This window comes from Adiantum capillus-veneris, chromosome 9, assembly GCF_014529385.1.
Source record: "Adiantum capillus-veneris isolate H3 chromosome 9, ASM1452938v2, whole genome shotgun sequence".
Classification (NCBI taxonomy): Eukaryota; Viridiplantae; Streptophyta; class Polypodiopsida; order Polypodiales; family Pteridaceae; genus Adiantum; species Adiantum capillus-veneris.
Genome location: NC_140939.1, coordinates 39,571,290 through 39,643,378, shown reverse-complemented (window position 1 = coordinate 39,643,378; position 72,089 = coordinate 39,571,290).

Sequence of the window (72,089 nt, the reverse complement as noted above, 5' to 3'; positions counted from 1 at the left end):
GATGTCATCACCTTTTGAAACCAATTTTTCCAAGTTGTTATGGGTGAAGACTTTGAAAAATATTTTTTGATCGCCCTAGACATTTCATCTAGTTGCAAGGGTGGTAAGGTACTCTCTCATGATTTTATTTGCAATATTGTTGTAGGTGGTGAACTTACAATGGGAGGTGCAAATTCTTTCTTGTTTGTATGGATATTCACAATGGTAGGTGGAGGTTGTGTCAAAGCTTGTATTTTTGTATATGAACTACATGAAGAGCAAGAAGCTTCATTTGTTTTTTCTATAATTGAGGCGAGCGAAACAAGTCATTTTCGCTTGGGTATCCAAACTAGCTCCGGATGAGCTGTGTAGTATTCTGTGATCTTTCCCTTCCCACGATCTTCAATCGGCTTTATTGTTACAAGATTTGATTCACATGGGTACAATTTACGTTTTGGCACCCAGATTTGATCATTCCCTTCATAGTAGCCTTGGGCTTCCAATAGTTGTTTAGGAATCCAACACAACATTTTCTTACATTTCTTGGAGCTAGTGGGGCATCTCTTACAAGGCTCCTATTTTTTAGCATAAAAATGGTCGCTACAGAAGATTTACGGACCCATTTGCATGTTTTCTTTGTTATATTATACTGAGTCTTGTGTGTCTCATTTTTCATTTCAGCAACATAAGTTGAAGTTCCCAAGGGTTGGACTATAGTTACATATGTTTCAACCTCTTGGACATGAACTGTTTTGGGTTGTAATCTCTCGAGAGGTGATATCTCACGGACTATTGCTTGAGTGGCAAGGTTAACAATTGATTTCTGTGTTGTGACACTCCCAATCCCCCAATCAATAGTGTATTTGGTCACTATTATCCACATGCATCCTAGGTTTATATTACCTTCCATTGTTCCAGCAGGCATGACCAAAAAGTCTTGAGCTACAACTCCGTTGTCATAACTGACAAAAGTGTGTCAGATTCCAAAAACCGTAGTTTTTTTGTTATTGACACCCTTGACTTGGATAGTACTCTCAGATAGAGATGGCTTTCCTAACTGACACGACACCCCATATGATAGCAGATTATATTTAGCGCCCATGTCCAATAAGGTGTTATATACCACTTTCTTATAGGTGTTATTTAGCTCAATACTGTATTGTAGAGGTGTGTCAGAGTCCAACCAATCATCCTCTATTTCAACGTGAAATACATGTGTAACTCCAAGGTTGGCCTCTCATTGGCGTCTTATACATTGTTGTCACTCCTTAGCCTCAGTTTGAGCTTGTATCTTCTTCAATTCTGCTTGTGCCTTGGGTGCCTTTTTTTTAATGGATGGCACGTAGCTCCTCTTGGCTTAAAGGATCATAATGTCTTTTAAATTTTCTCCCATTGAGGAATCCAATGGTTTCAACTCCATCAAGAGTTTCCACACAAATGGTACATTGTGGGGTGATTTTGCACTCTATATGGTCCTTTTCCTGCATATTACACTTTTTTCTTTTCGTTACGCACTCCATACATAAGGACTTTATCCCCAACCTTGATATCCTTGTTCTTCAAATGACGGCCAAACCATTTCTTTCTCCTATCTTTCTCCACAAGTGCATTTTGCACAACCAATTGCCTTTCTTCATCTAACCTCTCAAGGATATATAAATGCTCAACTAAAGGGTTACCATCCCAACCTTCTTGTGAAGCTACCCGTAGACTAGGAATTACAAGCTCCCATGGCATAACTGCTTCTTGGCCATATACCATTTTGAATGGTGTAAAATTAATAACCACTTTCTAAGCGGTACGATAAGCCCATATAGCTGATTTCGGCTTCAAATCCCAATTTGTGGAATGAGCTTCCACTGTTTTTTTCAAGATGGAAATTAAGGTCTTGTTAGTGCTCTCAGCTTGGCCATTTGTTTGTGGATAATAAGGTGTAGACTTATGGTGGGCTATCATGAAGTTGGTAGTGAGTTCCTTTATCACTCCATTTATAAAATGAGTACCATTGTCACTCACAATTTCAAAGGGACAACCAAATCTTGTAATAATGTTCTCAAAGAGAAACTTGGCGGTTGACCTTGCATCAGCCTTGCGCGTCGCCTTGGCTTTCGCCCACTTTGTCACATAGTTAGTCGCAACAATAATATATCGAGATTGAGTGTTACGCGCTGTCGGACTAATTGGGCCTACGAATTCTAAACCCCACTTTTCAAATTGTTGAGTCACTTTAATAGGATGTAAGGGCATCTTATCCTTTCGTTGTGCGATCTTGTAACGTTGGCATTTATCACATCCTTTTGCAAAAAGTGATGCATCCTTGAATAAGGTAGGCCACCAATAGCCTGATTGCTTCCTAGCAGTTAGTTCCCCTAATAAATATCCTCCGGCTATACCCATGTGGGCTTCTTGCAATATGTATAAATACTCATCCTCACGAGCACAATGTTTAAGAATATTGTCCTTCTCTAGCTTGTAGAGAGTTCCTGCAATTAGAAAATAAGGTTCACATTCCTCTAACAGTTTTGAGATATATCTTTACGAAGCTCTTTGGGTGGAAAACCATTAACTAAAAAGTTCACAATCTTCTCACTCCATTCAAGCATGGTCTCAACTAGGAACAGGGAAGTATCGAACAATTCATCATTGATTCTCGTAGGGGCTTCATCATTGGGTATGCGAGATAGGTGATCCGCCATGACATGTCTTTTATCGGGTCTCACCACAATGGTAAAATCAAACTCAAGAAGAATTAACAACCATTGTGTATAATTATTCTCGTGGAACAAGGTTTATTTACTAGATACAACAATGCTTGATGATCAACAGAGAAAACAAACTTGTTGGCAAGAAGGTAGCAGCACAATTTCTTCACTGCATAAATCATAGCTAAACCTTCCCTCCCTATAGTGGTGTAGTTTCTCTCAACATTATTTAATTGACAAATTGCAAAGCTAATGGGGTAGTCCAATTTATGTTCTCGTGGTTGAGCTAGAACACACCGAATAGCAAAGTTCGATGCATCAATATGCACATGGAAAATTACATTCCAATCGGACACTCGTAGAATGGGAGCACTGGTTAAGGTCTTTTTTAATAACTCATAAGCATGGTCACACTCCCCGGTCTAGTGAAACTCAATAAGAAGTTTGTACAATGGACGAGCTATCTCAGCAAAGTTTAAAATAAACCGTCGGTAATAACCAACATGGCCCATGAATGTTTGAACCCCCTTACAGTTTGTAGGTGGTGGAAAATTGGAAATGGCTTTTATTTTTCTCTCATACGTAGAAATCCCATTTTTGGTTACTTTATGCCCTAAAATGACTCCATATTTAACCCAAAATTGGCATTTGAAAGGGTTTAAGGAGATGCGATACAACCTGCTCTTTTCAAACAGTTGTTGTAAACATGATAGATGTTCTTTCCAAGAGGAATAAACACAAAGGTCATCTAAGAAATCTTCGCAAAAATCCCTCAAATATTCTCTAAAAGCAGTGTTTATTAATCTTTGGAAGGTAGCAGGGGCATTGGTTAAGCCAAAAGCCATAATACGAAATGCAAACACTCCAAATTTGATTATAAAAGCCGTTTTAGCTTGGTCCTCTAGTGCAATTTTGATTTGATTGTAGCAAGAGTACCCATCTAAAAAGTTATAAGCTTCCTTTCCTACAACTCTTTCCAACACATGTTCCGAATATGGCAAGGGGTAATGGTCTCTCCTAGTGGTAGCATTGACCTTCTTGAGATCCAGGCACACTCTGAGTTTCCCATTCTTTTTTGGCAGAATAACTATTGGAGACACCCATTCTGAGTGCTCAATAGGGTATATGAATCCGCATTTGACAAGCTTTTCAATCTCTTCTTGAACAATCTTTGCGATTCATTGGGTAGGGTCGTGATAGACTGGTTTAGCCATGCTATTCATGGGAATTGTGTGTTTCACCACAAAAGGTGGAACACCTTTTATATTATGATGTGTCCAAGCAAATATATCCTTGAATTCCTTGAGACGTTCTTTAAGTACGTACTCCTCAGTCTCTGTCAGATCTTGGGCAATGAAAACAGGTTTGGACTCCTCACCTGGGTCTGTTTACTCTATTTACTTAACTATTACTGGACCATCATAGACTCCATTGCTTTCATCGATAGTTCTTTGGGCCTTTCTATACACAACCTTACGTTCCTTTGTGGTGTAGGATTTGAAAGAATCAGGTGCAGGGTGTAAGTCTGTGGGGTCTTGTTGCTCTTTGGATTGTGATTTCTCTTCCAATTCCCTTTATTGTTGAGCTAACTCTCAATTTTGTCATCTCCTTATGGTACGGCTCAACTTTGGCTTCCCTATAGCCTCTAGCTGTGCGATGTTAATGGGTTGTGGATTACACCACATAATGCTTTGAAGGTATTCACCCTAGTTATCTACCAACTTCCGATGAGCATCACATGCCCCCATATAATTAAGCCTATCTGCGGTAGATTTCTTTTCATTTATTCTAGCATGCACATTTTCTCGATATCACCTCCTCTTATATCTCTTACTGTTCTTGTCAAATTTTTGATTATGGCCGATCTCCAGTTGTACGTCATCAGAAGCTATATGCATTGATCTTATCATATTTAAAGGTATGAGTGGTGGCATTTCATCCCCCTAATGTGTTACCGAGGTCGTCCCCCTATCTCCCCATGTGTCTATGGTTGCTGCTAGGTGGACCCAATCCACATTGTCAGACTCAGTCATCCCAGGTAGAACATCCATATAAGAAGAATCTTCCCCAACATCAATGCCCATTTTACAATACTGCAATGGAGCCGATTGAATTGTGGTATCAGATCTATGATCACTTATAATATGTTTCCTAGAGGATGTGTCCGACCAGTTACAAGATCAACTTGAATGACATAGTCTTGAAACTGCATGTAGACATGGTTTTAAGACCAATCATGCACCATTTTTGCTTTCCTCATGAAAGGACGTCCTAAGATCATCTCAGATGACATAATATGCTTGGAAAAATCCATAACAATGAAGGTATGCTTTATTTTGTGGCCAAAGACTTTGATCTTCAGATCTTCTAGCATCCCAATAGGTTTAACAATAGTCCCATTGGCCATCTTTACCACTATGTTTGTAATCCCAAGGTGAGGTCTTCCCATAGATTCCCAGCAATTCTTAATTACAATGCTAACCCAAGCGCCTCCATCAAGGATTCACTTTAGAGTTAATCCCTTGGTAGTGGTTGGTATGGTCGCATTGGATTCATCGCCTTCAAAGCATTGTCCCAACTTGTTAACAGGTGTTTCAACAAGAGAATTCTCATCTAGGTTGGGTTGTGGATCTAAGTGTTCCTCCTCTATTGGCACCTCCCTAGCTCCATCCATCTGTGCAAATTGTGGTAGCCCGACTTTCAGCTCCCAGTAAGGAAATCTCAAAGAGCTAAGAATAGCTCGGGGTCTCTATATAGTTTGGACATGATGGTGGTTTTAACTTCTGAAGCCATGAAATCCATCAATTTGGCAATATTTAACGACACTTTTTGGGCTTCAGCCCTTTGACATGGGGAAGATGGGATCTCCATTTCTTCGATAGGGTCAGGTAATCCCTCTATAAAAATTCTCTCCAACAAGAAGGGAGTACGCCCACTTTTTTATGACTTAAAGTTACTTTCTTCTTGGATGACACTTGGTATAGTTAGTGCTCTATGGACTTTGTGAGCTTGCTTTTGTGTAGGGAACATTGAGTCTGTAATCTGGATCTGCCTAAGTGCTCGTTCTAGATCCTTTTGAGTCTCTTCTACCAAACCCATTAATTGCTTAACTCGCTCGATCTCCTCTGTAGGGTTTGGTAAGTTCCTATCTTTTTCTTGGGTCCTGGCCATTGTGGCTCATGACGATCTTCCTTGTTTTTTCTTTTCTAGTGGTCATTTCAGTCTCCATGGTCTCACCTAAATCAAAATCCTCTTCAGCGTCGTTCATATATACGGGGTTGTCACCAATCCCTATGTTGGTCTTTGAACTGGGGTTTGACTTTGATGTTTTTTGTGATCTCTTCCTTCGTGTTTTCTTCTTCATTTGAGATTGGTCAATTGATGTCGTGTCTCTTTCTTTAAGAATATAATTTTGGTTTTGGAGCATCGATCGTGTGAGTACATTTATTGATACCACATGTGTACTTTGTGTTGGGCCGACATCAATGCAAGCACTCAAGGTGTGTCCGTCCATGCTAAGGTTGTTCTATTGACCATCACGCGTTTAGAGACTATGAAATCCTTGGATTGATGACCATACCTCCCACATTCATTACAATTCCCATTAAATTTTACTCTAAGCATAGGGCATTCACTGGTACTATGTGGACCATATCAAACTGAGCACCATTGTTGCTCCCTTCCTGGATACATATGATTGTTTTCTGGAGCACGATTGTCTCTAAGACTTTCTTGAATGGCCTTGGTGAGATTTGCTAAATTCATCTCAAATATCTTTGGATCTTCAGCAATAGGATTTAGGGTCATTGGCTCATGCCCCGATGCTTGCGAGCTAGTAGATTTAGGCTCAACAGACACTCTTTCTCCTTGAATCATTAAATTGTCCTCCAATTGGAGTGCATTGGTGGTGACTACTTTCCAAGTGGTGATTCCTCTAATGAATAGGCCATTGTAGATATCCTCATGTCGTAGTCCCTTAATGAATCAATTGAGCAATTGGTTATTATTGAAGTGCTCATTTGAATTACAATGACAATTCAAATGCTTCAAGCGACTAGTAAAGTGTCTCACAGACTCCCCTTCCTCTCGTTGGGTTTTCTGGAGCTGAGATGATACACCCCAAAGTACTCCCTCTCGTATGTACTCTTTCAAGAACAGTCTCTTAAGAGTAGGGTAAATCGTTTTCTCTTCCATCCTTAGGGTTCTATACCAATCCCCAACCTTTCCACTTAAGTTCAGGCTTAAAACATTACTCTTATGCAGGTCATTGTGTTCTCCTAGGGAATCACATATTTGTTTAAACACTTCGATATGCTTTCTCACATCTCCGTCTCCACTAAGTTTTTGTGTGAGCTTGGCTATTTGCATCGCCTTACTTCTAGGCACTCTACCTGGCATATTACGCATATTTTTAGCAATGGATCGACGAATAGCTTGAGCAAATGTTGCCAAGTCACCTAAGTGAGCAGGTATAGTGGGGACAGGCGCTCTCGAGACTGCATGTGAAATGGGGGTTGGCATTGGGTTGGGTGTCTATGTAGCCCTTGGGTTCCAAGTTGGGTACGATGTTGTGCCATGTGGTGGTCCAAGGTTCATATGTGTTGCCCTAGGCATAGCAAACGTCGGATATGACATGCTAACGCTAGCTGGTATGGTCCCATTGAAATAAGAGCTTGGATGTTGTGGTTGTGGAGCATAAGTTGTTGAAACCATGGGAGGGGTAGGAGCTGCATGAGCATGAGGGTCCATAGGTGCATATGATTGATACACACTTGTAGGTACTAGTGTAGGCATTGGGCCACCATGTAGCGGTGCTTTACTAATGAATGAGATCCATGGCATGTTTTTTGGTATGTACATCACTAGGGTAGGCATGGTAGCCATGGTGTCATCAAGAGAAAGATGAGCTAAACTTGGAAAGGTAACACTATCACTTGTGGCTCAGATTGTATTGAGACCCCTGGAAAAACAACATATGGAGGATCCATCGGGCTTACCGAGGGAGTCTCCATTTGTGATAAAGTTGGTTTCTTAGCCTTCCCTTTATCCAAGAATATCATGAGACCCGTTGAAGGCATGTGGATCCCCTTGTTCTGCCTCTCCAGCTCAATAACCCTATGGATGACATCACAAACTCTTTGTTGTTGCTCCTCGACGCTAGTAGCACCCGATGTGGATTGTAGGACATCTAACCAACCCACGTAATAGGTGTGACCTTTGTATAGGTCGTTTAAAGTCTCCATTTGTAGTTCATACTCCTAGTTTTCATTTAGAAACGCTCCATCTAGGATTGAGGTGCTAGGGGTGTCCTGTGAACTAGATGCAATGTGGCTCTCTATGGGTTGACCCTTAGTGGTTGCTAAGTCAGGAGCACCCAATGGCTCACCTAGCATGGATGTTGACATAGGGGCCTTCGGTTTTAATGCTCTCCATTGCTCTGCCTTGCGTAGGCTCTCAATTTCCTTTTCCCTAGCCGCAATGATATATCGCTCAACCTCTTGCACTTCGGCAAGGATTCTACCATTAGGTAATATAACCTCGAAGGGGAATAGCTCTAAAGAGTCAAGGGCTGCAGTGAATGGAGTATTCACATGCACATTCTCTAGGATCATGGCGTCTACATTGGTCATGAATGGTGAATTTACTTCCCCACCCCCTTCATTCACATCGCTAGCTCCATGTTCGGAGTGAGTGGCTCTACTCAAAGTCTCTTTCAAGAGGCTAAGTACGCTCGGCCCGGACCGTGGGCCCATAGCATGCATGTCTTGTCTTGAACTATCAGTATTAGGTATCGGGTGACCTTCCATGACTTCGTAGTCAGAGGAAGAGTCACTAAACGCAATATGTGGGTCCCGAGTGATACTACCTTGGGTTCCCGCTAAGGGCCTAGATCCTAAGGTGGAGGAATAATGAGTGCCCACGTAAACGGAGACACTCTCTATGTGATTTTCCTCTAGCACATGATCAGAGCATAGATGTATGTGACCTCAACACTCTAGAAGCGTTGGTGAGTGCCCGTGAAGGCTGCTAACCTAGTTTTTTAGGTGTTTACAACCTAATTTTTTTGGTTATTTTTGGTCCTTTTCTCTAACCAAGCCACGAAATATGATGTGTGATAGCTCAAAATGAGCCTCTTGGCTAGGGGGATATGCTGTGCTTTACAGACCCCGATTCGGTTATGTAAAGCCCTCGAAATCTTAAAAATAGTCTTTTCCTAGTCGAGAAGAAGGCTAGAATTAGTAAGTCCAAAAGGTGAGTGTGAAGAGAATGGTGGAGGCCTTGAGGAACTTGTCCCACATGCCCTTCCTTCACTTGAGGTCCTAGTCTTTATATATATAGTAGTGTGTATACTATATCATAAGACTGAGGACTGAGGTCTGGTGGGCTCGGGCTCGTGGAATGATCCCGATCTTTCCTTTTAGAATAAGATTTTTTTATTTTTGTTTTTGAATTTTCTTTTTGGTCTTTGATTTTTCGAGCGTTTTTTTTTATTTTTTTGAAAAAACTTTTTGCTTTTTTTTGTGTGGATAATGCTGCGCGTGGGCGTCGAGCTCACGTGCTCACATAGCTGCCCCTGGCAGCTCTGTCTAACCTGCCTCCAGCTAACATAGCTAATTAGCACTAATTATCTTTGCTAACACTAATTATCTTTGCTCACACATTGCCTAACACAGTAAACTACACACTGTCTACACTTATTACTGCACACTGTCTACACTTTCTAACACAGCAAACCGGTCAATCACATACTACTCAATCTTCTCATTGTCTACTACCCATTACACAATAGCACTAACTAATAGTCTTGCTAACACCTGCACATTCCAGAACTTAGCAGATCTATCAAAACATGTGCATTACATCGCTTAATAGAGCTAACAAATCCTGTTAAACCTACACATTGCAGCCACTTAACAGATCTAACACAACTCTGCAAAAAACCAAAAATGACAAAAGTGAATGGCTTCCTGAGGTAGCATTGAGTGCTCCTCAAGTTAGTGCAAGGCAGTCCCCGACAGCGGCACCAAAAATGTGTGCTTCGCCGCACGTGTCGGAGGCTGAGAACTTGCCAAAACACCATGTGCGAGCCATGAATGGCTGCAAGCACACAACTAGCTAACAAGCTCAAAGGGGCAATGGTGTGACACTCACTGCTCAATTCTTCTGTCGTGAAGGATCTTGTACCGCAAAGGAGGAGCCTCTGTTGCGCTCAACCGCCTTGTCATCGTTGATGCCTCCGCAATTCTCAATCACACACACACACACACTCTCTCTCTCTCTCTCTCTCAATCACACACACACACTCTCTCTCTCTCTCTCTCTCTCTCTCTCTCTCTCTCTCTCTCTCCCTCAAGCATACACACACACACACACACACACACACACACACACACACACACACACGTGAGCACACAAAGGAGGAGAAGATAGAGGTAGAGCAAGAGTACTTCTTATCTTGCACCTCAAAGAATGAGGATTTTAGGTCAAAATAGACCTTTTATAAGAGTTTGACTCATTCACACATGGGCGCCCACAGTGGCCAGCCGTTGCAAAAATACTGAAAAATAAGATAAGTGTTGCGCCTCTCATTGGCGATCACCTACAAATCTATTGGCTGACAAGCCCGGTCCATGTCTCAATCAAATAAATAATAAGGCACCCGTCGAAGGTGATAGGGTCTTCGTGAGGGTTAACAATGTTTCACACCTTATGACTAACAACATGTGCCAAACAAAATCCTACCATGTGGATCTAAAACTGTTTCAATAGGGAGTGAACCCTTGATTGTATCAGAATGAGTAGTTAAGGGAGAAAGTAATAGGTTACAAAATTGGTATCTGGTACACCATTTTCCCATATCCTTTACTCATACATGACCTTGTGTCTAAAGAGTTGTGGATGAAAGAATTGTAGAATATGCATAACTAGAACATATTCATAAATGGAACTAAACCAAATCATAGGCTTCCTATGAGGTGGAAATTATCTTCTACTTATCCAAAGGTCAAGTAAAATTTTCAAACCTCAAAGATACATTACCAAAATTCCTTTGACCTATTAAACACTAAAAGTAGAGATCAATAAAGCTACCCCTTGGTTAGATTCTGCAAGAAACTACTTAAACTAATAGTTAACGATATATGATCAGCATAGTCAACCGTGTCACCAATAATGATTGTAGGAACTTATCTAATATCCTTTGGAAGATTGAGACCTTATTTCCTTGAAAGTACAATTGTGAAGAGACCAATTAGTGATCCTCCAATACTGATAGAGTGATTTTCATTAGCTAGGCCATACCCCTAAAAATACCACTCCTATAGATACAATCAAGTGCCATAAACTAAGCATCAGATCTCAATCTGAAATATTATTCCCAACTGGATCAAACTAAGCAATAAATCCTATGAAGGTGGAATTTTATTTATAACCAAATCGTGAAAAAATCATATCTCCCCATGTAAAAAAGAAAAAGATTCCCCATACCAAAAAGAAGGTAGCCGTACTAGATATTCTTTAGTTTATTAAAACAAGAGATTACTTGCCTTGAGGCTCTCTTAGTAGATTCATGTTATCCGATGAATTAGTTGCTTGATAGCAAGGCCATGCATGCTTGGTATAGATGGAAATCATCGTCTGGAGTGCATGCACCTTGTGCATAGAATCAATAATATAAAGTACCCGCCATTGTAGTCATATGCAACGAGCATAAGCAAATATACCAGCCTCAATTGGTATCGAGTAAAAGGTTATAAAATTCATTGGAACAAATTAGATCTTACCTTATCATAAAGACTTGTGTGATTCTAGTGCATACATGCATCACATTGAGTTGATTCCATCATGACGAATAGGTGGATAATGTTGTCCTTGATAGATTAATTGGTGTTATAACACAACTGTAAACAATGATGGGGTGGAATTAATGCCACCTTACTCGCACGCCATGCATGCCAATTTTTTAAAAAACGTGGTAAGCCCTTCGCTACAATGATGGGCTCCATAGTTTGAGCCGATACCGTATTTGCCTTGCATGATCCATATTGGCATGGATACATCCCAATTTGACATTGCCAAACGTAAAATGTGAGGCTATATCTGCATTTTGCCAAAACTTGTTTGCCATTGCCCTTGATCCTAAGTCAATGAGCAATATCTTGGCATGGGTTAGAAGCCTTGCTGAAGCAAAAGATCTTTTCCGGATTAAGAATTAAAACACAAAAAAAAACAAGAAGGACTTGAAATTGATTAACTTTGTTGCCCTTATGTGGCCAGTTGACTTGAAAATCATAAGTAAATGCTCTCTTGAGAATGAATTTAAGTTTGATTTTGTTGTCTTTGCTGGAATCTGACTCATAGCCATGCATGTCGATAGATTGAGAGTTGTCCTATGTACCATGTATACCCCATAGCTTGGTCCATGCCGACACGTGATGAAAGACCATTGAGACCCATTACAAAAATCCCTCAATTATGTATGCTCAGATCATATCTCAAACATTGGAAAGTAGTATCTCCTAGTCAATTTGGCGAGTGAATATTGTTTTGTAGATGACTCATTGAGGCCACGGTCTCCCTTGGTAATGGATTTTGGTATACATAGAGCATGTCCTATGTACCTTGTCAGCCCCGTGGCACCCATTGGATATGGTTCATTGGTCAAATACATTGGCAAAACCTTCAAGTCTGATAGCATATCAGGAACTTTGGAAAGTGATCATTGCATATTTATAAAATTGAAGCCTTGCTTTTCTATAGCACCTTGCTTGCTGTGCTTATGGCATGGTATTACCAATCAAGAAGGAAAATTTGATTGTCTACCTTTTGAATCTTCCACACTATGTGATATGCACACCTTCTTAAGTCTCACGTCCCAAAACCTCACCTTGCTTAAGAGATAGAGATATATCATAACCTCTAGAACTCACAATGATTGATTTGTATGCTCTTGATAAGCCATGCATGTATCAAAATTCGACAACAACCTTGCTTGCAAAATCCTTTCTTGATTTTGACTAATCCCAAGAAGTCCTACCCCTTGATTTGACTTGGCTTAACTTTCACATAGGAATTTATTGCATATGTAATGACAAAATTGTTGAAGCCTAGTTGCTGAACCATACTTGGTTACCTCTACATCACTTCTTGAGCACGGAGTTCGAATGCTACAAAACATGATGAGCATAAAAATTCAAGATACACTTCTTACCCAATCTTGCCCTTCAATTTTGTCCGGTCTCGTGCTTTTGTACTTGCATGGCTATGCATGCCACGTGTCTGAGGTGGGCTAGTAGGGGATTTTTCTAGTCATTGGATGGCTTCACTCGTTGAACTCAAGCAATTATATGCTTTTATGTTGGGATGCATGACTCAAAACCCATAGAATTTTTTGGTTTAATGGTTTCTTTGTAGTTATAGACACCTTCATTTGTCCAATTTGAGCCTCAAAATGGGTGTCCCTTATAATCACTAACCACTCACCCATTATTTATATAAAATAGAATAAGGAGATAGAGTTCACTCCTCTATTCTCCACCCACACGCTGTGCTCCTGCTTCACCCCCTTCCCCACACACGCATGCATTTTTGCACTCATAGTTGGAACGTTTGTTTGAGAAAAGCATAAGATAATCTAATCAGTGGTTTGGAGGAGTCCACATGGCTCAGTCCATAATCAATAAAATGAAAAATCCAATGTTGAAATTATATTTTGAGAGAAAATGGAATTAGTGCATGAGATAGATATAGGTACCTACGGTGCTACAAATAAAAAACTATCAATTATTGGCGAGATGCCCTCTAGTGATTTTGACTTGCTACCACTACCCTAAGGACCTAGCGGCAACTCGGCATGGAAGATGAAGTTCGCCTGAATGTGTTATCCACACCTAGCCTCCAAATACTGAATCCTTATCATCTTTGAACTACCCTCCATCACGCCCTCATCCACTCACCCCTTTTGCATCCTTACCAAGGCCAACTCAAACCTCCCCCTAACTAGAGACAAAGCGAAGGGCAAGCAAGAGCCAAAAGTGATAGGAGACGAAGATGGACGCAAAGAGAAGGCTAGCCCGAGAGAGAGAGAGAGAGAGAGAGAGAGAGAGAGAGAGAGAGAGAGAGAGAAGGAACAAAGATCCATACCCAACAAGGAACACAAACAACAATGAACGCAAAAATGTAGAATTGCAAATCAAATGTAGCAAGCGAGAGGGTGATTCGTATTTCTAGATGCCAACTCTACATGTTCCAATAATTGAATTTGAGTTTCTAATTCAAGACATTAAGTAGTAATGTTTCAAAACTTCCCTTGAACTTTTGAAAAAAAATTTGTTTTTTTGAAACGTGGGCACCTTAATTGCTAATGTTTCGAGAATTACCTTGAGATTTTGGAAAGAAAAAATATGAAATTGTGGCCAGCTATGTCTAAGAGTGATTGTTTGGAAAGTAGGTGTTTGAAAGAATTGGTTTGAAACCTTCAACATAGTGAAGATCGAAATCAAAATCATGGAGAATAAAGAATAGTAAATTGGAACAACTGCACATGCAATGATGACTTGCAAAGTGTGTACTGTGTTGGAAAGAGGGTAGTATGTATGACATGTGCCATGAACCTATTTAGATTAGTATAAATATTATTATATTTGAAACTTAGGACTCTAAGAATTGAATTAGAGTCTTTATGCATGCACCCATACAAACACTCATAACACTACTATATAGGATGGAAAGCTATGAAGGTGATGGGTTTTCGATTTATTTCAAGAAATTTTTAATTGATACAAGAAACTCAACAAATGTAATCACATTTAAGATCATAATCTCCTGTTTTGGAGTATTCGCGTTTGATAATGAAAAACCACTTTATGTTAGTAGTTAGCAAAACATGCAAACTGGAGATTGGGTGTGTCGCTTCGTGTGTGTGTGTGTGTGTGTGTGTGTGTGTGTGTGTGTGTGTGTGTGTGTGTGTGTGTGTGTGTGTGTGTGTGTGTAGGAGGTGGAAACCGGTCCTTAGAGATGCCTTGGATGATTGATTATCTTTGAGTATTTACTTGAAAGATGTTCGAGTTACCTAGTGGAGTTACCACTAGTTACTTGATACCGTATGACTGCTTCAACTAGAGCCAAGTCTTGACACCTATAAATAGGCCTTACTAATAGTTGTACTTCCAAATTAATCTTTCTAGAGCTTTAATATTTGAACCTTATTTTGAATTTAAAATAAATTTTTAGTTGTCTCATTTCATGTATGCAGCCTAGAGTCTTTCATTTTAGTTCAATTCATTTGTTTATATGGTTTGATGCCAATCCATTTGATGTCTAAAACTATCATTTGGTCATCTGAAATCTAAAGTCCTCATCTAGTCATCTGAGACTTTGAACTCATTGAGCACTTTGAGTCTAACTCTGGAATAAGTGTCAGAGAGATCCCAATTCATACCATTTTGTTGATCACAATGGTGAGGTAAAGCTTGATAGTATTGGGTTAAGGTGGATCAATGAGACTACCATTCATCTTGCATACTTGATAATTACACTAGTAATGAAAGAGAGAGAGAGAGAGAGAGAGAGAGAGAGAGAGAGAGAGAGAGAGAGAGAGAGAGAGAGTAGACTCAAAACATAACTGATTAATCATAAACTAAAACCATGTATACAATGGTTGATTGGTGTTACCATATACATGTGGTAGTGATGTGTGTGAACACAATAGGACCACCGAGGCATTTTTTCCCTCTTTAGGAGTTTTTTTCCCCCGTGCATTGTATATACGCCCATCACTCTAGGGCTATCTTTCCATTGCACACTAAGTAACATACTCTCTACTGTGTGCCTTGAGCTTCCTTCGTCTTCTCCAAGCCGTGTGTGTTTCTCTGCAACCCTAATTCCAATAATTGGTATCAGAGCAGGTCACGTCCTCCCGGGCTTCGTTGCCAGCTGCTCCAGCACACGCCTGCTCACTTTCTTCGATTTCACTGAGCTTTGGCAAGCGTTCGCAGTTCAACAAATATTTTGGGATAGCTCGAAGAGCTTGGTCAGCTCAGAATTTTGATTTGGGCTCATTTCGGCCTCCGTTTCCACTACAGGCAGTACTGCACAGGCTATTTCGTCATTTTGTGCATAATTTCTGTCAGTGCCGTTTTCTGCATAACAGGTGCCTTATAGTCTTCTACGGTTTGTGCTATATAGCACATGTTGTTCCCGCTCCATTTCTCCTATTTTCGAGCAGTTTTCACATCATGTGCAACATTTACCATGGCTGACAACAACAACACAGATGTGTTCAAGATGTTTGCTGCTGAGGACAGGTTGGATGGAGACAACTACCCTATGTGGGCTTATATGATGCAACATGTTCTTGTGTCAAAAGGTGTCTAGAACATTGTGCAGGGCATTGATGTACGTCCTAGTTCTGAGGATGTAGGCGATGTTGAGGATGTTGCAGGTCTTGCTGCAAGGATTGCAGCTGTTAGAGTTGTTTTGCCTATGGCAGAACAAGCTCGTTGGGATGTTAAAGATGCGCAGGCTCATGCATTGATTGCGTTGTCTATGAAGCGCACCATTGTTCCTCACATCCGTTCAGCAAAATTTGCAAAACAGGCTTGGGATATTCTAGCAGGTCTTTATGCAAGCCGCAATGAGGCTAAAATTGCTTTGCTGCGTAAAGAGCTGGAGTCGAAGATTATGCATGAGGAGGATGATATGGACACTTTCCTTGCTAGTGTCAAGGATATCAATGAGCAACTTAGTTCTGCAGGTGAAGTCATTTCAGAAAGTTCCCTTGTGCAGACTGTTCTTGATGCCTTACCAGATTCCTACCAGACTTTTGTTAGTACTTGGAGACTTATGACCCAAGGAAATCCAGAAGTTGTCAAGTTTGATGCATTATGCACATTGTTGTTGCAAGAGTCACTGTCCAGAAAAAACAGGACTAGACAGTGTGCAGTTGAACAAGCTTTTATTGCTTCTCAAAGAAAGGGTGGTAACAGCAATGCAGCCACTTCTTATGGTTCTGCTGCGAGTGGCAAAAATTATGTTCCTAATGCTTCTGCTGGCAGCAATTCATCTGGAAATTCTGGTGATAAGGGAAAAAAGAAGATGCATTGCCATTATTGTAAAGCCAATGATCACTTGATCAAGTCGTGTCCTAAGTTGAAGGCCAAAGAGGCTAAGAAGAAAGAGGGTGGTTCCACTGCAGATGCTGGTTCCACTACAAATGCAGCCATTGTTGAGTCTTCTGTGAAAGGAGACTGTGATGTTGATGCAGAATGGGCCTTTAGCGCAGAGTGCACTAACAATCCTGCTGTCCATGATGCATGCTTGTCAGTTGCTACAGATTCACATGTGTGGTATTTCGACAGTGGTGCTACAAAGCACATTACCTCACATCGTGAATTGTTTACCTCTCTCGAGTCTGTCCCTCATGGGAATTCAGTCACTTGTGCCAACAACGCCTCTTATCCAGTTCAGGGAGTTGGAAAGATTGTGCTCACTTTTGCTAATGGCAGTTCCTTCACACTTGTTGATGCACTTTATGTACCTGGGATCAAGAAGAATCTCTTATCTATATCCGCACTTGCTAGACTTGGACTTGTAGTCAAATTTGTGGATGATAGATGTACAGTTCATGATCTCAGTTTTGGTGATGAAATTGTTGCATCTGGGCTTTTGTGCCGTGGGCTGTATAAGCTCACTTTGTATGACAAGTGTGGAAAAAATTTTGCAAATGCTGTTGCAGATTTAAGGGCTATTTCAGATGCAAAACTTTGGCATGCACGTTTTGGTCATCTGAGTTTTGCCAGTTTGCTGCGTTTGCAGAAATCTGATATGGTTGCTTCTTTGCCGCCTCTTGAAGCACCTGTCAAACATGTTTGTGAAGGCTGTATTTTGGGTAAGATGCAGCGTTCTAAGTTTCCAAAGGATGGTTTAGTTCGGGCCACATGCAGGTTGCAGCTTGTGCATAGTGATATTTCTGGGCCCATGCAAACTCCGTCCTTGGGCAATTACCTGTACTTTGTGACTTTCATTGATGATTTCTCCAGGCATGCATGGGTATTTCCGCTTAAAGAAAAGTCCGAAGTTTTTATGTGCTTCAAACAATTTCTGGCTATGGCTGAAAATGTCTCGAAATGTACTATGGGCACCCTCCGTTCCGATCGAGGGGGGGGAGTATATGTCTCATGAATTTAAAGCATTTCTGGCTAGTCGTGGGATAAAATACCAATGTACAGTGCCTTATACGCCTCAGCAAAATGGTGTTGCTGAGAGGAAAAACAGGTCACTGACGGAAATGGCATGATGTATGGTCAAAAGTCAAGATTTACCGCATTCTTTTTGGCTTGAGGCCATCATGTGTGCCACTTATGTACTTAATAGGTGTCCTAGGAAAGCTTTGCAGTCTATTACTCCATATGAAGCATGGCATGATAGAAAGCCTTCTATTGAGCACATGCGTGTTTTTGGCAGTTATGCTTTGGTGCCACAAGTGCAGCGCAGAAAATTGGATGATAAGGCCGTCAAATGTATTTTTGTTGGTTATAGTGCTGAAAGCAAAGTTTACAGGTTGTATCATCCGCAAACAAAACGTATTCTGGTTTCTCGGGATGTAGTGTTTGTGGAAGATTCTGTTCAGCCCTTGCTGTCATGTACTAGAGACAGTAATGTAAGCTCACAGAACATTTATGATACTTTGTTGCCTCTTTTCAGTGGTGGAAATACGAATGTAAGTTCCAATGAGGCAAATGTACAGCCTATGTGGGTTTCTGAAAATGTTTTAGATCAGCCTATTACTGATGCAGATGTACATGATGTACTTGATGAGGAAAGGGCTGAAAATGAGCAGGCTAGAGGTATGCCAAAATGGTTGGTGCACACTTTGCGTGACAGTAAATTGGATACACCTTTGTCTAGTCGTACTCGTTCACGCTCTCGCCATGCATCTTATGCATCAGATTGTTATGCTTTGGCTGTGTCTAGCTTACATGATGTTGAGGAGCCTCTGACTTTTATGAAGCACAAAATTCAGAAAATTGGATGGCTGCCGTGCAATCAGAATATGATGCACTTATAGAAAATGACACATGGACTTTATGTGATTTTCCTCCTGGCAAAAAGGCCATTGGTACGAAGTGGATTTACAAGTTGAAACGCAATCCGGATGGTGAGATCGATTGCCATAAGGCTCGACTTGTTGCAAAGGGTTATGCACAACAAAAAGGCATAGATTATGAAGAGACTTTTGCTCCCACTTGTCGTATGACTACTGTGCGTTTTCTATGTGCATTGGCAGCTCATTTTGGTTGGGATGTACATCAATCAGACATTGTTACTGCTTTCTTGAATGGTGACATATTTGAGGAAGTTTATGTAACGCAGCCTCGCGGTTTTGTCATAAAAGGACAAGAGGACAAAGTGTGCAAATGTAGCAAGGCTTTGTACGGGTTGAAGCAATCTCCTCGTGCTTCGTATGAGAAAGCTGACACTCATTTGGTCAAACAAGGCTTTCGTAACAGTCCAACAGAAAGCACATTGTATGTAAAGCGTGAGGGTGATGTATTTCTCATCGTGGTTCTTTATGTTGATGATTTGCTGATCACTGGACCAAATGAGAGACATATTGCTGAATTTAAGGCTGATTTGAATGCTACTTTCAAGATGAAAGATTTGGGGCTATTGCATCATTATTTGGGTATACAGTTTAAGCAGTGTGATGGTGGTATTGCGTTGTGTCAGAAAAGTTACATAGAGACATTGCTATGTAAGTTTGGACTTGAGGATTGCAAACCTATTGCCACTCCCATGGAAACAGGTTTGAAGTTGAGTCTACATGATGCTGGTGATCCTGCTGATGTCACTCTTTACCAAACTGCTGTTGGCTGCCTCATTTATGTATGCAACACGAGGCCGGATATTTAGTTTGCAGTCTCACAGGTCAGCAGATTTATGCATAGCCTAGGGTCTAAGCATTGGCAGGCTGTCAAGAGGATTTTCCGCTACCTTAGTGGCACTTTACATCTTGGCTTGTTTTATCCCAAGGGGGGATCATTGCCGCCAGACTTACATGCTTTTTTGGACTCAGATTGGGCTGGTTGTTTTGACACGCGAGTGTCCACAAGTGGTTTTTGTTTCATGCTTGGCAGTTCATGTATATCATGGTTGAGCAAGAAGCAACCTACTGTGGCCACTTCGAGTTGTGAGGCTGAGTACAGGGCAGTCTTCACAGCTACGGTTGAGTGTGTATGGCTCAGACGCCTTATGGCTGATTTGGGTGTTGGACACGACATTGCCAACAGTATCTACACTGACAGTCAGAGCGCATTGGCAGTTGCGAGGAACCCAGTTTTTCATGCTCGCACAAAGCACATTGAGGTGCATTACCACTATGTCAGGGAGAGGCTCTCAGGAGGAGAGATCAGCTTGGCTTATGTGCCAACACAGGACAACCTTGCAGATCTTTTCACAAAGGCATTGTCTTGTGAGAAGCTTGAAGCTTTTCGCAAAGCTTTGGGCTTACTCCCCTTTGTGGACTGATCCTGTCCTCAGGGCATGGCATTTCCCTTTAATCATGTGCCAGCTCTCGTTCACCGCATCACTCCAGGGGGGATTTGTTACCATATACATGTGGTAGTGATGTGTGTGAACACACTAGGACTGCCGGGGCATTTTTTCCCTCTTTAGGAGTTTTTTTCCCCCGTGCATTGTATATACGCCCATCACTCTAGGGCTATCTATCTTTCTATTGCACACTAAGTAACACACTCTCTATTGTGTGCCTTGAGCTTCCTTCGTCTTCTCCAAGCTGTGTGTGTTTCTTTGCAACCCTAATTCCAACATGTTTGTGGAAGATTCTGTTCAGCCCTTGCTGTCATGTACTAGAGACAGTAATGTAACCTCACAAGACATTTATGACACTTTGTTGCCTCTTTTCAGTGGTGGAAATACGAATGTAAGTTCCAATGAGGCAAATGTACAGCCTATGGGGGTTTCTGAAAATGTTTTAGATCAGACTATTATTGATGCAGATGTACATGATGTACTTGATGAGGAAAGGGCTGAAAATGAGCAGGCTAGAAGTATGCCAAAATGGCTGGTGCACACTTTGCGTGACAGTAAATTGGATGCACCTTTGTCTAGTCGTACTCGTTCAGGCTCTCGCCATGCATATTATGCATCAGATTGTTATGCTTTGGCTGTGTCTAGCTTACATGATGTTGAGGAACCTCTGTCTTTTGATGAAGTACAGAATTCAAAAAATTGGATGGCTGCCATGCAATCAGAATATGATGCACTTATAGAAAATGACACATGGACTTTATGTAATTTTCCTCCTGGCAAAAAGGCCATTGGTACGAAGTGGGTTTACAAGTTGAAACGCAAGCCGGATGGTGAGATCGATCGCCATAAGGCTCGACTTGTTGCAAAAGGTTATGCACAACAAAAAGGCATAGATTATGAAGAGACTTTTGCTCCCACTTGCCGTATGACTGCTGTACGTTTTCTATGTGCATTGGCAGCTCATATTGGTTGGGACGTACATCAATCAGACATTGTTACTGCTTTCTTGAATGGTGACATATTTGAGGAAGTTTATGTAACGCAGCCTCGCGGTTTTGTCATAAAAGGACGAGAGGACAAAGTGTGTAGATGTAAGAAGGCTTTGTATGGGTTGAAGCAATCTCCTCGTGCTTGGTATGAGAAAGCTGACACTCATTTGGTTAAACGAGGCTTTCGTAACAGTCCAACAGAAAGCACATTGTATGTAAAGCGTGAGGGTGATGTACTTCTCATTGTGGTTCTTTATGTTGATGATTTGCTGATCACTGGACCAAATGAGAGACATATTGCTGAATTTAAGGCTGATTTGAATGCTACTTTCAAGATGAAAGATTTGGGGCTGTTGCATCATTTGTGTCAGAAAAGTTACATAGAGACATTGCTATGTAAGTTTGGACTTGAGGATTGAAAACCTATTGCCACTCCCATGGAAACAGGTTTGAAGTTGAGTCTACATGATGCTGGCGATCCTGCTGATGTCACTCTTTACCAAACTACTGTTGGCTGCCTCATTTATGTATGCAACATGAGGCCAGATATTCAGTTTGCAGTCTCACAGGTCAACAGATTTATGCATAGCCCAGGGTCTAAGCATTGGCAGGCTGTCAAGAGGATTTTCCGCTACCTTAGTGGCACTTTACATCTTGGCTTGTTTTATCCCAAGGGGGGATCATTGCCGCCAGACTTACATGCTTTTTCGGACTCAGATTGGGCTGGTTGTTTTGACACGCGAGTGTCCACAAGTGGTTTTTGTTTCATGCTTGGCAGTTCATGTATATCATGGTTGAGCAAGAAGCAACCTACTATGGCCACTTCGAGTTGTGAGGCTGAGTACAGGGCAGTCTTCACAGCTACGATTGAGTGTGTATGGCTCAGACGCCTTATGGCTGATTTGGGTGTTGGACAGGACACTGCCAACACTATCTACACTGACAGTCAGAGCGCATTGGCAGTTGCAAGGAACCCAGTTTTTCATGCTTGCACAAAGCACATTGAGGTGCATTACCACTATGTCAGGGAGAGGCTCTCAGGAGGAGAGATCAGCTTGGCTTATGTGCCAACACAGGACAACCTTGCAGATCTTTTCACAAAGGCATTGTCTCGTGAGAAGCTTGAAGCTTTCCGCAAAGCTTTGGGATTACTCCGCTTTGTGGACTGATCCCGTCCTCAGGGCATGGCACTTTCCTTTACTCATGTGCCAGCTCTCGTTCACCGCATCACTCGAGGGGGGATTTCTTACCATATACATGTGGTAGTGATGTGTGTGAACACACTAGGACTGCCATGGCATTTTTTCCCTCTTTAGGAGGTTTGTTTCCCCCGTGCATTGTATATATGCCCATCACTCTAGGGCTATCTATCTTTCGATTGCACACTAAGTAACATACTCTCTATTGTGTGCCTTGAGCTTCCTTCGTCTTCTCCAAGTTGTGTGTGTTTCTCTGCAACCCTAATTCCAACAATTGGGTTGTAAAATATGTACAAGAGCTTGCTACTTATAAAGTAGCTCACATGGCTAGGTGCACTTTCCAAGGGTCACAAGTACCTTTTTCCAAGGGTCAAGGGGACATACTCCAAAGGTCAAGAGTGCTGCCGCTACAATTGGAAGAGGGATGCCCCATCTTTCCATAGTGTGTACAATGTTTAAATCTCCACAATCCTTTAAATTTCTGGGCTCGTTGCACTTCTTGACACTTTTCTTTGATGAAAATCTAAATGCAAGACTGGGAAATGAAAAACTAGATGTGTGGTTGGTTGGTGGTGTTCCTCCCCCCTTGCAGATTGATTTTTCTTTTCTCTCATAGTGCTTGATGGAGCGGTCTTAAAATTGGATACTCTCTAAGGATAGTGTCTGTCTCCTCACAATCGCACATGCTAATATCGTTAACAATGATGATGGCATACATTGCTTTGTTGTGCTTGGATGCAAAATTTATCCTTTGAATTACAAAAGTGAGAAAAATTTTCTGATGCTCGAGAAAAACTTGAAGCTTGAGGCTTTTGTTCGATACTTGGTTGTAGCTTTCTTTCTCAAGCTCCCTTTGAATGAGATGTTGAACCTTGAGAGTTTAAGCTTTCCTTTAAAAAAATGTCCTCTTTTAGTGTAGGTGGGAAACACCTCTTGCTTTCTTGCTTGAGGAATGAGACCTTTGAAGGGAGATGGCTCACGTGATTGTGTGCTTGAAAAGAGGTGGAAGCATGTGGGAATGTACCCCTTATGGGGTTAAGATTTGGGGCTCTATGGGGATGGTGGGATAGTTGGATTACAGAGCCAGGCAAAGTAGGCAGTTTGATGGGTAGGTACGGGCAATGGGCAGGCTCTCTGGAGAGGGCATGGGTAGCAGGGCAGGATGTTGGGTAGGCAGGGTCAATCAGACAACCCAAAGGTTGCGAGACGTGTGAGCACCCCCTTTAATAGGTGTGGCCTTTAACCTTTTAAAAAAAAACCTTTCCCTATTTAGGGATCTTTCCCATGATTTCAACAGAGAGAAAAACAATCACACACTAAAAAAGAGAATGGTGCTCGCACGCGCGCGCAAACCCACACACACACACACACACACACACACACACACACACACACACACACACACACGGCCTACTTTATCTTGAGGTTTTAATCAACGGAGGATTTGATCATGAATGGGCGAAATTGAGCTTGGTATGGTTCTATTGAAAGCTTAATATGAGGCCAATATACGCATATGAGCCTATCCAACCAATTATGACCAATTATGAGTAGATTAAGGATAGTAGAAGCTTCAAAATCAATGGAAAATTGATCAAGGTGCATCAAATTAATGTGTGACCACCAAAATTTCCTTGCCAAGATATGTAGCTCTCAGTGCCAATGCGATGCAAAATGAAAAAGAACTCTAAATGCAAATGCAATAACCTACCTACACACACACACACACACACACACACACACACACACACACATACACACACACATTTATCTAGTTGATAGGGAGTTCCCTCCCCCATCCCAGAGGAGTGATCCACACACACACACACACACACACACACACACACACACACACACACACACACACACACACACACTTATCTAGTTGATAGGGAGTTCCCTCCCCCATTTCAGAGGAGATATCCCCACACACACACACACGCACACACACACACACACACACACACACACACACACACACACACACACACACACACACACACACACACACACACACACACACACACACACACACAATATCAAGGTAATAGAAAGCGGCCGGATTATCGTATAAATTAGTGGGGCCCTCTAAATATAGGGTGCCATAAAGTCCCTCACAGAGTTTGCTAATAGATACACACACTTGTAACTTGACTCTAGGATTCAAACTCTTGCTAAGTTTGCTTTTCAATTTTTTAAGAAGATGACTGGTTAACTAAACACTACAACTTATCGGTAGTTTTATACTTTTGTATATCTGTCAATGCTTCCTCTTTGTTTGAGTATATAACTACACTCACTCAGGAGCCTCTGGTTGTTTAAAATCTGGGCCATCAAGCATCTGCATAAACAGATGTGTTATCATCCTTGAGGCTCAGCTGTAATTACTCACAAGTAGGTTCATAGTTGTCCTACATTGGCTCACCTACAACATCATTAAATGTAAGGCACGATATCCTTTTCTCTCTCTCTCTCTCTCTAAATATCTTTTCCCTAATCAGAGTTATAATACATACTATTCTCTTTTCGCTCGTTTGCTTCTTTCTAACTATGTGACACATTCTTCCCATCGTCACCATGCACGGTCTCTGTGGTTGATTCACCCCTTTGTGGTTATTACTCAATCAGATGACCTCTAGGCCATCCCATCGGCTTGTATACCCTTGATCCAAGCCCTCTCTCTCTCTCTCTCTCTCTCTCTCTCTCTCTCTCTCTCTCTCTCTCTCTCTCTCTCTGATGCGTTCTCATCGTATACGCTCACACGTTCCTTTTCTCTGCACTCCTCCTCTCCTCTCTCTACGTTTTCAACAGTAAAGCCCCTACATGGTGCGCTCCCTATTCACATGCCAAGCGGGTCTCCTATGCGCCCACCCCATCATGGTGGAGTATCTACTCGATTAGATGGAATAATATGGATTTTATACTCAAAACCAATTGATGGTTACATTCAGCAACAACACACTATTCACGGGTAGTAGCTTTCCTCTGGAAAACCACGCCATCCACATACTGTTGTACTGTGCGGATGCACGAACACATGGAGTATACAGTGAGGGAAAACAATTACAGCACTTTCGACATCACCATCAATAAGTATGGGGTATCTTTGTGAAGAATACTACAACCACCTGATCCGGGATAGTCTCGCTACCAGAAGCAGGTAGGTGCTCCTACACCTACTTAGAAACTGATTGACATGATTTTTTGATGCTGATGCATGGTAACTTGGTAAAATTGGACTGCTTTGCATAAGTAAAGAACACTTACTCATAAGGAAACTAGATATGGTGTGCTTATATATTTTTGTTTTGATAAAACTATTTGACATAACTTGATGAATAAGAGTGATATTTTGGGGTGAATAATTTGACAGTGTTATTGTCTGGTCTTGGTTATAATAAATGGTACTCGGAACGGCTCGTCTTGACATATAATGAATGATTGACACATGGAATACTTGTTATTTGTGTTGTTGAGGCCTCAAAACTCCTGTGGAGGGTCTCTTTGTGAGATGGCATATACTTGTTTTTTGAAAAATTTCTCGATATACGATCAAGACTCTATCCAAATTTGGTTAGATTGCTCTATTAGCCTTGCTTTCATTTGGATTGTGCGGCTAATGGTTCTATTTCTCATTAAGCTTTACCATAAGGAACATAATAGTCTGCTGAAATTGACTTAACACGAACATTTGGATCTCATTGAATATGAGTTCTCTAAAGAGGATTTTTGGTCTCTAATTATACAATAAAATGTGTAAAAACACCAGCATAGATGCCTTAACAGTGACACAAAGGGAGAGGGGTACTAATTAGCAAGAGCTAGCCGATTCTTTGGAAGGTTTATCACACTAACAACTGGCTCTTATCAGAAGTCTCTAGCATATAATGGAAAAGCACTACTGTCAGACATTTGTAACATAAACTTATGGTTTTGCTATGATGAATGACTAATGCACCTGAGTAGCTATGAAGAGTGTCTAAGTTGATTTTTTAGGATGAGTACATGTGAAGATCGAACTACAACTCAAATTGGATAATAGTACAATACTTTTCTAATAGATATTCTTTTTTTACATTCGCATGACACATATGTTCTTGGGAATGATTGGGTTTTCCTCATTTAGGAAAGGTGCCTTATTTATGGTAGGTCCCTAGCATGAATTGTTGCTTTATAAAGCCTTAAGGGTTTCATAAGAAATAGCACCGGTTTTTCCTAGCAAAGTTTATTCTTGTACAGGTAGAAACCTATCTGAATCGAATATCATACATGATCCTCAACATCGATCAGATGATGGATAGTGGTTTAAGCATATTTGATATAAAATATTTATAAGGGTTTCTTCTAATTCAAAGTTAAACTGGTTGCCACACAGAGCAACAATAGGCTTGATGTTGAGACACACTAAATAAGAACAACAATTTAAATGGATAACTTGAAAATGTTATTGAGTTCATGAGAATGTACCGGTAATGGCCTTTGTTTTTTGACACACAGCTAATTCTTATAGGCAAGATACTTTTTGTTTATTGGTACTAAAGCCTTAAAACCTCTAGTGGGGGGTCTCATTAAGAGATGGCATTTACTGGATTTTTTTGAAAAATGGCCCCAATTACAAACAATACTCTACCCGATTTTTGACAGATTGCTTACATTGGTCTTTTAAAAGTTGCTTTCATTAGAACACATGAATACACCTCTCTTAGGCACAACCATTTTTATTGTACAAGAGATCTACCTAATTATTGTCCATTTTTTGCAAAAAAGACTGTCTTAACTTTGATGATACACTTGAAGTATATTGACTTTGATACACAGTTGAAAATAAATAACAGTCCATAGGGTAGGCTGTAAGTTAATTATGCATGTGTGACATGGATAACAACTGGACCAGCTGTGACACCTGTAATACGCACAAGCATAGCCAGTTCTAATTGAATGCTTTTGTATGGATGCAGATAACAGCTGGATCCTTTTGCATGTAGATGGAGTGGAAGTTCATCCCAAAGGGTGGACCCACAGAGATACAACATTAAGATATCAATTTGTAATGATCAAAGATTAAATTTTTGATCTAAATGACTGTATTATCCATTAGATACAGAATGTTGTATTGGTATATATGAAATGTTAATTGAGTTTTATGACATCTTGTTTTAAAATAGTGTTATCTAATATATTATTGAATACAATTGTCTAAGTATGGTTCAATTATGAGGGGATTTTCATACTCACACACACACACACACACACACACACACACACACACACACACACACACACACACACACACTCCAATTGCTATCAATTACTACTAATCGCGAGTTCCTCTCATGGATAAGGGTAGTGGCTTGCAATTAACGTGCCCAAAATCCATGAGAGTCGCATCGAGATTTGTGTAGCTTATTTGCTACTAATGCTTGATAGGGAGAGAGGAATCAAGTGTGTGATATCAGGGATGGCTAGTCATGCCAAAACTTTGATACCAATTGTTGGACTAAGGTGGATCTACAAGACTAGCATTTATCTTGCATATTTGATAATTACACTAGTAATTAGAAAATGAGAGAGAGAGAGAGAGTGTGTAGACTCAAAACATAACTTGATTAATCATAAACTGACAACATGCATACAATGATTGACTTGGTTGGAAAATGTGGTATAGTAGCTCATATGGCTAGGTACACCTCTCAAGGGTCACATGTATCTTTTCCCAAGGATCATGGGGCAACTCTCCAAAGGTCAAGACTTAATGTGGAAAAGTTATGCTGAGTGGGAGGGTATTTGGACTCTTGTGCAACTCACCTAGCACATATGCTAAGCCATGTGCCCTCACATTCTCACATGCAAATCCAAAGATGGAAACCAATCTCCCAGTTAGAACTCAAAGTCAAACAATCATTCACAATGCTTGTATGATGTGAAACATGAGGAAGGAGATCTACCACATTGTCTAAAAAAATTCAAGACCACATCAATATAGTGAAGAGGAATTAGAACAAGGGTACAATGATGAGTAGCTATACTCTCAGGGTGAGGAAACCGAATGGAATTTAGGTATTGGAGGTAGTGAGGAACATCAAAAATCTAAATAGTCAGCACCTTCTCACAAATAACATTCACAAAGCTCTGAAAGATACTTTCAGTCACAGGGCTCCGATCATTTAGCTAGAAAGGACAAAGACAAAGATCATACTAACACCAATGATGTAGCCAGATGTAGGAATAGGTGATCAAGTTCTTAGAATGAAGCTAGCCAAGGGAAAGCTGGTACAATCACAAAAATTGATGAGGATTACTATTTCAAACCAAAGAGATGGAACAAGACATAGATTATGAAGGAAAGCACAACGAAAGAGAGCAAGAAATGGAGCATCATGCAAAACCCAAGCGATGAGAATGCAAATCAAATCATAATGCAATATCTAGACGTGGGGAGAGATCTAATGATTTAAAAATAGCATTTTCTACTTTCAAAGGTAGTCAAAGAAGTGATTTAGATAGGCATTTGAACAATATACTATTCTGAAGGATATAGATGAATATGATTGACCTGAGTATCTTCCATAGACTCTAAAAGATACCACATGCAAATGGTACTATCATTATCTAGCTTGCAAGCTAAAAACATACACCAAGCCAGTGAAGAAAGCCTTCTTGTTGGAATACAGTGAAAATCGAGGAGACGAGAATATCCTTCCTGACGTGGATAAAATCATGCAAGGTAAGATTTCAGCCATGAGTTATGTAAAGAAGATTAGACTAACCAGACAACTGAACGAGATGCCCTTAGAGAAGCATGTGCGTTCTTGGCTCCTAATTGGGTTCAGAAGCAAGAAACTTAGAGAACAAGAAGTGACAACACCTACCAAAACGTTTAATGATTTGGTGCAAAGAGCTCTGAATTTTCAACAACAAGCGGAGAAGGAGAAGGGCTAGAGAGGAAAAGAAAGTTTCAGTTCTAGTGACTCTATGAATGAAGATTTGTCAACCAGCTCTAGCTCTTCGGAGGATAGCAATTCATAAGACACATCCAAAAGCAATAAGAAGGGAGTGTGGAGTAGAAAGATCAATGAATTCTCCAAGAACATCTCTAGGACTAGACCTCTAGTGGGGAAAGTAGAGAGGTGGTGTACAAAATGTACATCCAAAGAACATCGATATGATGAGTGTTGCTAGTGTACATATTGCAAAGATTTTGGACACATATGGAATAAATGTAAGATTAGAATTGATCACTTCAAAGAGGGGAAGGATGCCTTTATGATAGCATTGACGAATCTAGAGCAGGAGAAGCAATCTGAGAATATAGAGAATGGAGACAGTACTAGTGTTATGGCTCACAAAAGTAGTTACCATAGTTTTTATGGTCGAGGATGTGGTAGGACAATTTTTTGCAGACAATTTAAGTTTCTACATATGTGGAAAGCATGGACACTTTGCAACACAATGTCTAGACAATGTAAAAGCTGAAGTGGCCAACAAAAATGTGGCAGAGTCAGTAGAAGTGTGCCTGATCACTAAGAGCGCTTGTATTGTTATCCAAGAGATACCAGATGAGCCGACTGATCAAAGGAAGCAGATGCACTTGCATTGCCATCCAAGAGATACCAGATGAGCCGATTGATCAAACAAAGCAAAGTGAAGAGGCTTAGAAGTAGGAAAAACATAGGGCTATCTTGAAGGCAGCGAGAAAGGCTAAGGAAGTGGATGAGTTGCAATAATGTATACCGAAAACTTAGATCAATCAGGATTTGAAGTGAAGGAGGCTGGAGAGACTAGAGTGCTCATAAGCTTGATCCATACAGAGGCTTTCACCGATAGCTTCAGAATCTCAGAGAATGGAAATCTTAGCTTTTGGATCTTGTAAGGAAGTGCTGAGAATGCAACAAGAGAGCCTGATGAGAACTTTGAGAAAAAGATACCGCAAGTGAAACTTGGTCAAGGCTGTTAGAAAGGATCCAAGGATAGAAAATATGTAGAGGTAACCTTCTATGCCTTTTTCCCAGCGCGTTGCTTATCTCCAACTCTTTGCAAGTGTGCCCCTACAGACCTCACTTTCTTGTCCTCATTGTTGGCTTCGTTAATCTACTCATATGCTGCTTCAACTTTTTTAAAATTATTGCCCCTCTTTTGCATGTCAATCTCCTCCTATCACTTGTGATTTCTTAGCCCGCCCATCGTCTTTTTCTCTATAGCCGCTTCTCTTTCTCTCATAGTCGCACAATGCTATCCCCTTTGCAATTGCTCACCAACGTCGAGTCCTCTCCTTCCCCTCATCGGCTCCTGTCATTATCTCTTTTTTTTATAAGCTTGCCCCACCTTCTCAAAATATTCCTAATGGCTAAAAAAAAATCAAAGGTATTTCTAATTCAAAGATTCCCTCAACAACAACAAAAATGATGCGCTAGTCTATATAGCACGTAGTAACGGGCAATGACGAAGCACATAGATTTGCAATCGTATTAGCTGGGAAGGACGGATGCAACGTTTTGAGAGAGAGAGAGAGAGAGAGAGAGAGAGAGAGAGGACACTTTAAAGAGAAAAAAATGCTAAAGGGAAAATACACGAGAAGAGAAGCACCTATTTATATGGACACAAAAGGTCTTTTGACTTTCCACCTTCATATATCTTTTGACTTTCCACCTACATATGTCGTTTGACTTTCCACCTCCATTTGTCTTTTCATTTCCTAAACTCACCCTTCACGTATGGACTTATTATGTTTTGAAAGAAGTCTTAGTTTTCTGAGATTGGGGAGACCTATTAGCCTCATTGTATTTTATTTTTAGCTTTAAAGTTTAAGCTGCCATTCCCATTGAATGGCCTTTAATTACAAGCATAGGTGGCTAATATGTTGTGTTTAGTAATTGCTTTGGTTGCTACTTATGTCCAATGTGGAGCTCTTACGGAAGCAATAACAGTTCTCGATGGGCATTCTCTTTGAAACTTGATCATTACACACATATTGTTTACAGTATATGCTCACCATAGTTGAGGTAGAAAAGCTCGGATGCAAAGGAAGGCGAGCACGTATGCTCCCACTGTAAGTATGCTTCCAATAACAATTTGACTCCATGTAAAGAAAAACCTCCATGATCATAGGGAAAACTCAAAAGTTTCCTTTCAGTGAAGCGCAACCGTCTAGTGATCCATAAACACACTGCATTGTAAAGCATGTAAATAACCTGCCAAAATTTGCAAGCATCGTGTACACCAATGGGATCATAACATTATAGATCAACTCTCACTGATTGTTCACATTACCCTATCTTCAAATGGCATCAAGTAGTTAAAGAACATGCTAATCACATCATTGTAACATCTTGTATAGCCACATGCATCACTCCTCAGTAGGAGATCATAAAACTAAAGCAAATAGGTAGACATCTATATCTTTGATATAACTGTTACTAAATTGGCATCACTCCCTCTGGCACGAGAGGTACAAGAAAGCATCAAGAAATCATCTCTATCCATAGCATCCATATCATTATTTTGTAGCTAAAGAGTTGTAGACATGTCATCTCTGGCAAGCTTGAAATCCTCTAGAGCTTCATCCATTATCTGCACAAGTTCTCTATTGTCTGCTTCTTCTTGGTGCTTTAAGCTGTCTGTGAAAGTCAAACCTCAAACTTCCTCCTCATATGGAACAAAAAACCCACTTAAAGCATCATCCAAAAGAGAAATATGCTCTATATCTTCCTCATTCGGTGAACTATCCTTTAAAGCTATTGTTTCTTGGTCCACAAAAACCTTTGAATTCCTTGTACACTGATCAAAATAAGTATCATCATTGTAGAATGCAAAAAAATCATCGTTCGGGTAGAACACTCCCCATCTATTTTACTCTCCATCAGATATTTTTTGACTGCATTGGCACAAGATCTAGCATGCATCTCAAATATATCATTAATCTCCCTAGTAAGAGCATCATCATAACAGATTGGGTTAACAAAAGCATTGCATGGTTGCACAACTTCTTGCATCCCCTCTAAATTGATAGCACTAAGCTTTCAATAATCTACATACCTGGGCAGTTCAAGTTCACTTACTATCAATTGACAATCAAGATCACAAAATATATCTGCATCAAATGAAGTATCTAGGCCTTCATAAAGAAAACAGTCTGTATTTGTATATGCAAAGAGTCCTTGTAGAGCATGACTAGAATCTGAATTAGCATCAAAATCATCAGAACTAACCTTCCCCTCCTCCATATGTAGCTCTATATGGTTGCAACTATACACTTACATGCTTCTCTCTTGGATACAGCCGGCTCGTCTGGTCCTTTGTTGTATACTCGTCTCTCTATGGAGCTTCATCAAACTCTAGTACAACCAAGCCATGTAGATTTGCAACCTCATCAAACATCAGATCTTCTTGTATAGCTAATCCATATAAATTTTCAACTTCACAAATCTGCTCTAGTACATGCAAGCCAAGTAAATCTTTAATTTCATCAAACATAAATGGTCTAGTACATCCAAGAAATCTGAATTCTCATGTATCTCAAAACCTTGTCTATTATCAGCCATATCTACTGATATAGCTAGATATGTAGAATTTGGAATCCCTAGCTTCATATAAACCACCTTTACATTTTTTTTAAAATCATCTGCATCCTACAATAACCTGTCATTTTCAAGCAGATACTCATCTACAACAGCTTCAAGCTTAGCTGGAAGTTGTTTGCAAACATCTACATAAGTAGGCACAGCGGTACAATCCAACTCGTCATCATCCATACTAGGATCCCAACGCTCTTGGATAACAACTAGCTCAAACTTTCTCCAACTGTGAGCGTATTGCCATTGAAGCTCTTGAACTTGCTCAAAAAAATTTGAAATTACAAATCTATCAAACCTTAGAATGTATTTTACCGTGGATACTCCATGCAGTTCTAGTTTCTCTTCATAACATTCAAGGTAGTCTTCTGGATCAAAGACATTGAAAAGTCTTTGCTTGTCAAAAATTGAGTGTTTGGAGTTCTCCAATGTAACTGTTGTGTCATCTCTACTTGCGGCATCACCATCTTCCCAAGCATACTTTTCCCACCCTAGCTCGTCCCAAGTTGGGTTCACCAACGATGTCAGGGTATTTACATGCAATCGGTGAACACCGGGTTGCTTGTTGTGGGAATTAGGTGAGGAAAAGATGTACAACACAAGAGAATTTGGGACAATTGACCTTGAAATCTTAATTTTCTATACTTAATGAACTTGGAATCTAATAACAAGCAACCTTAACTGCAATAGGTGCCATATGCTCTTGAATCTCTTGAAACTAAGAGATAAAGCATGAACTCCAAGGCTTTGACAAAGGGAGGTAGTGGCGAAGACACTCTTCTTGTCTCCCAGACCTTTTTAAGGCTATTTTCGATTCTTTGATGCTTGGCAATAAAAATAGCAATTGCGTAAAAAAGGCTTTGCTATTTAAAACCAGGAGCGATCTAGTAGGCAAGGAAGAGTCCAATACAAACTACTACCCTTTTTAAGTCTGGAAAGGTGTGACAATTCTTCTCCCAAGATTGACCTATGGGCTCTCTCATGCGTGAATCCAAAATACACGAGCATCTAGGAACACGTCCACTACTCACCCTATTGGGAGTACCATCGTAGCATAGCTCTAATGACCAACAATACTTGTCAATCCAGAGTGATGAGCTACCTGGCTAGGGCATGGAAACACTCACTCAATTAGTGAGCTAACCATGGCAACACAAATGGAGTTTTTATGAGATGAGCTTCTTGGCCTACGGAGTAGCTAAGCCATGATGTCAGGCAATCTCCACATCCACTTCCCTTCACCTCAAATCAACTCACTCTACGGCTATCTATCTTTCCATTTCACACTAAGAAATATACTCTCTGTTGTGTGCCTTGAGCTTCCTTCATCTTCTGCAAGCTGTGTGTGTTTCCCTGCAACCCTAATTCCAACAATTGGTATTAGAGCAGGCCACGTTCTCCCCAGCTTAGTTGCCAGAAGCTCCAGCAAATGCCTGTTCACTTTCTCTAATTTTTGTGAGATTTGGTGAGCATTCGCAAGCCAAAAAAAATATCGGGAGAGCTTGTAGAGCTTTGTCTGCTCATATTTATTATTTGGGCTCATTTTGGCCTCCATTCCACTACAAACAGTACTACACAGACTATTTTTTAATTTAGTGCAAAATTTATGTCAATGCCGTTTTTTGCATACTGCCATCGTTGCAATGCTCGATCACTCTCTCTCTCTCTCTCTCTCTCTCTCTCTCTCTCTCTCTCTCTCTCTCTCACATACACACACACACAAGGAGAGGATGAAGAAGAAGATGGAGATGGAGCAAGAGCACTCTTCAATTGCACAAATGAGAGAATGAGTGAATTTTAGGTTTAGTTGACTTTTATAAGAGCTCGCCCAATTCACAGTTGGGCGCCCATGCTTAGCCAACTAATCCCTTAAATGTTCCACTTAGAGTGCACCTCTCATCGGCAATCACTCTTACCCTTTTTCTATTGGACCGAAAATCCCGGTACCTGACTCTACCAAATAAATAATATAGCACCCATTGTAGGGGATAGGAATGTGTGTGAGGGTTAACATGCCCCCCTTCCTGATGTAGATTACATCCTCAGAAGCTATTGAGTTGAAGCTCGTTCGTTGAGGTGGAAGAGCATTTGAGATGAATGTCCTTAGCCTTCTTCAGTCACTGCAAAATCAAACAACATTGGCACAGTAATTGCATTCTCATATACAATTAAAAAGCATATGCAGTTTTAGGTAGACAAATTGATTGGTAGCATAATTTTAAACCATTTGTCAGCAATAAACATTAAATTGCAATATAATCAAACGCATAAACAATTGTAAAGGTAAAAAATTAAACAAGTCTGGGGTCGCTAATTTAACGGTCGAAAGGCACTAAAGATCGAATATTAATACCATGGGCAAGCTTCTCAATTTTCTCTTTTCAATTAAGTTGTTTAATCGTGAGAGCCAAGTATTTCATGTCCGAGGGCTAACTAGAGGCTATACCTAGAAGACCTTGTAGTTAAGCTATGATAAAAGGAATTGCTCATGAAATCATCGCCTGATTTATTTCCTTTGACCCCCCAAAGTCTTTTCACAGTGATTCAATTTTGATGTGTGTGCTTATTTTGTATGCCTTGGGGTTTTTGCTTTTCAAGGAAAAGCGCCCACACTGGGAACCTCTAGGGCTCTAGTACCATATGCGATACATGTGAGTGGAGTACCAAATCAAGCTGAGATTTCTCTTCCAGCTTAAGATTTTACATTGTGGCACTTTGATTTTTATTTTTTTTTGTACGTTTTCAGCATTTTAATTTTGTAACTTTGGGGGTCATATAACACTGTTACCCTCCCTAGGCTCATCACACTAGTAAACTCCCTTTATAATACTTAAACTAAAGGTCAATAGGGACTAAGCCCACTAGAAAGCCCTAGTACATTTCACACAATGCTACCTAAATTGGATTAAAAACCTAAGTAACCATTGTTCATTAGGAAGGCATTCCCCATGGTATTAAGAGAAGATCTCTAATGCCTAGCTTGGTCAAACTAGCTTAGTCAGACTGCTTGATTTTTAAACCTAGACAAGTGATTATGACAAAAAATCACATTGAATTTAATGTTTGGTACTAAGCAAATGCGTTGAATATTATGCTACCAATGACAATTAAAGCAGACAAACATGGATGCAAAAAGATAAGGGGCAATGCTAATGGACAAGAAACACCTGTGTGTGTTGATGGTCGTGCTTGATTGGAAGTGTGAACGAGAGAAAGATTCCATGAAGGTACAAATCCTAACAACAACAACTGTTCCTGTACAGACTAGGAAACACAAAGAATACCTCTAGGAGGCACATTAGTGGGAAAAAAGAACTTTGCTAATCACTCAACTCGAAAACAGAAACACTCCTATCGTACTAATCCTACCTACCCTCCATCACTCGAGTGATGAGGATCAAAGTTGTTTTATGACATAGGTTTCTGTTTCAGTGTACCGGATGTGTATGTGTAGGTATGGGTCAATGTTTTGACTTTTATTGTGCATACTCGTTTGCTAATTGCTCTTGCTCTTTATTATTTTTGTTTCTTGTGAGTATAAGGCTTTATATATGAATTCCCTAAGATTGGGAGATTGAGAGGTCAGGGAGGAACGTTGAGAGGGGAGTGAGTGAATGATGACTGTCAGCAAACACTCCCCCCTTCCTTGGGTAGATCATACCGTTTGAAATGTGCTCGTCACCCTTTGAAACCAATTGTTCCAGTTGGTAATAGGTGAAGATTTTTGCCAGTAGTTTTCTACTACCTTAGGTGCCTCATCGAGTTGCAAGGGTGGTAAGGTACTCTCCGAGGATCGAACTTGAAGTGGTTCATCATGTGATTCTTGAACACTGGGAGGTGTGGATTCCTTTGTAGCTTTATGGAGGTCCACTATTGTAGGTGGACGCTGTGAAGAAGCTTTTACCTCTATGGATGCATGACATGAGGAGCTAGAAGCTTCATGGGACTCCCCTCTTCTTGAGATAGGTGGAACAAATCGTTCTTTCTTTGGTACCCAAACTAGCTCTGGAGCGGGTGTGTAGCATTCTATGATTTTTTTCTCTCAGCTCGGACCACGGGCCCATGGCATGCATGTCTTGGCTTGAGCTATTGGGATTAGGCATTGGGAAACCCTCCATGATGTCGTAGTCAGAGGAAGAGTCACTAGCCGCTATGTTCGGGTCTTGGTTTGTACTACCTTGGGTCCCCGTCGAGGGCCCGGAACCTAAGGTAGGTGGATATTGAGAACTCGCGTAAGTCAAAATTCTCTCTAGTTGCTTCGTCTGTAGCACACAACCAGAGCGCAGATGCATGTGCCTTTGGCACCCTACAAGTGTTGGTGAATAACCTCGAAGGTTAACCTCTTACTTTTTTAGGCGTCCGTTTTCACTCGTTTTTTTATGTTTTTTAATATTTTTAAATATTTTTTAATGATCGATTTTTTAATTAAAGTGTGTGATAGCTCAAAACGAGCGTATCACTTAGAGGGTCGCGGTGTGCTTTACAGTACAATGTTCGATCACCTGAAGCTCCGTTGGTCCTCAAAAAAGTCAATTTTTAGCTACGTGTGAAGCTAAAATAAGTACTTTTAAGGGCGACTGAGGCCTGAGCCTGAGCGTGAGCTTGGGCTTGGGTTTGGGAGATATTCCCGATCTCGGTCCTACCTTTAAATTATTATTATTATTTATTTGGGATAAAGTCGTCGTGGCCTGCGCCCGCGCAAGCATAAACACACTCTACCTACCTACTTACAACTAATACACCTATTGTTACACACTAACACACTTCATTAGCTCTAACAGATCTACTTCCTACTTACTTTACTTTACATTACACAGAACTAACAACCTTAATACTAACACCTTATCATAGAGAAAACACAATACCTTTTAAAACCTCATTAACAAAGAAATACATAGTAGCAAAAGAAAATCCTTCTTCTCAACACACACACCTTCCTTCCCTACCTTTCCTACAATTGAAATTGCACCACAAAGAAGCACAGAGTGCCACTCAAGCTTAGTGTATGGCATTTCCCGGCAGTGGCGCCAAAAATGTGCGCGTCTGTCACACGTGTCAATGCAAGGAACTTGTTGTTACACTGTGTGCGAGCCACAAATGGCTCCAAGCACACAACAACCCTAAAGTAGTAAGATCAAAGATGGTGAGGGTGTGTCACTCACCGCTCTATGCTTGCTGTCGTAGAGGATTCCTTGTCGCAAAGAAGAAGGAGCCGCCACTGCTCCGCGCTTAACCGCTTCGCCGCTGCCGTGCCGTCGTTGCAATGCTTTATCGCACACTCTCTCTCTCTTTCTCTCACGCATACACACACACACACACAAACACAAGGAGATGAAGAAGAAGAAGATGGAGATGGAGCAAGAGCACTCTTCAATTGCACAAATGAGAGAATGAGTGAATTGTAGGTTTAGTTGACTTTTATATGAGCTCGCCCCATTCACACTTGGGCACCCATGCTTAGCCATCTAATCCCTTGAATGTTCCAGTTGGAGTGCGACTCTCATCGGTGATCACTCTTACCCTTTTCCTATTGGACCGACAATCCCAGTACCTGATTCTACCAAATAAACAATACAGCGCCCGTTGTAGGTGATAGGAATGTGCGTGAGGGTTAACAATGAGCAGGCTAGAGGTATGCCAAAATGCTGGTGACACTTTGTGTGACAGTAAATTGGATGCACCTTTGTCTAGTTGTACTCATTCAGGTTCTCGCCATGCCTCTTATGCATCAGATTGTTATGCTTTGGCTGTGTCTAGCTTATGTGATATAGAGGAACCTCTATCTTTTGATGAAGCACAGAATTCAAAAAATTGGATGGCTGCCATGCAATCAAAATATGATGCACTTATAGAAAATGACACATGGAACTTATGTGATTTGCCTCATGGCAAAAAGGCCATTGGTACAAAGTGGGTTTACAAGTTGAAACGCAAGCCGGATGGTGAGGTTGATCGCCATAAGGCTCGACTTGTTGCAAAAGGCTATGCACAACAAAAAGGCATAGATTATGAAGAAAATTTTTCTCCCACTTATCGTATGACTACTGTTCGTTTTCTATGTGCATTGGCAGCGCATTTCGGTTGGGATGTACATCAATCCTATAATGTTACTGCTTTCTTGAATGGTGACATTTTTTAGGAAGTCCATGTAACGCAGCCTTGCGGTTTTGTCAAGAAAGGACAAGAGGACAAAGTGTGCAGATGTAAGAAGGCTTTGTATGGGTTGAAGCAATCTCCTCATGCTTGGTATGAGAAAGATGACACTCATTTGGTCAAACGAGGCTTTTGTAATAGTCCAACATAAAGCACATTGTATGTCAAGCATGAGGGTGATGTACTTCTCATTGTTGTTCTTTATGTGGATGATTTCCTGATCACTGGTCCCAAATGAGGCATATATTGCTGAATTCAAGGCTGATTTGAATGCTACTTTCAAGATGAAAGATTTGGGCTTGTTACATCATTACTTGGGCATACAGTTTAAGCAGTGTGATAGTGGTATTGCCTTGTGTCAAAAAAGTTACATTGAGACATTGCTATGTAAGTTTGGACTTGAGGATTGCAAACCTATTGCCACTCCCACGGAAACATGTTTGAAGTTGAGTCTACATGATGCTGGTGATCCTACTGATGTCACTCTTTACCAACATTTTGTTGGTTGCCTCATTTATGTATGCAACACAAGGCCATATATTCAGTTTGCAGTCTCACAGGTCAGCAGATTTATGCATAGCCCAGGGTCTAAGCATTGGTAGGAAGTCAAGAGGAGTTTTTGCTACTTGAGTGGCACTTTGCATTTTGGATTGTTTTATCCCAAGGGGGATCATTGCCGCCAGATTTACATGCTTATTGGGACTCAAATTGGGCTCGTTGTTATGACACGTGAGTGTCCACAAGTGGTTTTTCTTTCATGCTTGGTAGTTCATGTATTTCATGGTTGAGCAAGAAGCAACCTACTGTGGCCACTTCCTGTTGTGAGTCTGAGTACAGGGTAGTCTTCATAGCTACGGTTGAGTGTGTATGGCTTGGAAGCCTTATGGCTGATTTGGGTGTTGGACTAGACATTGCCAACATCATCTACACTGACAGTCAAAGTGCATTGGCAGTTGCGAGGAACCTAGTTTTTCATGCTCGCACAAAGCACATTGAGGTGCATTACCACTATGTTAGTAAGAGGCTCTCAGAGCTGGAGAGATCAGCTTGGCTTATGTGCCAACACAAGACAACATTGTAGATCTTTTCACAAAGGCATTGTCTCGTGAGAATTTTGAAGCTTTCCACAAAGCTTTGGGCTTGGTCCCCTTTGTGGACTAATCCTATCCTCAGGGCATGGCACTTCCCTTTACTGTTCGTGCCAGCCCTCATTGACCGCATCACTCCTAGGGGGGATTTGTTACCATATACATGTGGTAGTGATGTGTGTGAACACACTAGGACCATTAGAGCATTTTTTCTCTCTTTAGGAGGTTTTTTCCCTCATGCATTGTATATACTCCCATCACTCCAGGGCTATCTATCTTTCCATTGCACACTAAGTAATATACTCTTTGTTGTGTGCCTTGAGCTTCCTTCGTCTTCTCCAAGATGTGTGCCTTTCCGTGCAGTCCTAATTCCAACACTAGGCATACTATTTGACCTATTCTTTATAGCTTGGAACTCCCATTGAGCCCGTAACACATTACAAATACTGCAACGGCTTGAAAGAAATTGGTAAATTACAATACATAGCCATTTCTAGAAAATGTAAAAAATGTGTTACTCCTATCTTCACTTCTTCTTCCTATTCGTCTTTGGTATGCAGTTGTAAGGCTTGGGCCTTTAGCATTGGCTTAGTTAGCATTCCCCCCTTCTGATTTTAGTGCTCGTCCTTGGGCACTGTTGAAAAGTTCCTGTGGAGTCTAGAAGGCTGTTGATTGGTTGTTGATGGGCTAATTGTTTTCATTTGTCGTTGAATTTTTTGATGAGATTCTTCCATTGTAGCATCTTCATTGGTCCAAAGTTGTCTTTGATGTGAGAAATGATGTCACATTTTTTTGTTGTAGAAACATAATGGTAAGGCTTTTGTTTATTTTGTTATTATGATGTACAAGGGAAATAAAATGGTGAGGTTCTAGATTGGGATCTAATATTTAGATGACCAAAGGAAAAAGTCTAGTGGGAAAAATGTACCTTTGGAATACGCGCATTATTGGAGTACTTGTTAGCATGGAAAATATTAATGGAGTACTCAAGGTATTATTTGTTGATTAATATGGAAATAAAAGGTAGCAAATACGAGTGTAGCAAAATGGAAAGTTGGTTTGCCTATTGTAATCCGCTCAAGGTGCAAATGTGGAAGCAAAAAAGAGTGTCTAATGCATATGTCCAATGATGGGACATCCTATATATGCATTTAGAGAAATGCATGGAAAAACAATATGCTATGCAAGAAAGATTTTTGAGGGGTTCTTTAAAATGAAGGTGTAGCTATAAAATCATATGGTGTGGCTTTAAGAAGGGTTTTTTCTATCAAGGATATGTGCTCTCATCTTACTACGCATTGTGCGTGAGTGTTGGACACTACATACTTCACCTTGATTAAGTTAATAGACTTTGACTCTTATGCTCATCTAATCCAGCATGAGTGACACTACTTAGATATGCTTAACTCTTCCAGCTTGAGCATAAGCCTAATAACTATGGCTCTTAGAACATACCTTACTAAGACTTGAAGCTTTGGGACTAACGCTTTGCTCAACTTGTGGCTCAATAGACCGTGACTTTGACTATGCCAAAGAGTACACCCTAGTGAATTGACTTTTTACATTCTTGTTCTTACCATTTCCTCTCATAAAAGTAAGCTTGAATCCTCAAAGAGTGAATTATTGAAGGACCAAGTTGGCATTGATGGTTTCTTTTTCCATACTTGTTTTTTCATCTATGAATCTGTAGCTGTGTTGGTTGGGTTGTCCTTCTTTGATGCTAAAGACTCCATTGTCTATTTGATTCTCCAATTAGGCCTATTGAAAGGAGTCTTTGAGGTTGTTGTAGGCCTTTGGTGACTGTTGGTATTTGTCTATTGACTTGGAGCATTGGAAGACTCTAGGAACCCAAATCTCTTTATTACCTTTGTATCCTCTTTGATGACTTTTCCTAGCACTAGGTCTTGTTGAGCTCTTGAGATCTTCATGTAATTTTTTCGTAATTGCAATCGGCCTTTGATTGATTGGTTTCCAAATCTTCGTATAGCCGATGTAGAACCTTTGTCTAAGAAGAAGATTCTTTAAAAACCATTTCTATTTTGTATCTTCTTGAGACTTGTGGTAGACTTGAGTAGCATTCAATGTTGTTCTATTGTCGAACTGCTTCTCATGTATCCTGGGATGTTGTCGAGGTTAATACTTAGTGGGCCTTCTTTCTTGGGAGGGTCTTGATTTCACTTCATATGCCATGATCTTCGGTTTTGGTACCCATATGTGTCTATTACCTCTATAGTACTCTTGTTCTTTTCAGCTCCATTGTGATGCTATCCATCCCATGTGTTTGTCTTTCTGTATTGATCTTCCATCCTCAATCCAACTAGATCACTGACTTTGACTAAACATCTCAAAAAAAACACTTGCATGAACTTATTTTTCTTTCTTGAGTACTTGGGCTGATATACCTTTGCTTTTTTGGGTGGCTCCCTAGAGGTTTTGTTTGGGTCATCAATTGACTTGGTGTTTTTAAAGCCTTTTTTTTTTTTTGAAGAAGTTGATCCATGAGGGTTCTTCGATATAGAGGAATATGATGTCACATCTTTCATGCTCGTTGGTTGTAGGTACACTTTAACTTTATCTTTGTCTGTAATCTGTGTCCTCAAATCTTGTGACATTTGCAACTCTGAATTTGGAATTTGCAACACCTATAATTGTTGCTTATTACCACTTGGAAAGGAGAGTAATAGCATTGTGTCTTCTCTATAGGCCTTGTGTTGGTCTAACCACTGATGTCCAAGGATGATATATGAAAGAATTTCCTCTAAAGGCTTTATTTGAAAATTTACCTATTCTTCATGCTTCTGGATGCTAAGAGTAGCAACTATTTCTTCTTAGCTTGTAGCCTTACCCATGATTTCTCTGTTATCTTACTTACATGAAGTAATCTCGAGGATTATTTGGATGTTTTCTGAAACCATATTGCACTTTTCTTCTTTATCCAATAGAGCTTTGCATTTGACACTTGCTCCATTTGCACTGTTGAGGGCTATATCTATTCTCATTGGTAGTTGTATTGAATATCTCTATCCTACTTTTGTTGTAATATCATCTTGCTTTAGCTTGGTCTCTATGGAAGATGACTTGAGACTTTTTTTCCATTCCGACATCCATGTGTTGATTCAACTGACAATGAATGATAGATCTTTGAACTTCCTATTGCTTCTTGGTTGTCTATAGCCTCAATCTTCTTTACTTATAGCTTTGGTGGCATTTTTTGCTCAATAGATTTTATGGTTGTTATTTGTTTTGTCTGATCTGCACTTGCTATTTCTTGATCTGATTTAAGCTCTTTGGAGGTTGGAGATGAATCATCTTCAATAATCTTTGCTTTGGCATGGGTGTCCATTTCAACTACACTTGAGGACTTTGTGTTGTCTTCTATGTTAAGTATGGAGCCTGATTTACCCTTGTAATTTTTTGTGGTAAAAGCGCACATTTGTAAGGCCCCCATTATGAGGAGAAGCCATTGTGCATGAAGGAAAATCACTCACCGAAAACCAAAATTTTCACGGACAAGAATCAGGGGCAACTTTAAAGGCCTTGAGACTTTTTTTTCGCCGGAATATTCTTTTTCGCCGGAATATTATGGCCGGCCGGCGGCCGGAAAGTGGTCGGAAAACAACCGGTCGGTTGGCCGGTGGCCGGTAGTCAATGGCCGATGGCCGGTGGTTGGAAGTCAATGGCCAGTGGCCGGTGGCCAAATTCAATGGCCGGTGGCCGAATTCAAAAGCGGACTTGTCTTCTCAAGGGCGGCCACACATGGGCGGATTGGAGGGTCCGATTTGGACTTATTCGCACAAGGGCGGCTACACATGGCTGTCTCTCATAAGAGAGGGCAGCCCTTTTGGCCTATAAAAGGAGGCCATTTCTACACACATTTCATAGTGTGAAGTTGATGCAACAAGGTGAGTGTGAGGTGGTGAGAGTGAAGCAAGGCAGAAGCTCCATTAAGGGTATAATCCCTTTGTAAACTACTTCTTGTTTTGAAGTACTAAAGCAATTGAGTGGCTGCTTTCCCGTGGACGTAGCCCACATTGGGTGAACCACGTATATCGTGTGTACTCTCTCTCTCTCTCTCTCTACTCTATAATTTCGTGTATATAAATCTGTCTCTCTCCATTAAGTAATCTACTCAATTATCTATTTAGCTACGTCTTATTTCCTAACAACTGGTATCAGAGCAAGGTTTGCTCGTAGCTAAATTATCTCAAGGAAAGGATTCCTTGAATTGAGTGGGAGTTATGGCAGAGGAAGGGAAGCTCAAGATTGAGAAGTTCAACGGAAAAAACTACCAACATTGGAAGATGCAGATTGAAGACTATCTCTACCAGAAGGACCTCTATTTGCCACTAGGCGGTCTTGCGAAGAAGCCCGCAACAATGGCAGATGAAGCATGGATTGTCCTTGATCGAAAGGCACTGGGAACAATTCGGTTAAGCTTGGCATCAACGGTGGCCTTCAATGTTTCGGAGATGAAGACCACGGAGGACTTGATGAAGTCACTTGAGGACTTCTACGAGAAACCATCGGCATCCAATAAGGTATTTCTTATGAAGCGCTTGTTCAATCTAAAGATGACAGAGAATGGTTCAGTTGCAGAACACCTAAATGACTTTAACACAAACATAAGTCAAATTCGATCAGTGAAAATAAATTTCGATGACGAAGTGCGAGCTCTCCTTATACTATCATCTCTACCGGATAGTTGGGACAGCCTTGTGATGGTTGTAAGTAATTCTATCTTTGGCACAAATACTCTTAAGTTTGATGATGTTGTGGGTGTTCTCCTAAGCGAGGAAATGCGAAGGAGAAGCACAGGAGAATCATCAAGTGCTGCACTATCAGTGGAAACAAGAGGAAGGCTTAAGGAGAGGTTCAAAAACCAACAGGGTCGTGATCGCTCAAGGCGGAGCAAGTCACACACAAAGTCAGTTCTTGAATGTTGGGACTGCGGCAAGAAGGGCCACGTCAAGAAGGATTGTTGGTCCAAGAAGAAGAAGGAGACAGAGTCTCAAGACAACAAGCCAACATCGGAGGACAATGTGGCAGGTAAAGTAGAGTAAGATGCTCTAATTCTCTCATTAGACAATGTGTCTAATTCCTGGATAGTAGATTCCGGGGCTTCATTCCATGCGACACCACACAAGCAACATTTCCAAGACTACACCAAAGGTAATTTTGGGTATGTATACTTGGGAGATGATGAAGCTTGTGAGATTGTCGGCAAAGGTACAGTTTCTGTCAAAACTGCTAACGAAAATGAATGGAAGCTTAAAGATGTTAGGCATGTTCCTTCTCTTCGCAAAAATTTGATCTCTACAGGACAATTGGACGATGAAGGTCACAACATTGCATTCGGAAACAAACGGTGGAAGATCTCAAAGGGATCTTTAGTGGTTGCCAAGGGTGAAAAAGTCGGTACACTTTACTTGTGTACTGTTAGCATGCAACCTTCAGCTTGTGCAGCAACTACAGAAGTTGACAGTGCGGTGTGGCACTACCGACTTGGGCATATGAGTGCCAAAGGAATGCAAATCATTCAAACAAAGAAGCTTCTACAAGGTTTGAAAGAAGTGGACTTAGAGTTCTGTGAAGATTGTGTTTATGGTAAACAAAAGAGGGTAAAATTTCAAAAATCAGGAAATGAAAGAAAAAATAAAAAACTTGAGTTGGTTCATTCTGATGTTTGGGGTCTTGCAAGTACACCATCACTTGGTGGCTCATTGTACTATGTAACATTCATAGACGATGCGACTAGAAAAACATGGGTTTATGTCATGAAGAATAAATCCGATGTATTTTCCATATTTCAAAGGTGGAAAGCCTTTGTGGAGAATGAAACATGTACCAAGGTTAAATGCCTCAGATCCGACAATGGAGGCGAATATTGCAGCCAAGCTTTTGAAAGCTTTTGTGCTAGCAATGGAATTCGGAGGCAAAGGACAACCCCAAGGACACCTCAACAAAATGGGATTTCGGAAAGGATGAACAGGACAATCATGGAACGAGCACGAAGCATGCGGCTACATGCAGGCCTACCGCTTAAGCTTTGGGCGGAAGCTGTAAGTACGTCTGTGTACTTAATCAATCAGTCACCCTCAACGGCATTGGATGGGGGAGTTCTAGAAGAGGCATGGACAGGTAAACCGGTGAATTATGCATTTCTCAAAGTGTTTGGGTGTGAGGCTTTCATGCACATAGATAGAAGCCTAAGATCAAAGTTAGATGCAAAGTCCAAAAAGTGTTTCTTCATTGGCTATGGAGAAGGAGACTTTGGGTATCGCCTATGGAATCCTGAAGATGGTAAAATCTTAAGGAGTAGGGATGTAATTTTTAACGAACAAAATATGTACAAAGATTACTTGGAAAGAAAGCAAACAAAAGAAGACTCAAGGACGGTGAAGACTCAAGGTGAAGACTCAAGGACTACAAATGGTGAAGACTCAAGGACTGCAAATGGTGACAATGTGCAGCAACGTCAACCAAATGAGGAGCCTCAACCTATTCCCCGAAGATCTACAAGAGCAAGTAGACCTCCAGAAAGGTTTGTTCCTTCCTTCAACCATCTCTTGATCTCAGATTCTGGAGAGCCGGAATCATATGAAGAAGCTATGCAACATGAATCCAAAGAAGAATGGACGAAGAGCATGCAAGTGGAGATGGACTCACTACATTGCAACCAAACATGGGAGTTGGTTGAGTTGCCTAAAGGTAAGCGGGCACTTCAAAACAAATGCGTGTACAAGCTAAAGGAAGAAGAAGGTGGGAAGAAAAGGTACAAGTCTAGGCTTGTGGTAAAAGGTTTTTCTCAAAAGAAAGGTATTGACTTCAATGAAATATTTTCTCCTGTTGTAAAAATGAACTCAATTAGGCTTGTCTTAAGCCTTGTGGCTGCTCATGATCTAAATCTCGAGCAAATGGATGTAAATACGACATTCACTCACGGTGACTTAGAGGAGGAAATCTACATGCTTCAACCAAAGGGGTATGAAGTAAAAGGTAAGGAGAAAATGGTTTGCAGATTAAAGAAGAGCTTGTATGGTTTAAAGCAAGCATAAAGACAATGGTACTTGAAGTTTGATCGATGGATGTTGGATCATGGATTCACAAGATGCAACTCGGATCACTGCGTCTACACGAAGAATTTGGGAGATGGGAAATTCATCATCCTAATGTTGTATGTTGATGACATGTTGATTGCAAGTGCTAACATGCAGGACATCAAAGACCTAAAAGAGGAGCTGTCCAAATCTTTTTCAATGAAAGATTTAGGTGCTGCAAAGAGGATACTTGGTATGAAAATATCAAGGGACAGGATGAAGAAGACAATAAAGCTATCTCAAGAAGATTACAGCAAGAAGGTACTAGAAAGGTTTGCAATGCAAAATGCAAAATCAGTTTCTACACCTTTGGCTGGTCATTTTAAACTAACGAAGGATATGTGTCCAAAGACACAAGAGGAGATAGCCTATATGTCTAAAGTTCCATATGCTGCAGCGGTAGGTTCTCTAATGTATGCTATGGTCTGGACAAGGCCAGACATTGCACATGCACTGGGAGTTGTGAGTAGGTTCATGGACAACCCAGGTAAAGAGCATTGGCAAGCTGTGAAGTGGATACTTATGTATCTAAAAGGGACAACAAAAAATGCCTTGTATTTTGGAGGAACTGATATTTTTCTAGAAGGGTATGCTGATGCAGATATGGCAGGTGACAAAGATACTCGAAGGAGCACTACTGGCTATGTGTTCACGGTTGGAGGCACAGCAGTAAGCTGGGCTTCAAAGCTGCAGAAAGTGGTTTCACTTTCTACCACGGAAGCAGAGTATGTAGCAATGACGGAGGCAAGCAAAGAAATTATGTGGCTTCACAGATTCTTAGAAGAGCTTGGATTCAAACAAGACAATTGTGTCTTGTACAGTGATAGCCAAAGCGCTATCCATCTTGCAAAGAACTCAGTCTTTCATTCAAGGACAAAGCACATTGAGGTGAGATATCACTTCATACGCACTCTTTTGTAAGAGGGACAACTAAAGCTAGGAAAGGTGCATACAAGTGAAAATCCTGCAGACATGTTTACAAAGGTGGTCAACAAGGAGAAGTTGAGCTTTTGCTCATCTTCAATCGGCATTCAAGGATAAGAAGCCAGAATGGAAAGCAGTCACAGGTTTGGTTTGGAGATCAGTCTCCAAGTGGGAGATTGTTAAGTATGGAGCCTGATTTACCCTTGTAATTTTCTGTGGTAAAAGCGCACATTTGTAAGGCCCCCATTATGAGGAGAAGCCATCGTGCGTGAAGTAAAATCACTCACCGGAAACCAAAATTTTCACGGACAAGAATCAGGGGCAACTTTAAAGGCCTCGAGACTTTTTTTCGTCGGAATATTCTTTTTCGCCGGAATATTATGGTCGGACGGCGGCTGGAAAGTGGTCGAAAAACAACCGGTCGGTTGGCCGGTGGCCGGTAGTCAATGGCCGATGGCCGGTGGCCAAATTCAAAAGTGGACTTGTCTTCTCAAGGGCGGCCACACATGGGCGGATTGGAGGGTCCGATTTGGACTTATTCGCACAAGGGCGGTTACACATGGCTCTCTCTCATAAGAGAGGGCAGCCCTTTTGGCCTATAAAAGGAGGCCATTTCTACACACATTTCATAGTGTGAACTTGATGCAACAAGGTGAGTGTGAGGTGGTGAGAGTGAAGCAAGGCGGAAGCTCCATTAAGGGTATAATCCCTTTGTAAACTACTTCTTGTTTTGAAGTACTAAAGCCATTGAGTGGCTGCTTTCCCGTGGACGTAGCCCACATTGGGTGAACCACGTATATCGTGTGTACTCTCTCCCTCTCTCTCTCTCTCTACTCTATAATCTCGTGTATATAAATCTGTCTCTCTCCATTAAGTAATCTACTCAATTATCTATTTAGCTACGTCTTATTTCCTAACATTCTGCACGTGACCATTCCTAGTCTTCATTCTTTGTTGTCTTTGAAGAGTGCATCTTGTTTGAACTTTGTATCTCTAGAACCTTTTGGGCCAATGACATTCCCAATATGATGTTATCTGTTATATCTCTTGTTGTGATCACATGGAATTGGGCTATGAGGGTCTTTAAACCTATTTGAATGGCGGTGGAAATGATTCCTTAGCAGTATGCTCGTTTGTTTCTAGATATGCTAATGAATTCAAGAGCATCTTCCAATTGTAGTTGGCCACATTTTTCCAAGTGTGAAAAGACATGAGGTTCTTGTCTAGATGAAAATCTAGCTTTATTTCACTTGACAACATTTCTTCATGTTCACCAGTAATGTTGCACTTGATCTTCTCAGAATTTCTTTCTGTATTCACCCATTTTGCTATGGTGGTGTCCTTGGGTTGAACTTTTTTTGCATCTTCTTTGCTTTGACCACCTACTTCAATTGATGTTGACTCATTTGATTGTGATAGTGCACTTTTTGCTTGCAAGTGTTGTGCATTGTTTGCCTGCATTCGAGTAACTTTTGATCTTAAAATATCAATTGTACTTTTTGGCAAAATCAGTCTCTTTAGAGGAAATTTTGGTGATGATCTTTGTGTATCTTTTTGAGTTTTAGCTTTTATCAATGTTGAACTATACTTCACATGTTCTAGCAGCTTGAGGCTTTGCGCCATCTTGAAATAGTCTTTGCCTTTAGTCTTTCCATTTGTATGGGCTTGTACAAGGTCATGAACCTACTGACATTCATTTCCATCTGCATATCTATATGTATATGTGAGCTTGAAAGATGCAATTTCTTGAACACTATGGGATTTGTCAGCTTTTAACTTGGACTTGTGGAAGTCAAAGCATTTGTCTGCAGATTTTGATGGAATTTGGGTCAATTGGGAACTTCCAATGGTATCTAATTTGAAAGGGTCTAGAAATTCTAGGGCTTCTAATTGGTGTCACATTTTTTGGTAAAAGTGTTGATGATGGGTTTGTAGCTCCCCCCCTTCCTAGGGTGATCACTAAAGCTTTCTCCATTATGAGAGCTCAAAACTATTTTGCTATGATTTGATCTCACCTTTTGAGACTATGAAGGCATACTGTGTGTAGCACTATTGATGTTTGGCATCTGTAAACCTTCTGCATCGTTTCCTATGTACCTTCATGAAACATTACAAATGATTCCCCAATTCAAGTTGTAGATAACATCATCTGTTCTCTGATTTTGTCTATCTCAAGGTTCTTTTCTAATGATATGAGCTTCTGTGGTTTCAGGACCTAGGCATCATAGATTATAGACTTTCATCTATATCTACATTTATTTTGGTCATAATAGATGCTCGTCTAGTCACAACAACGAAGCTTGACTTCAGATGGATGAGAATTTGGCTCTAGACATATTTTTGGGTTCACTTGGATTATGTCGTTTAGGTCTAGAGAGGATGGGCTATAATAGATCGCATTTCCAATTTTCTCTGTGTTGTGCTTTGCAGTTGCCATGTCTCTTGTTCAAATTCTTGAGACAATCCTTTGGAAAATGTCCAACTTTTCTTCCACAATCTAAGCAATACACCATTACGGGTGGTATGTTAATTGGTCCTGTCATCACAAGCCCTTGTCGAGAAGTCTTTGCTTTTGTGTTTGCCAAGTTTTCAACATCTTCTTTCACAACACTGAGCATCAAGGTGTAGACTGCTCCATCTTGACCTTTATGCTGCCTTTGACTTGGTTCTCCAATTAGACTTGCTTCTATTGGTTGATCTATTGGATCTTCCATTTTTGGCTCTCGACTATAGATCCGACCACTATAGTCTATGTACCATGATCTTGATTGTATATGCACCAACTGTATGGTTTGTTAGCTTGTGTAGACGTCTAGATAAACACTTGGATCAATTTTTTGCACTTCATCTTTGATCTTGCAATACTTGGCTCCACTAAAATCTATAAACATATGGGAGTTTCCTAGATATGGCTCCACTTTGATCAGTAGGATCTTGGCTCTTGAGCTGCTTTTATTGCCATAAGTTACATATGGCCTTCTAAATATGCATATAAAACTTTATCTCCAGTGTAGCCATAGAGATGTAAAATTTTGTCTATTACACTTGTGCTTGTGTTGCTACTACTCCTGGCTATCTTTGGTTCACTTGAATTATTGGCTTGACTTGAATCCATGTTGGCTTGGTCTTTGAAGTTACCCTTCAACAGATTCTGATGTTGCTCAACAAAATGTCTCTTGCTTGGGTTGACAATACTGCTTACACCAAAGCAATATTGGTGATTGGCTCTCGATTGATTGCTCTTCAACTCAAAAGAGTTGGTTAACTCTAGCTTGAATTTGTCAAAATTGATTGTAGCCCTTGAAATGATGAAAATCTGTGACTGTAATGGCCTAATCGGCAATCACATGTGAGTGGTGCCCCTGTTCGTCTAATTCTCTACCTAATTTGCAATACAACTACTTGTACTTGCCAATTTATGGCTTTCACAATGACTTCTAGTTTATGGTGCTCTTTCATTGAGCTGTGACACTCTTTCCAAAACTATGTGAAAATCCGGATGTTTCCTATCCGAAGGTCAAAAACCCAATTGGAAGGTTTTCCCAATTTTTAGGTCAAATTTCGAAGCTTTTGCGAGATTTTCAACCCAATTTTTTTTCCAATTTTCACCAAAATTTACTAATCTTAGTCCCAATTTGCAAATTGGCTCATGAACTCTACCCTATCAGCTGGATTTGACTCAAAGTCCCCTTCAAATTGAATTTTCTATGACCTAATTTCAATTAGTTCAGTTTCAATGATTTTTGGCTGCTCTAATTTCAATGATTTTGTTTTTTGCTCGTTTTTTGACAAGTTTTGAATTTTTTGACTATCTTGGCTCAATTCGACTGTTGTCTTACTTTTTGTTTCTTTCTAGCTTCTTATGCTCACGGTGTGATCACCTCCGTGATTTTTTGCTTTTTTCTCTTTGTTTTTCTTTCTTTTTGACACCTTTTCCCTTTTTAATTATTTTTTTGTGGAATTTTTAGCTTTTATATGTTTTTGGTATTTCTTTTAATGAATTTTTGGTTTTTAATGTATTTTCTTTGAGTTTTTTATTTTTTTGGATTTTTTGGGAGTTTTTATTAATTTTTTGCTTTTAGTAATGAATTTTTAATGACTTTTTTTAGTTTCTTGTGAACTTTGAAGTTTTTTGGGCTTTTTATTGTTTTTTGTGTCTTTTTAAAAATTTATGTGATTTTTATTGATTTTTTTCTTTTTTTTATAAATGGGTTTTTGTGTAATTTTCCCTTCTTTTATATTCTTAAATTATTTTTTTCTAATTTTGAATTGATTTTCCCTCCTTTTTTAAAAATCTCCTTTTTTTGGGGAGGACTTTAAAAATGGAAATTTTATTAACCTAAACTAAACTTTTCTCTAAGCTTGGCGATGGAAGGTGTAGTTAGCCCGCAGGAGCTGGTGATGGTGCCCCTAGTTTAGGAGACTGGGCAGCGTGCAAAGATGGCAGAGAGAAGAGAACGTTGACGGCACGTAGCAGAACTAGAGAGAGAAAAAGGGAGTGACTCTGGCCGCTGGCACTACTGACAAGGTAGAGAGAGAGAGAGAGAGAGAGAGAGAGAGAGGGGGGGGGGGGGGGGGGGGGGGGAGGGATCTTAGTTGAGTTGGTGTGTGTGTGTGTGCATGCAAGGAGGGGCCTGGTGCGAGGAACAAGGGAAGAGGGAAGTGGCGCACAATACAGGTGTACCGAGAGAGAGAGAGAGAGAGGGGGGGGGGGGGGGGGGGGGGGGGGGGGGGGGGGGGGGAGGGATCTTAGTTGAGTTGGTGTGTGTGTGTGTGCATGCAAGGAGGGGCCTGGTGCGAGGAACAAGGGAAGAGGGAAGTGGCGCACAATACAGGTGTACCGAGAGAGAGAGAGAGAGAGAGAGAGAGAGAGAGAGAGAGAGAGAGAGAGAGAGAGAGAGAGAGTTGGTGGGAATCACCTGGACCAAGGAGAGAGGGTGAGTGGGGATGGGGATTAAAGAGAAGAACCAAGGGAGGAGAGAGAGTATATTATGGGCGCCCAAGATTGCTAGGGGAGGGATTCTTTTTTACTTATTTAACCCTTAATCATCGCAAGAGGTAGTTCTCACCTAAATAAGCCGTCGAACTCAATTCTCGGCTCGAAGCTCAAAATTTGATCGTCGAAGCCCGCACGATCGTAAAAAAATTTACAAAGCGTACCCGGAAGCTTGTGATCAACCGGTAGCTTGAGTTAGAATCAATTTTTTAAATATTTTTATTTTTTAAATGCTAAAAAAAACCAAAATTAATACAAAAATTAGCTAGAAATTCACAAATTACCCAAAATTCCAAAAATAAAAAAGAGTACTTAAATATTCCATTAATCTCAAAAATTTGTTAACAATCGCATTCATGCACAAGCAAGCAAAAAAAAAAAGCAGTTCTAATAAAAAACGCCAATTAGGCCCCCCAAAAAAGCAAAACGCACAAAACTCAACCAATGAGGAAAGAAAAGTGTTCCAACTAATGCCATAAATATGCACAAAAATTAGCTTGTCATAATCATAATTTATCAAATTTTTACGGAATTAATTGAAAACTTATGCAAAAAATGGACAAAAATTTGCAAAACTTATCCATAACATACCCGATTTTTCTTTTAAAAAATTGCACCTATAGGTGACTGTTGAAGCCAAATCAAAACTCAGTTAGCACAATGATTCAATTGCCCATTAATTTTGCCAATAAAAATCAAAACTAAGCAATTAAACCGAGAAAATTAGGTCAAAAATTGAGGCATTTGGAGTGTGTAAATCCCTATTTTAATCTAGAAATTGTAGCATTTAACCATTACACACATATAATTTGCAATCAAACATTGGATTAATCATGCACATTAATCAACTTTTAGTCTAAAAAATTGAGAGTTTTTACCAATTTCTAGGTGCGCAGACACAAGTGTTAATCATGTCAAGGTTGCAAATGGAACACACACATCTCTAATTGGGCAAGACAATAACACAAATCAATCATCACATTAGCAAAATCCTTATGCGCACATTAATTTTTAGGTGCACAAGAGTGTACACACCTAAAATTAAGGATACACATTCAATCAAAGTGCACACACACTTGATTTTGATGCACACATTTGCAATTGAACATTCAGGCATGCAATTAGGCAAATTCACAATGCTCATTAGCACATGAAACCATCAATTTATGCATTTGATTCTAGGAAAATTTTGGCATTACGACAACATGCAAATGCACAAAATCAAAAGTCTAAAACCATCAATTTGACAACAATGATACATGCCGTACAAGATTTGAGTCCAATGACACCATCCAAGTGCCGATTACACAATGTGTAAGCCAATTTTGCCGATGCTCCAGAACCTAATCTTGCATTCCAAAATCAACAAATCATTAAGTGATTAGCACAAATCGACATTGTTAGAATGCAATCCAAGCCTCTAATTAGGCAAATGTCAAATCATAAGCACAAAATGTTAGTCCAATTAGTAGAAAATTAGTGTGTGAGTTAGCAAAAAAAAGTGAAATTAGTAAGGGGTTAGTGTGAAATTAAATTATGTAGGTACACAATTAGCAATATTTGGTAACAAATTAGGAGAAATTGAACACAATGCCATATGAATGAAATTAGTGAGGAAACCTATCTAATTATGCCATAATTACACCAGTGTAGGCCATCGCTCCCTAGAAAACGGTGCCAAATATTGGAGGTACCATCGTGGCATAACTCCAATTACCAACAATAATTGTCAATTTGGAGTGATGAGCTACCTGGCTAGGGCTTGGAAACACTCACCCAATTAGTGAGCTAATGTTATTTATGTGTGGCAGTAACTGTAAACACTTGCCGACATGAGTGAGAGAGACCATCAGGGAAAATTGGACTCTCAAAGGGGCCCTATAAGGACTTTGACTTTCTCTCTCTTGTTCAAAACGGGTGCACGGTAAAAATTTTACGAATGAAATCAAAACCTATTGGGCCTTTTGGAATTAGAATGTACTCATTGAGATCTATCCATTGATATATAGCATGCCATCAGATTCCTTAAAATCAAGAAGATTCCATATTTTAATGTAACAACTTCGTCTTATAAATGGAATCTCCCCCCACATTTCAGTTTCAATGGGGAGGCCATAACTTCTACAAATCAACTCCAAATTTGTCAGAGTTTGGGGATTTAGAACCTACTTTTTAATATCTTTCCAATGATATGTTGGTTGACAGGGTTTTGACTTCACCGAGCTGCCCACTTTGGACAAGAGAGACAAAGTCAAACATCCTTATAGTGCCCTTTTGAGAGTCCAAAATTTTCCTAATGCCTCATCAACCTTGCTCCACATTGGCTGAACCAAAATCCATAAGTTCTTAGACCATGTTGCACACCTTATGACTATCAATATGTGTCAAAACAAAACTTTACCATATACGCCTATAACTACAAGGTGCAAAAATGTACCTAGATACTACTATTTCAAGAATATTCTTTGCTCCTACATGAGTGTGTCATGTGTCTGGAGAGCAAAATGGATGAAAGTCATCTAGCATATGCATGCCACTTGGAAAACTCAATCAAATCATATGCAGAAACGAAACTAAATCAAATTATTACCTGGAGGTGGAAAATAGCTTCACTTATCCAAAGTCAAGTGCACTTTCCAACGTAAAAGATACATTACCCAAAGTTCAGCCTCAAAAGGCCTAGTATTCTTTGACTTGTACTTGGTCAATATAGCTTATGGACACCCTCCTAGTCAGGCATACATTTCAAAGCCAAAATTTGACAAATTGTACCTTATTTTTTTGAAAACCATGTACATGAGGTATGTAAATTTTAAACCTAGAGCTACAATTCTTTGAAATGTAATGTCTATTATATACTCAAAAGGCTAGAGTAGCCGGTCAATGGCCATTTTTGAAAGCCCTAGGTATAAAAGCCAATAGCTCTAGTTTGAAAGTGGACATTCTTTTGGATAAAGAAGGATCTTTATTGTACGTACTATCAAGCGGCTTCTCATCTCAAATTTGTAATCCGCATATCTCATGATTGGTAATCTAATTCAAATTTTGAAACTTGCATTGTGCTCCTCTTTTCTTGCTCTTTTACTTAAGTGTAAGTATTTCAAGATCCATCGTGGTTTTTTACTTTGCATTTACGAGCCTTATCTTTGATTTTGAGTGCTTTAATCATTGTTTTATGACATTTTGACCATAGGAAAGTGTTATCAGACCTTAGGGTGACATGTTTGAGTAGTTCTGTTGTAGTTTTTATGACTTGAAAAACGATGGATTCTGATTTGTTTACCTTGTCGAAATGCTACCAAAATTTGTAGACTTGTCCTCTTAGACCTAATATAAAGTTTTGTGGCTATCCAAATATGTCTAGTTATTGAATGGCATGATGACAAAGAGTGATGAGATTATACATAGGTAGATTTTTCAATTTGTGAGTTGGTGATTTTCTTAGAGAGTTTGACATGTTTTCTTGTTAGGTTCATTTCTTGAGGTTGACACCCTCAAAGAGTCTTTGTGCCCCATTCGAGTCACTTCCTTTAGTATTGACAAGAGCGTGTTAGTGCTAGGAGGCTATGTTATGGACATCCATAACAGTGACCTGCTAGCATTGACGCCATTATGAAGGAATGATCCTTATGTGGTGAGTGACCTAGTGCATATTTAGAGTTTTTATTATCCAAAGATTTGTCATCCATTCCATACACATTAGCAGCAAAAAAGAAACTAGACATGGGTTTAGTGCTTGATAGAGTCTAGACTTGAGGGATAGGCTATATCTATTCTTGAAGGGTAAAGAGAGTTGTGAGTGAGATAGCCAATGGCACTTTATTCTTCAAATTTTCTCATTCCTTTGAGAGTGTTGTTCCATTTTTCGTTACAACTTTTATTTGCATTGTTTTGTTCATTTTTGTTTCATGATTCTTTTTAACACATAGGAGTAGGGTAAGTAGGACTTATTGCCATCAAATTGGATTGAAAAGATCAGTGTAAAAGGGGATGAAAACCATACTTTAGGGTAAGTAGGACTTATCACCATCAAATTGGATCGAAAAGATCAGGGTAAAAGGGGATGAAAACCATACTTTGGGCAACTTGAAGAATACCATAACTCTAAAATATTGAAATATTGATGCAAGAGACTTGAAAGTTGATCTAAAACCAAAGAGAGGGTGCCAAAGGACTTTAAAAAACTCATCAAAAGCTCTGTGGTGGAACATGGATCGTGATCCATGTCCCCCAGAGACTGATTAGTGTAGAACTAACACCAATTGAGAGACATTGACTTTAATCTATTGAAACCAAAGTTTGGGATCAAATTGTGGTAAAAAACACATTCAAAAGAAGGAAATTGGGGGGAAACACCTAAAGTTAGTCCATTTGATCCAAATTTGGGATTTCTCTAATTTTTCTTCTCCAAATCAAAAAAGATTTTGGGAGTAGGCTCCAAACATCAGAGTCTACTAGAGTTGATCAAATTTCATGTCTAAAAGAGATGGAACATGGATCATGATCCATGTCCCCCATCTAAGAATTTGGAGAGAGACCTGTACAGATTGTAGGAGAGAACTATAGAAAACATACTTTCAAAAAAATATATATAGAAAGAATCCAAAAAGTAGACCAAAAAGGACAAAAAAATCATGATGAAAACCCACAAAGTTGGACCTAGGGTTTGACTTTTAGCTTACCTAAACTAGTCCAAATCATGTAAAAAGCATACATCTGGTATCAAGGTACCAAGACCAAGCTTTGTACAAAGTTTCATCACATTTGATCAATGAGATACATGGATCACGATCCATGTTTCACTGTAGTAGATTGAAACCAAAGTGAAACATAGGCAATAGTCATAAGGAGTGTAAAGATCTTTTCAAAATTGAATTTGGACATCACTAGAGGATTTTGCAAGCTAAGACATGTGTTTTTATCAATTCAAGAATTTTGGTCTAACAAAGTGGCTATAAGCTCAAAGCCATTGAGTGTTGTTGTGTAGATTGTGAATGTTAAGAGCACTACCGCTTGAGTTATTCCGAGTTGGAGATTTGGAAGCGACCAAAGAGGTAACAAGTTAGGGTTTTGCAAGAGTGATTGTTTCTTGATGTATTTGAGATTGGGTAGATTCTACCTGATTAGAAACCCTCCCATTGGAGACCAAGTGAGCACTGAAGAGAGTGTAAATCAAGGATTGTTGGCTCCCTTAGAGCCGATCATTAAGGAAATTTTGTTTGCATCATCAAAGAGATCTTACACCTACATGGCTAGGTATTCAACAAGGTGAGTTTTAAGGAAGGATCAAACATGGGAGAAGGACCATCATAGCCAACACCTAAAATATCAATTTGAAGACAACCAAGGGTGCAAAGGTCTACAAAGATGGTATGGATCTCTACTACATGAAATCAAAGAAAAGGCTTAGTGAGTTTAAGGACCTAGTGCATGTTGAATATAGTGGTGATCAATACTTTGACACTGAGGGAACAATGTATTTAGTTGTGAAAAATCCCTATATTGTGGACAAATGGAGAATGACAGGCACAAAAGATAAAGTTGATGTAGAACCAAAGGATAAGCCACCTAAGTTGGACAAGCCAAATTCCAAACTAAGGCATGTGAATGAAGCAAAATTAGTCAACACAGACAATACACACATAGGGTTACAATAATGGTGAAAATACATTATCACAAATGAGATGAACCCTACATTGAAGAGTTTTCAAAACACAAAAGGCTGTATGTTTTTACATACAATGAAGGGAGAGACACCCACATAATCATGCTTGATAAGTATTGACGTAAATACTTGACATTAGATCGGAGAGAACTTGAGGGATATACATATTTTGGAGGCCCACTCCATTAAATATTATATCACTTGGACCTATTGTATCGGATACCAGACGAGAGATGAGAAGATTGAGTCTAGAGAGATTGAGGATTGCTGATTCAATGAGCCAATGGTAGTTTTTAGTGCTTAGACTTATGGGATCCTTGGTTTTAAGGGTTCCAATGACTACACATAGGGACAATGAAGCTCCTAGCATGATACATACCATGAGAGATCTGGTTACCTTGACTAAAGTGAGAGATGTGTGTCCTAAGGAGAGAGTCACAGAGAGAACTCTAACTAGAGTTCCTAGAGGTGGGGAATATGAGGCTATATATTTCCTAGTAGGAGAGCCAAGATTAGTGAGAATGGAAAACATGAAAAATGCGACCATCACAAGTAGCTAAATATATTTCTAAAAAGTATAATGGATCAGGACTCAGGAGATCCATATGCCCATGTCTCGTTCTTCAAATAAGCTTTGAGAGTTGAACACGTTACAAATTTCCACACACACTATGAAGGATTTGGGCTAACATTGGAAAGAATAGCATTGACATGGTTCCAACCTTTAAACAGAGGATATTTTCAAACATAGAGCAACTTTTGAGTGAATTAGATGAGGAATTCTAAAAGAGAAATCACCATAGTATTGTGTCCCAAATATATGCTTAAAAAGAGAATGAGAAAGTGAGGGAAGCTTCGCTTTGCTACAAATAGTATATAGAGAGGTGTCTTGTGTGAGATTTACCACAAGATGAGAGGCTATCAGCTCTCTTTATAGAGATCTTGAGGAATGAATCTCTCAAGAAGGACCTGTATTTTGAAGGCGTGCACAACGTTTGAGTAAGTCACTAGAGAAGCTTTATATCTAGTTGACAATTATAAGGCCTATAGAGTTGTGATAGAAGATGAAAAAAATGTAACTAGTAGTGCCTCTTCCACAATGAGTGAATCCACAATGAAGCAGATGTTCAAACTCCCACCATGGCAAAAATTGATAAATTGGTTGAAGAAGTGGTAAGGAGAATGAACCAAGGCTATAGACATAACCCAAAAGTACAACAACAACAAATGAGGAGATGTGACACATGTGGAGGGGATCATCCCATGCCATGGTGTAACACTCAACCGAGACCAGCAGTTGTGAATGCACAATGTGTTTTGAAGTGGTGTGCTATTGAGAAAAAATGGACCAACCACAAAATAAGTGAGTTTTTTTATAACAAGAATTACGTGAGGGAAAGGCCATATGGACCTCCAAAAGTGCAACCATTGCCACCACCACTGAGATACCAAATAGGCCTAAATAATGCAACCCAAGGGGGAGACAAAGCTCAACCAGTATTGGGTCAGCAACCTCTTTTACCTGAAGAGAATCAAGTGATTGTAAGGTACACATAGCCTATAGAAACACTTGCGAGTCAAAAATGTTGCCACCAACTTCATACTATGAATATCCAATTGAATCTTCTGAGAGAGAACCTAAGAGTAATGTGTATGTTGATGAAGGTCAATATAGATGATGTTGCACAAGCTCCATCATATGCTACACAACCAACATAAGTCATTATATGATGGATAAGAACATGCTCATGTTCATAGATAACCAAAATTATAAACCTAGAGGTTATCCTTCTAGGGTAGGACGGCCAATGTGTGCTCCACAAGCATCCCAATAGGTAGGTTAGTGTTATGAATGTGGAGGTGATCAGTAAGCAAGGAGTTCTCCACACAAATGTGAATGTGTCAAGATTGAATGTGCAATCAATCATGTTCTTTAGGAATGTCCAAAAAAATCTTAATAACAAGGGGAAAGCAACGACGACTATCATTGGGATTTTTTCATGCTTGAGTGGATTGAAAATTGAGCCTATAGTTCTAATAAATGCAGTGACTAGAGCTCAAGCTCAAGAAGCTGCCAAAGATAAACCTGTCGCGAAGAGGAACATAATTGCATGTTCAAACCAAAATTGAGAGCATATCAGTGATGAGGACTCAAAGGAAATTGTGAAAAGCTAAATGAGACAAAAAATAAATAAAAATGTTGAAAGAGCAAACCACTTTGGAAATCAAGTTGCAGCAAACTAGACAGCAGCTAAAAGAAGAAAAGGAAAATAAGGAGCAAATGGAAGGAGCAGTGTCATTTAAGACAACATCAGGAGGTTCAATCCTAGTGGATAAAGTTATAGAACCCTTAGAGGCTCTATTACAAGGTTATGAGGCTAGCTTGAAAACCAATCAAACACTAGAACAGAGATGGCTTACATATCCGCACCCAAAAATTGAGAAATAGAGACTTGAAATGTGCAAAAGGCTCATAGAGACAGCTCAAGCTCTGATGGAAATAGAGAAAAACAGACATCCCTAATCAAGAAGTATTAATCCACAAAAGAGACAGAGAAATTGAGCATAAGGAAAACAAAACAAAGAATAAATTGAAGCTTGAAACAGGAACGCCATTGGAAAATAGGGAGTGGTGAATAGCACAGACGACTCAAAGTCACAAGTGATGATACCAATTCTTGAAGTGGAAGAGCCTTGGTCACAAGCCTTATGGAAAACGATAAGGAACAAGAAGGATGGTAGTGTAGCATTCAAGTCTACATCTATCACTAAGACCGACATGGATCATGAATTTTTTCAAGGAGATATACAACAAGAAGGATGGTAGTGCAACATTCAAGTATGCACATATCAGTAAGATCAACATGGATCATGAATTTTTTGAGGAGATATACAATCTCTGTATGGTGATGCAGGGACACAAGCATCGTGGGAGAGTAAACGTAAAACATAGAAAACTTTGCCATCCTTCATAGGAGAACACAAAATGAAATTAGAGGTTAGGATAGTGCCCTCACAATGGAAGTCAATTCCAAAGATGATGGCATTAAGAGCCTACATGTACTAATTTCAACTTCTATACAATGCATGATCTCTATCTGAGTTGTTACAAATCAGACCACATCTATGTGGTGAGGTGGACAAAAACTTGGAGAAGATGGAATTGAAAAATCCTCTCCAAGACATCCTCTTAAATGATCAAATGGGTAAAAGGATAGTACCTGTAAACAAGGTGGATGATTAATGTGAAGGAGAAGAAGGGAATACCACCTTGCCAATGGAACATGAAGAGATAAAAGAAAATGGTATACTTGATAGCAAGGTTGGAGTGGCCATTGCCACAAAAGAGATGTGGGAGAAATATGGAAAACCAGCTCTCAAGAAAACATGAATGAATTTACAACTTGTAGATGGTTAAGTTGAGAGACCCATAGGTATTTTGGAACAGATTATAGTAACTTTATGTGGGATAGAGAATAAACATACCTTTGCAATATTGGATTTTGGTAAGAGCAACAACTTTAATGTCATTCTAGGGAGACCATTTATGCGTCAACTTAAAATTACGAGGAAGAGGATCAGTGTAAAACACCATAGCTATAGAGATGTTAGTTGAACTCTTGTAGAGAAATTTGACTCAGCAACGGTCAATGAGCAAGAGATAAAAGCACATCTTTGGATGTGTGGAGCTTTTGAGTGTGAGAGCTTGGTGAGAGAATGTTGTATCCTAGAGAGACCAATAGAGAGTAAGGAGTATATCCCAAAACCATTTCTTGAGGAATTGTTTGAACCTTTTGTGTGGAATTAAATAATGGCTACTCTAGATGTATATATGAATGAGGTAACTCCAAAAAAAATTTGTGACAAAGATGGCTATGATATAGCACCCTTCCATATGGTGATTGTTTTTATCATGGAATTAGGGTCAGAGAACAAGGATCTAGATACATGGGAAACTATTGAGTGCAAACGCATAAATAAAACCAAAAGAAAAAGAGGCAATCTTCTATGATTTTTCTGACCAAAAAACCAAAAAACAAGAAAGGCATTGTGAAAAATGAGTGAAAAAACAAAAGCGAATGAGAGAAGACGGGACCGCGCTCGATGCACGATGTACAAAGGGTGGGAGTGGCTGATAAGTCCGAGCTACAAAAAGGATCGGATCCTTCGTAGAAGAAGAATCTGTCTCTTCTCTGATACCATTGTAACAGGCTTGGACAGTCCAAGCGAGAAATCAATAGCAACACACGATCAGAAACTTCATAATCATTGAACTTATATATATATATATATATATATATATATATATATAGATATAGAGAGAGAGAGAGAGAGAGAGAGAGAGTCGACACGACCTCACGTAGTTTCGTGCCCAGAGGTATTGGCCCCAAAGTCTGGCACCCCTTTCGGTATTTATTTTTCATTAATCATTGCAAAATACAACTCCCAAGGGACCTTTGCTCTCAGACTTTGCATCCAGATGCTGGCAAAATCTTATGAGGAATAAAATGCAATATTTGATGCTTCTAGGAGCAATAGATTGTGTCAAGGATAAGATCACAAGGAGTGCGAGACCTGCTTCAACAAGGCAAAAAAATCCAAAGAAACAAAGCAAGTTAAAAACCAAAGATACAACTAGGACATCATCTAAGATGACAAAACCTGAGAGAGTAAGCGAGAATATCAAAATTTGAAGAAAACCTTGAAAGAGGTACGGAAAATTGAGATGGAGAGTGAGGAAGGCTCAAACACAAATCATTTTGATGTACCCTCTCACTATAAGAGATACATCATACAAGCTTAGAAGATAGTGGTTCAACAACCAATGTGAGAACTTGAAGAACCAAGGACATCAACTCTTGATAGCCATGCTCAAAGAGTATAGAGATGTGTTTGCATGGTCCTATAAAGACCTTAATAAAGCCATTGTTCAAATATTCTGTTAACTATTTTCCCATTTCTTGTGCTTCAAAGTGGCTTAATCTATAAGCAAATTAGCTTATAGGTTTTGACCTGACATAACATCGATGCCATGGTTTACTTCTTGAGATGGCTTGGTGACAATCCATCCGATAAATAATCAAGAAAGATATCCTAAAAATTCACAATTCTCAAATAGTGGGTGACTTCCAAGGCCATGCTTTTTAGTGTGTTTTTCTACAAAAACATTATTTATAGTCTCAATGCCCGTCGTCTTGGGTGAGAAACATATATGTTTATAGATGTTGGGGCATTTAGGGTGCTCTTCTAGCTTTGGGAAAGGTAGTCAAGGAGAAGGCTCATTGTAGGTACAAGAGTAGCAAACACAAGAGCAGCAACACAATAAAATGTTGAAGACCCTTGCACAATGATGGAGATATGATGAAGAGAGAAGATTATCTAAGAGTGATAGAGAAGAGCAACCATGCCACCAAGCATAAGAAGGAGGGTCACAAGCACGAGTTGTACATATGGTTAGTGAGTCAAAGATAGAGCCACCATCATAGTGTCCTCACCACGCACAGATTGAGTGCTCCTACTAGAGCATGTGCTGAACCACTCACTATGTGTTGTGACGTGGAAAGTTGCATCCTCATATAGAAACCAACAAGGAGAATAGTCACCTCTTGAAGACATCTAAGCAGGAGGAATGCTAAAGGCAAGCATGACATCACCGTCATTGGGATATGAAGTCACTTCTCTAGAATGTGTCAAAACCTCATTTGCATCTCACATACATCTTCATTGTTTCCTCATACGTCTGAAACAGTGGTGCCTAATGTGCCTTGTGTGACCATAATGCCAACAATGTCAATATCGGCAACTATGAGACCGCCGTCTCTAACAAGTCATGTATGTAGACTCTAAACTATCACACATGTTTGCTATATGGATGCCAAGAAAATATGGCAAGAAATCCTGGGAGAAACTAGGAGAGTCTTCCGCATAAACTGAGCAAAAACTCAAGAAAAATATCAACCATAAACCGTGCCAAATCGGCAACAAAGTGGAAGCACTCGACCACTACACAATCATGAAAACCATGATCAATCGCATCAAAAAAAAGCTCACATATGCATAAAACGCCTCCACAATCTACTATTTACAGGCACACAATGTGGTACAAACAGCTCAACCGATTGTAAAGTGCATAACCACATACACAAGTAGTGAGCAAACACGCTCAAAACGCATCCCACAAGAAAACCGCTTGCAAAGATCTGCAAAAAACATGTGAAACCTGTGACTGCCTGTAATTTGTAGCCACACAAGAATATGCAATTGACAAAACCTGCCAAAGTAATAGTCAAACTTGATTACTAAATAAATGAGTAGAGGCTTTGAGGGAGCTTTTGGAGGAAGATTTTTCTAGATTTTTGCTCAATTGACCAATTCCAAAAAAAAGCTCACTTGGCACGAGATTTTCAGAGAGAGCTTTTTTGTTTAATACCTCAATCTCAATCTCTCTCTCTCTCTCTCTCTCTCTCTCTCTCTCTCTCTCTCTCTCTCTCTCTCTCGGAGCTTGGAAAATCATCATGATATAGAGGCAAACAACAAATCTATAAATATATTAAAAAGAGAGGAGTACCCATACACGTGGCTCCAAATGCTTGCATTCATGGATGGCTTCCTTCCATCTACATCTTCGTCCATGGGTTGCCAGTGTAGCACATTTGCTACCTCAACATGCAACCAAGGTTGTCAGCACAACATGCAAAGATTGCTTTCCTTGAACAACGGGTGTGGGTGTAGCTTGGTAGTCAACATGGGTGGTGTTGCTAGCTTGGATGGTAGCCCCACCCCCATGGCCACTTAAATGTCCTGCATCTCGAGGAAAATCACCCATAGCTAGAGGCAAACCTTATTAGGGGCAAACCTACAACCCAAAACCTTCTTCTTTATATAGACTCATCTTCATCCTTCTTTTCTTCCCTTCGAGCGATTGCAAGAGTTTCTATGGCTGCTCTCCTTCAATTAGAGAGAGAGAGAGAGAAAGAGAGAGAGAGAATATAGAAGCAACATGACAATTAGAACAAGTGTATATCAGAGCCCGTGTCATCTCTTCCCTTTTTGGGTGCAACAGTAATGAGGCTCCATCAGCATTTTCAGAGGAGACACTCCATGTTTCCAACATATGTTCTATACTCTTTTACAATGAGAAGTCACAACATCACGGATCACCCCCCGATTGGTAGGGCTTTTTTTGCGCAGAGATGCAAGGAGCCTTCGTGAGACATTATCTCCACATTTTTATGGGAACCTATCTCCTATCATGCAGCCATATTCCTTTCTCCTATTTTGGGCAACGTTGCAAAGCAGGGCATCACATATTGCATCCCAAAATTGCAAAGCACCTTTTGTGAGTGCACCCATACCTTGACATGGGTAGCCAGCTGATCAATCTCCCACGCTCCAATTGATCTTCTGCTTGTAGCTCTGACCTTGCTTGCCGTGGGAGTTGGTTGAAATTTGGTCACATTATTTTTTGCTAAAAGGCTTGCCATCAATTGAAGTTGGTTCTCATCTCTTTAACTCTAATTCTCCTTGCAATAGTCAACCTTGGCTCTTCTCTTCTGTGGATTTGTTTCTTGCCACTAATTGAAAAAGGGCGTTTTCCTCATCTTTGTCTCATCGCTGATTGATCTCTAGCTAGAAGTGCAAGTTTTTCCTAGATAACATTCATAATAGGATGAAAGGAACCTCTTGGGAGAGGAGGTAGGGTCATACACTAATATCTTACCAGAAGTGCAAGTTTTTCCTAGATAACTTTCATAATAGGATGAAAGGAATCTCTCTCTCTCTCTCTCTCTCTCTCTCTCTCTCTCTCTCTCTCTCTCAGGTCGATGACAATGCAATGAATGCATTGACGATGAAAAAAAGAGCATAATACAAGAAATGTGGGCCACTTTCCATGCAATGCTTTAACAAAATTTTACATGTAAAGGGTTCCCAACGTCTGATTTACAGTAGCTTTGTAGGTTACTTATTATATATCCACCTCTTTTTGGAACTCCCATATCCTACAAGAAGTCCAAAGGAATACACTAATACACCTCATGTTCTTTTCCATGAAAGTTTTTCTGACTTGATAAGCATATAAGTGGGGAGACAAGCTGGTGAAGTTGGTATTCTAGCCCAACCTACCAGTGCATATTCCCCAGTTTCAATAATACGTATGTCCAGAATCTCCCCGAGCTGTCTTCATAAATGTAGTCTACACCCTTGAAATTTAGCGGATGTCTCAATGATAAATAACACTGTTCAGATACTTCTCCTTGTTCATTCTAACAATATCCCCTTTTTTCATTGTCAAAATCTTCTTTAGTGGCAAGGCGGGCTCAGAGGGAGTAGAGAAGGGTACGGAGGATGTTGCAACAGGGCAGAAATGGCTTTTGAAGCTCCATTGAGTATGTAGGGATGAAGAACGTGAGAAGGAGGAGCATGTGGGAGTCTTTTCTAGGAACTGCAAGCAGGTGAACAGTGATGGAGCACCAAGTGTGATCTCCATTTCCTTCTCTAGAGATGAGGACGAAACTGGGAGAGGCCTTTCAGATATTGCGGTCTCTCTCTCTCTCTCTCTCTCTCTCTCTCTCTCTCTCTCTCTCTCTCTCTCTCTCTCTCTCTCTCTCTCTCTCTCTCTCATGGGCGCTAGCGCCCACTTACACGAGCTCACCCACTTGCACAACTGTGTCTCACCACACCAAGCATATGGGATCCCTACACTCCCTACCACCTCCAATCGATGTTTTTGAAGGTGATCATGAGAACATCCTCCACCAATCCCACCTCAAAGTCATTGCCACCTCCTTGCAACCTCCCACATCTACCCACAGACCGCGTATTTGTGTAGCCTCCCTCTGCTTCACATGCAGCAGTGCCCTCGCCATAACTCCTTCTTGTCCTACCTTGACAGCTCATGAATGTTGCCTAAATGCCGGTAACGTCCTCCATTGCCTTGCCAATTGCCTCTTCATGTGTCATCTTGAGCTTGCATGTGTGTCCGGCCAAGGTGCTTCCATCGCCATAGGCGCCCTGTGATAGGTTGCGAAGCTCGCCATGGCTGCTTTGTTGCTTACCCATAACTCCTAGGGAATCTCCTGCCACTTGAACGTTGGAGAGGGGGAATGGGGAACACACTTGACACACACGCAACTGCCCCTATATAGCTCAGGGTATTCATAGCACCCCTGTCCTCTCAAAAACACCTTCAAAAAAAGCAACTCACACTAGCAAGGCGTCGCCTGCACTTCACCCAATGCACACATGCCCTATAGAATCGCAAGACAGTGATCAGACCGATCTTGCCCGCTACCAGCTCTTCCACATCTCAATACCTCTCTCTCTTTCTCTCTCTCTCACACACAGGGGGCTCGGGGGGGCGCACACACTCACACACACTGGCACCACACACCTTGGAGATCAGCAAAGAAGAAAGGGGGGAAGGGGGAGAGATGACGCCAAAGACCGGCAATGATAGCTTCTCCTTCAATGAAAAAACCATTCACAAGATCCATGTAATCTGCCCTAGGCCGCAACATAGCCCCCGTCACCAATCCGTACAAAGGGTGCACACCTCCCGTCACCAATCCGTACAAAGGGTGCACACCTCCCTCGCCACTTGAATCCATCGGCACACACGTCGATAGAAACTCCACCATTGGCTTCACTTTGACAGAAGCGTTTCCTCTTGGCAACCCTCGCTGGCTTCTTCTTCTGCAAGACGCTCACTCCTTTGAGCCACTTCACAGACAACACATACCGGCTTCTATCAACAAACGCACGAAGCTTCTCTATCGCGTGCCGGCTTTGATCGCTGAGCGCACGAAAAAAACCCTTTTTCTCCTCCTCTTCCTCCAACTCCAAGAAAAACCCTCCTTCCCCTCAAAGGCGAAAACCCCTTTCTTTTTTCTCCTTCCTTTTTCCCAAAAAATCCCCTCTCCAAGCAATAGCGCCGGGCACTATTGCCTCTCGGCTCTCCCCCAAAAACCCTTTTCTCTTTCTTTCACTTAGCTTTTGACCTTGCCCTTTTGTTTTCCCAAACTCCAGCCATCCTTTCTTTTTTCTTAATGCAACCTTCCCAGCCTTTCCAATTATAGCCACGTGGGTATTTTAGAATTTATTCCTACGTTGTCGGTGCTTTTTTATGTGCTTGAATTCACCAAATGAGTTTTTCCGCCATGCCGCATGGGAACTTCACCGATTGATTTCCAATTCTAGCTCTCGTCCACCACTCGATGTCACGCTAGCCTCGAAAACATGTCCAAAAATGGAAAAGAAACATCCGATCTCTTTTCATCATGATTGCTTGCCTACTTGAAGTGTGCCGCGATGCCCATGACTCTGATCGGTGATCCGCAAATTTTGGCTAACTCCCCACATCACACACAATTTTCCAGAATCTTGGCGAGCTCAAAAATATTCTTACCAGCACGTCGTTCAACACCGCTCAGTGAGCACACACCCGACCCCAGGCAAATATTCCACAGGCCATAACTTGCTCATCTGAGCTCCAAATGGCAATCAGAAAAGACCGGCATCCTCCACAGCTCAAACACTTCACGTGTATCCACTGATCCCAATTTTGTCTGCCTGTCTGTACCTGCCCTATCTGGCCAGGATCTGCAAAGCCTTCTAACTTGGAACTAGCATATCTTTCACACCATGGCCCCGTTTGATGAGCCGTCTGGACGGGCTCCTAGAGCATCTCAAATACCACATTCTAGAGCACCAATTCATCATCTCGGGCACCTTTACCTATCACTCCAGTTCGACCAGTCTTGAAGCTTTTTGGCCTAAAAACCCGCTTAAGACATACATTTCCACTACCACCAGTCTGCCCAAGACCTTGGTACCAGCCGTAGCCTTTTGCACTGCATCTACCTATTGCTTTTTCTTGGCATAGATCACTTTCCAGCCCGAACCAAATTTGGTTGCACCATCATTGCCCACCCCCTCGTTGAGCATTTATGTTCAACCACAAACAGGCTTATTGCACTAAAAAAAACTGCCACACCAAAACAAACTCTCTGCACATCACAAAACCACCTAACATATGTACAAACTTGGCATCTGCTACTCGTTGCCTTTATTCATGCAGATTGCCCAATCCCCTGCTTTACCTGTCATCAACCGCCTGGGTCAAACACCATGTACCGGTCTCTTCCGTCGACCTGTAACACTCTTGCACAGTGCCATACCAAGGCACAAAGCCAATTGCATACCCAAACCGCCAGTAGCATACTTCTATTATTCCATGCACCCCATGGCATACTGCCCGCTGGCAACAAAGCACCTCCAAGAACACCAAATAGAGCACCATCGTGCTCACCACTCAAAGACATACCTGCACCATCGCTCGCACCAAACAGACCTGACATACCTGATATACTTAACCCACCGTCACAACCATATAAAATGAGATCCTCCTCAAGAAAATCCTACACCTGCTCGACAGCTCACTTCAAAGCTGCACTTATGTGCATACCTTTCGACCACCACACACAAACTTTCTTTGATAGCTTGGACAAGTCCACACCCTTGGACTTATCTTCATGCTCAAAAGAACCACTCCACTTAGTGGGCAACCCTTTCAACATAGGGACCCCGATCACCATCACTTCCATACTCACCTCCATACCTACCTCTGTCGGCACCATCACTTCCATACTCACCTCCATACCTACCTCTGTCGGCACCATCATAGCAGCAGACTTTTTCTCTCCAAAAGAACACCTCCACCTATAGAGGGACAAACCCTCGTGTCACCTGCATTCTGGTCAAATCTTTCCTAGCAAGCAACGGTGTTTCTTCATCCATCTCACCTACTGGGTCATCAAACCCCCAATCAGCTTCATTTTCAATGTATTCCTCGCCAAAAAAACCTGTATCCAAGGCACTACCCGTGCAATCCATAGGTAAGTGCAGCTGCACTTCCCTTCAATAAGTATCCGATGCCTCCCCCTTGCCATCTTCTTCAACCCGTTCTTCTTTCTTAGCCGCAACAACACTCTCCTTCTTGGGAAACCCTTGTATCTGTCGTACAATCAAAGCACCTTCCACAGCTACCTTGATGAGGATCGTCATTAGCATGGTGCCACATAGCACCCTCATTTGCATGTCTTTATTCCCAAGCTCCGATGCTATCACCACCTCATCCTTTATAGTGGCAACCACCACATCCTTATGCGCATAACACGATAACTTCACCTTTACCAACATAGACCCTTTGGATTCTGTCTCCCAGCTCGTATCTCTATCCTCATCACTCATTTTTCAGAAGCTTGAGCTTGTAGCCTCATCATCTTCACCATAGGCCGATTCGATATTAGCATCATCATCCTCTAGCTGCTCTACAAAAACTGGGCCATCATCATGCCCACTTTCATCATCCAACCCCAAGCTCTCAAAACCTACCATTTGGCCACGATCTGTTACCCTTTTATACAAGTACTCCACGAGAACAGGCTCCACCTCTTCAAGTTGCACTAGACACTTGGCATATGCTAACTTCTCTACATACAGGCTCTCTTTAACAAAAGGCTCATCTTCGCTGACAAGCTCCTTCACAATCGGCATGGACGCTTCACCAATAGGTAATTCCCAAGGAACATAGTCAATCATAGGTCTTACCCTAACAGGCTCCACACTTTGCATCACTGGCACCATCCTCGACGGGCCCATAGAACAAACTGTTGCTTCAGCAGGCACACAATCTGCAGGCTTTAACAAGCCTAACTCCAACTTTCTTTTCATTTTCCTACTCTTCAACCGAGAAACTCTGACTGCCTCGGCATAAGTCTTTGGCTCTTCATCATCCGCCTTATCTTGAACTCGAGGACACAGGCAAGCTAATAATTTCTCCATCTTGAAACCATCCCCATTGATCACTTGGGTGGCAACAACTAGATCACTCCAACAAGCTTCAAACTTACTGACAAAAGCATCAAAATCATCACCTACATCTTGTCGCAGCTCTTTAATCTTTGCATCCGCTTCAGCAGCCGACACCACTTTTTGAAACGTGTGTAGAAACCGCTCTCAAAAACCAACCCAGTCTTGCTTATTTGCAGCTTCTAGACCATTCAATCATGCCTTTGCTTTACCTCGCAGCACCAACGGAACTGTCTGAACCTTCTCTTCATTAGTCCACATTTCTAATGACAACATGAACAACTGGAAATCTGCCATCCATTTGTCTGC